At 35.7% G+C, this 72,089-nt stretch overlaps 1 protein-coding gene across 1 annotated transcript; it reads left to right on the forward strand.

Annotated features, from left to right (window-relative positions):
* The first annotated feature begins 21,587 nt into the window (after positions 1–21,587).
* On the forward strand, positions 21,588–26,219 carry LOC131066462 (uncharacterized). Its single transcript, XM_059213800.1, has 3 exons — positions 21,588–22,266; positions 23,459–25,132; positions 25,661–26,219. The coding sequence occupies exon 2, from the start codon at positions 23,495–23,497 to the stop codon at positions 23,936–23,938; it is 444 nt and encodes a 147-aa protein (XP_059069783.1). The 5' UTR covers positions 21,588–22,266; positions 23,459–23,494; the 3' UTR covers positions 23,939–25,132; positions 25,661–26,219.
* The last annotated feature ends 45,870 nt before the right edge of the window (positions 26,220–72,089 follow it).

The following is a 72,089-nucleotide window of genomic DNA, read 5'->3' on the forward strand; positions in this document are numbered from 1 at the left end:
AAATATGGGGTCAAACATGAACAAAAAACAAACTAGCTTCTAGGGATACAATTGTACACTCCTAGATCTAGCACCATGAAACCCTCTCTTGATGCTCACGAACATCATTTCCAAGGAACCAAAAAAAATTAGTTTTAACAATTTGAAGTTCCTCAAATTCCAATTGAGACACCTTTTTGAAACCAACATACTTTCTTCTAGAAAGCTTACTATTTTTCTAATATTCCCCTACATGAAAAATCCTCTCTTGAAAAGAGATTATTATAGGTCTAATATTCCCACCTTTTAAGAAACAAGCAATAAGCAACCAACCTAGCTAACCCTGAATGTTAGAAAATTGTTGATAATCTTAAAAGAACTATGCTAAATAAATTCTAAAATATAAAACTAGAGCAACAAAATGGAAAAATAAAATGTACACATGCATAGAAACACCAAATACATCTTTGGAAACCCTTTAGAGGAAAAATCAATAAGAAAAAAACAATTCAATATTTTAACTAAATAACCTATAATGTTGTTTAGGGGTGAAAATGGATAAGAGAGATGAAACCCTAGAACCCTATTTCACATAAACATTGGAATACAAAACCACAAAAGAATGGAAAATTGCTTGAAAAATTCTTGTCAATGAGAGTCAAGCAACACCTTAGTGATCCTATTCCTTTGTTGTTATTGGATACTGATTTGAGTTGATTTGTGAATGCAAAATTACTATGATCTAAAAAAGTGGGACTAAATGTTTGGACTACTGAAATGCTTTGATACAGTAACATTACCTACAGGAAATGTACAAAAATGAAGAAGGAATTATGAGTTGCACCTATGCCTGAAACTTGACTTGGAGTTGACTGGATAGGTCCGCCTACGTCCTAGTCTTTTGATGACCTATTGCACAGAAATCTGGATCTGGAATCCAGAGACATAATTGAGACACTACTTAATTTGAGGTTTATATGGGAGGACACTAGTGCCTAGAATGCCCTTGTGATGATCTATCTTTGTGGGTTAATTGTCTTCTAAACTTTCATCTTAGTTTGAAACCTATAGCTAAACCTCAAGGTAGAAAGAGGGTATGGTGGTGGCTATATAGGGGTTTGTCTTAGTTAACCCCCTATTTTGGTGATTTCCACCTCCACAAATAGCCGATATTGAAATTGGAATAATGACACTGTGCTCCTGAATCTTAAGTGTGTCTAAGATTGCTATGAGCTAAAGTGCATAAATGTAAACTAGGATCCTACTCAAATGTGTTAGAGAAAAACTTTAAATGATATGATTGAATGTAAATTGTAACTAAATCAAGAATGCATGAATCACATGACTTGAAATGATAAATCTTAGATCTAAAGCTTAATGGTGGAAATATGAAAACAACATGAAATTATACCCAACCTCTTAGGGAGAGGTGCAAGACAATCATTGATTGGTGATTCCCTATCATCCTCCAACATCTCCTATAGCTTCCATCATGATGAATGAATTTGATGTATACTTAATTCTTGTTGATTAAATCTTGAATTTGTTAATCTGAATCTTCACATAAGTTGAGTCTTCACTTTATTAGGATATCATAATCTTTCTCCTTCAATTGATGCTTGAGTTCTCAAGATTGATATCACAAATGAGGAAAGGAACTCACATATATATGAGATCCTAACTTTAATTTTACAAATGACCAACTTAGAAATGTTATTTTTTCGCATCGAGATTTTTTCAAAAATGGTAAGACCAACCCTATAACCTCCCAAAAATTGAGTCAAAAAGCATTGGATAGTGGTGCTTTGGCCAAATCTGTCTTGACAAAATAGGCCCAAATTTTTTAGGGCCATTAGATTATAGGATCTAATTCTTGAAAATGTAGATTTCACAAAGAATTGTGATGTTTAAGTGGGAAAAGTGTTGTTTATTTTTGAATTTTTGAAATAGGGTAGAACTTAATAATTGGTTAAAATGATGAAAGATAAAGGGAACACCTTGAATCAAGGGTCGAAATAAGAGTGTGATGAGATTTAAATTAATATAGGACTCATATTGTTGAATTAATTATTAATTAAATGCATATCAAGGTCCTATAATGCATAATAAAATGAGACACACTAAAGTGATTGCTAGAAAAGCATGGAATTGGACACCCTAATTAAAGGTGTACAATTTATGATACTATATTTAGCCCCCACTTTAGTGGTCATATGAAACTACGTGCATATGCGAGCTAAAGTACATAAAAGTAAACATTCATGAAAAAGGATATTCCCAAAGGTGTCGAACAAAGCCCCCTATATAACAGTACCTGCAATACAATGTTAGGAACCACATTCTACAAAACCACTTTGTTATTCAATATCAAAATCACCTAGAGTGATTACTAATATTAATGAAATTCAAGGTTAGCTAATATGCCCCCTGTTTCTACTTGCTAATTAGGAGGTAGAAATAGGGTATCATGTTTACCACTTTAAAATGTGAAGGTTAGGTGAGGAAAAATTCTTTTAATGAGGTTTACAACAAATTCAAAATGACTCAATGCGATTTTGGAAAGATAGAGGACTAAAGCATGATTCAAACTCAACAAATAGCACAAAAATAAAAATATTCTAGCTCAAGATATGAAAGGATTAGTGGACATGGTAAAATTAGGGTTTTTTAGGAAACTTACCTTATGGTGTAAACTCTGCTATTCATTTATCTTTTTCATCTATTTTCTTTACTATAGAGGGGTCTACCAAGATCAAGATGCCAAGTCGACGCCCATATTTATCCTTGAGGATGGAGATCCTGAGGTGGTCAATCAAGGACTATTTCCAAATACATGAGGTAAGACATCAAACTATGCCATATTTATGATTTAAATGATTTTGTTTTGAGATTTCTGCACATAACCCTAGGCCATCATGTGGGTCCACATAGATTGGGCACCATGGTGCCATCTAGGTTCCATGGTTCCATCTAGGCGTTATGTTCCCATCTAGGCACCATGGTCCCATTTGGGTGTCACAGTCCCACATGAGTGCCATGGTCCCATGTGGGCACCATTGTCCCACATAGGTGCCATGGTCCCAAAATGGGCACCATGAGGTACATGGGAGTTATGACGAGGATGATGGTGAGAGATATTGATGGAAGTTGTTGTTTGTTATGATTTGCAAGCATTTATAATGATGCGAGAACATATAGGTGGCACTATCTATAGATATCTTTAGAGTCTCAAGGGATCATGCAAGAGCATTTGAGATTGCTCCAAGATGTTGGATTATATTGCTTATACTGATGCCTACCAATTTGTAGAATGATTCTATGTTGATGGCACTGATGGAGCATTGGGACGTGGACACCTCTACTTTCCATCTTCCAACAAGAGGGATGACCATCACTCTGGAGGATGTCTATCACATATTGTGACTTCCCATGTATGAGGTGAGACTATGAGATTGATTGAGCAATATACTCATGATACTATAGTGGAGGATTAGTTGTACTACATTAGATGTCATGCACCTATAGATATGAGGGGTCAAATACTCATATAGTGATGGATACACACTATTAGAGACATTCCTTTAGTTTGAAAGATACTCATCACTACCATATCACTTGTCGTTGTATCAAATTTATGAGGCACACACCTTGTAGGAGGCCTCATTCACACTATTTGAAGGATTTAGAGGAGAGAAAGACTATGCATTTTGGGGGACAGAGCATGTGGCACATCTTTATTATGTTTTGGGTAGACATATATATGATGAGACAAGGAGTTTAATGACATGTACCCTCCTTTAGGTCCTGATGTTTGAGAACATCACATGTACCAGGCCCATGGGATTTACTATGGATATCTACAATAATGAGTCATGAGCACATGAATATCCTCATGGGAGACCTTGACAAAGAGGGGATTACTATATTAGAGAGTTGTAGTTGATCATTTATAGCCCATAGATATTATTTGGAGACCACACATACATATGTTAGATTGATTGGGATAGGAGAGACAAATGAGGAGGATGCAATGAGTATTTATTGGAGGGTCACTATCCAGCTACATCATTGTACCATTCTACTATTATTGAGTGATGCGACAATTTGGCTAGGTACGGGGATGTCCTACTGTACTACCAATCTTCCTATCTTTCCAAAGAGCCATCTTATGGGAGACCCAAGGTCATGGGTCCGAGGATTGTATGAGGATGAGGACAAATAGGGAGATCCAAAGAGAGAGGATGACCCTAATGTACAGCCTAATGGAGATGATAAGTAGGATCAAGGAGAGGAGCATATTCTTGATCATGAGGATGTTGAGATGTTGGATCTTGATTCACTAGATACAAAGGACAAAGGGAAGGGAGTAGAGGAGATGGAGGAGGATACTCCATTACAAAGGTGTAACTCTTGAGCACTTAGATCATCATCACCAAACATCCATGTTGAGGTAACTAGTGTACGTGACCATGGGGAGAGTAGAAAAGCCATTCCCCTAGGTATGATGCATACCATAGTATCTTAGACTCTTGCTACAGTTGATCCTAAGTGGCAAGAGGGAGATCCATGTAAGAAGAAGTGATATTTTTATGATATTTGTTTATGTTAGATACTTTGGTTTTGATAGACATGATGATATTACTAATATTGATTTCTCTACTTTCTTGCAATGGGTACATATGGATGGTATGATTTTTTGGATCACTTCCTCCGAGATATGGTCATAGTGATGCCCATCCCTCAACCATCGTAGATCACTCTTGGGTCTTAGTAGAGTGCAGGAAGGCATGCATATATCTTTAATTCCGTAAGAGTAGAGTTGGAGATTTGTAGGGAGCAGAAGAAGTTGCTACATCAAGAGCTTATAGAGGTGAGATTAGAGGCATCAATACTTAGAGGATTCCTTGAGGGTATGGAGCATATGAGTTCTTTGAGATCTCACTCTCAATCCACAACGTCTCATAAACGATCCTCTATACATCCACCATGACTAGGACTTGAGGGCTCTAGTGGCCACCATCCCTAATGAGATGTATATGATTGGACACCAAATTTTTTTGTAGTGGTGATTTTTTATATATTGACCATTTATATATATGTACATTTGATGTTTCTCATATTCGTCTCTTAATGTAAAACAATGTTTTATATTGCTTTGATCAAGAGTAACAAATGTGGTGATGTACACATATATCTTTATTCAATGCATGTGTGATTAATTTGAACAAACAATATAGATTGTCTCAATTAATGCTATAATGATTAAATTGATACATGTGTGATTTAATTAAATAACTGAATAAATGTTTAGCTAAATGTGACAATTGATGATGTAGCATACTGATGCTGAGCTAAATGTCTATATGGTCTAGCTAAAAATATTCTCTTACTAAACACATCATGATCTAACTAACACAGGTAAACAAAATACTAAACAATATGCTAACATAAAGAAATGTAATCTCCTACGAATGAAAAATTACAAAATAAATCCAAGACAAACTAGGAATTAATTTGTCAAGAATCAAGCAATATACACTAAATAGTAAGGCATTCAAACTATCTAATATTACATGCTTTAATGATGAAAATTATAGCATACTCTTTAATAAGAAAGAAAGAAGGGAGAAAATTAAGCATAATATCTACAGAGGTGCATAGCATTAATGGGATCCTTAAGAGGCATACCTTCCACATCTACTATCTTGTAAACACCTGATCCATAAACCTCAGTGACGATGTATGGTCCAAGCCAATTTGGTTTGAACTTTTCTTTTTTTCCTAGTATATTATTTACATTGCACTGATTATCATAGAGCATCAAGTCATCAACTGAGAAAGAGTATTGATTGACCTTGTCATTATAGCTTCCCTGCATTATCTTTTGATATGCTTAAATGTGTTTGAGAGTATTTATACATTGTTCATTGAGCACTTCAAGTTGTTGAATATGTTGTTCTATATGAGAATTGTCATCAAGGACACCCTTGAGAGAAATTCACAATGAAGGAATATCTAACTCTAAAGGCATGATTGCATTAGCACCGTAAATAAGATTGTAAGGAGTAGTGCCTGTAGCGGTGCACACACTAGTTTGATAAGCCCATAAATCATAGGATAACTAGGCATGCTAATCCTTACCATGTTTATTAATAGTTTTACAGATGATTTTCTCAATTATCTTATTAGAAGCTTCAACTTGACCATTTGATTGAGGATAGTACAAAGTAGAAAATTGATGTTGGATGTGGTATTTTTTGAGAAATTCCTTCACATATTTGTTATTAAATGAAGTACCATTATTAAAAACCAACATGGAAGGTATACCAAATTGATAAATGATATTATCAAGGATGAACAAACAAATTACTTTAGCAGTTGTAGATCAGAGAGGAATGGCTTGGACCCATTTTGTAAAAAAATCTATAGCTATGACACTAAAAGTATGTCCTTGAGAAGAAGAAGGTGAAATATTGCCAATGAGACCCAAACCCTAGAAATAGAAAGGCCAAGGGACAACCTAGGCTCTAAGTTCATGGGTTGGAGCATGAATCAAATTATTATGTTGCTAACACTTCTTGACAAAAAGCAAAGGAATATTTTTCCATGGTTTGCCAATAATATCCCATTAAAAGAAGCTTTTGGACAAAAGATTTACCACCAAAATGCCCTCCACAATCACCTAAATGTGTTTCTTCAAGGGCAATAGGGATCTCTGATTTGTTGAGACATCAAAGAAGGACATTATAGCCTCACATATAAAGGACATTAGAGAGAATGATATATCGTGTGACAAGTTTACAAATTTAAATTCTAGTATTATTACTCATGGAATCAAGGAAAGTACCATCACATAAATACTGGATAATATGGGAGTACCATTCATCAAAATCCAAGTTATTACAACAAGTAGTCTTACTAGAACTATCAGAAATAGCTAGGGAAATAAGATTATGAATAATGAATTTATAATCCATAGAAGGATCCTTGAGGGATATAAGAGAAGCAACACTTTCCATGGGATATGATGTATGGTGTAAGAAGAAAACTACTTTAACAATGATAAGACTTAAGTCACGGTATTGAGATAGTTTGGTTTGTTTAGCTTGAAATGTTCCCATAGCTTGTCTTATGATTTAATATGAATCATCAAAGATATGCAAGTGCTGAATTTTAAAGGATAAATTCACTTTTAGTTTGGATAAAGGATTTCATATTCAATAATGTTATTGGTGCATAAGAAGTTAAGATGATAAGACAGAGGAATCGACTTTCTTGAAAGATTTACTAATATCACACTAGAACTGGAGCTAATTTGACATATAAATCCATCAAAGAACAAATTCGTAGTATTATCCACATCCAAAGGAAGGAAAAGCTCACCAAGATTTAATCTTGATTAGGATACATAAAAGGCGAAGGAGAATCAACAATATTGCCAGTCAAAGCTTGACCTTTAATCACTTTTTGGGAAACAAACTTAAGGTCAAATTCAGTTAACAACATAACCCATTTCTCTAAGCATTTTGAAAGATTAGTTTTATAAAATAAATGCTTTAATAGATCAATTTTAATAATAAAATGTGTTTCAATGTTGAGGAGATAATTTATTAACTACTAGGTTGCAAAAATAAGTGAAAGAAATTATTTTTCTATTGTAGTGTATGAGATTTCATAATCAAGTAAAGTACGACATGTAATATACAAGATGTTCTTTACCATCATTATCATTTTATGCCAATAAAGTTGCAAGAGTATTGGAAGAAGCAACAATGTAGAGAATAAAAGGATGATTAGGTATAGAAATTTGTAAGATAGGAGGATTAGCTAGGTAAAGTTTCAAGTCATCAAAGGCTTTTTGACAATCCACATTCCATTTAAAAGTGTTATCCTTTTTAAGAAATTGAGTGAAAATAAGAGTACGATTTGCAAGTTGTGAAACATACCTATAAATAGCTTGAACTTTTCCTTGTAAGAAACAGAGTTGAGAGATATTTCTAGGAGGTGGCACGTTGAAAATAACATTTGTTTTCTTTGTATCCACCTCTATGCCACAATGAGAAATAATGAATCCTAATAGTTTTCCACTATCAACACTAAAAACACATTTTCAAAGATTCAAGAGCATGTTATATTTACAAATATGTTCAAAGATTTGACAAAGGATATTGTTATGATCTTGGTGCCAAACATTTTTGGCTAAGATGTCATTGACATAATCCTCCAATATTTTATGCATGTAATGATGAAAGATAAGTCATAACATGTTGATAAGTTGCACTGGCATTCTTTAATCCACAAGGCATAAAAGACAATAAAATGTACCCCAAGTTGTTGTGAATGTTTCATATTAATCTTGAGGATTGATAAAGACTTGGTTGTATCACAAAAATCCATCTATAAAGAATAATAGAGCATGACCAATGGTAGAATCCACTATCATATCTATATTCGGTAGTGGAAATTTCTTTCAAAGAAGCTTTACTGAGATCCAAAAATCAATACACATTATAATATTGTTATCAAGAAAACCGACAAGATATGACTGACCTTGGTTGAGTCAGATAGAATTGAAAATGTTTTGATGAATCACTTGCTCCAGAATAGTATCAATATTGAAAATATCGACAATTTGCTTCTGGAATCTCTGAGTGAAATTCTTAAGGAGAAGTTATCTAAGAAATTCATTGAGGTTGGATTTTTTGAGGAAAAATAAATTGATGTGCAAAATCTATTAGAGGTAGGATGATGCGAAGAAAGGGCTATTGGTATGCATTGAGGAATTGAGAGATTGTATCCACAGTGCTAGCAGAGTTACATGTACTATATCTCTTAGCTAGTAGTTGTAGTGAAGCACAAAGCCAAAATTGATACCATTGAAGATGAATTGAGTTCATTAGGCAAATCTTTTGATTTTTTGGATGACAAGGATGGTGAGCAGAGGAAAAAAATAAACTCTCTTCAAGTTTCTCTTATATTTGCAGAGACAGACATAAGACTTCATAAATATGTTTTGGAAAGTAAAAGAGATTGTTGAGGCAAAGTTGGATCATTTCTCTACATTGCTTGGCAATGAAGTTGAGTATGAGCAGAATCCATATGCTTTAGACAATTTCTCCCATACTGTTGCTCTATTAATAGAGTGCAGGAGTCTTTCAGTTAGCATCAAATTAGCCATACATTCTTGGGAGGTTCTTCTTCTAGAATTGAAGGAGAAATACAAGCTTATCTTTTTGAAGAAGAACAATTGAAGGTTCTTTTAGTTTGGTACCCAATTTTGACATTTTGCGGTTGTATATACTTTGTTTTTCTCTTTCTTTATTTTGTTTTTCATCAAAGGCATCCTTTGTCCTTGATGTCAAAAGGGGGAGAAATTTTTGTGGATTTTGGAGTTAAGGAGATGTATGAGCTAGGGGGAGTTGAGTTATATGCAGAGATGTTGTTGATATGTTTTGCCATCAATGACAAAGGGGGAGATTGTTAGACTTGTGTGAATATTATTGTCATTGATTTCAAACAAGTTATCTGGTTTGGTCTGGATGGTATATGCAATATATTGAAGTCAAACTTATTATCCAGTTTGGTCCATATGTTGTATGCAATTGGTATGAGAAATTTTTGATATGAGCAGGTGATGCACGTTCTGGTATTGCTATGGGAAGTGTTATAGTAGGATGTAGTTGATCTGATGGATTAATTTTTGAAATATACTTGTAACCAGAATTATGAGTTGTGCTTACATTGGTCTCGGTATCAGTTATGTGTTCTGATATAAGCTATTTTGGTTGTGGCAGATGTATCTTTTCATGTCTTGTAGTTCGGTATCTATGGTATACGTAGAATGTGTATTCTTGGAGTTTGGAGTTTTGTGATAATGGAGTGGACCTGGATGACCCCATCCCATTCTAATAATTAAGGTATATGCATCGGTAAATGAATTAGGAAAAAGGAAGCGTGTAGAAATCTTGCAGAGGCCGGCTTGGTTATCATGATTATCATTCAAGGATTTATTGGATAGTGTGTTGGGCTAGACTGATACATTATCCTAATATGTGTGTCCTTCGATCGATATATATATATATATATATATATATATATATATATATATACATAGAGAGAGAGAGAGAGAGAGAGAGAGAGAGAGAGAGAGAGAGAGAGAAGTATATGATACGAGGGCGATATATTTGTGATGATATTAGAAAGCAAGTGATAGAGTGTAAATTGTGAGTTGTGGACAACAAAGGTAGTTGGTACATAATCAGTGTGCAAATAGTGTCATAGTAATCCTTCACCGGATCTGCTGTAGAGGTTAGTTGTATAGAAATATTCCACTAGATCTACTGTAGAGTTTGAGAATTGTAAATTGAGCTTAACTTGGAACCGATCTCATGCATTTAGAGATGCAATCATTTTTAGTTCAATTATACCTATTGTAGTGAGCATTCTGACAGTATGTCATCTTTGTAACTTTGTAGTGAGCATTTTGGTAGTGACCCATTTTTTTATTCTGGCAGTGAGTCACCCTTCTGCAAAACACCATATAACTAGTTATATTCTCTTAAGAGTTAACACTCTCCGTGGTTTTTCCCATTTGGGTTTTCCACGTATAAATTTTGGTGTTCCTTTTGTGGTTGTGTTTCATGTTTATTTTGTATTTGCTATTTCATGTATGATATGCTTAATTAATGAGTTTGAAATGTTTGCAAAAGGTTTAATTTTGGTGAAAGTTTTAGAATCGGTGGGAATACTAATTCATCCCCCTCTTAGTATTTTGGTTTGTTCAAACAATCCAACACATATCTCATTTAGATCTCAAAAATAATAATGTGTCAAAATACAATATCATAAAAGGCCCGAAGGCTCAAATAACATGACTAACAAGTGTGTCAACTGACACTCCCCCTATCAGGACCTTGTACAGGCGCCTATCCACTTTGTCCTACCCCAGGATGACCCGGTGGTGGACGAGGTGGTCCCATCACACCTCCACTGCTTGTCTCTCGAGTCGTCGATTTGCTAAACCTCCTTTGAGACTTGTAAGAGTTGTAACTCTACACACACTGTCCCTCAAGAACATTGGCCTCGTAATGTTGGTGCTAATATAAAGCCTCTTGTGCCAAATGAATGAGCCTATCATCACGTGAAGATGTACTGATACCAAGAGCAATATAGTGATCATATGCATCATGAGCTAACTGTGCTCATTAGACAGCATCATCACACTCAGTACGAAAGAGATCTCACTCGACTATTGCTAAATCTCGTGCCACCTAGAAGCTATCACGTTCGGCTATCAGACCATCTCGCTTTTCAATTCACGCCTCCTGCTCACGACGAAATATGACTCAGTAATCTCTCCTATGCTGCCATTCCCTAGCTAGAGCATCTTATAAGATGAGAATTTGTACCCTTGTAACCTATGTATCCTCACCTGGGGCAATATATTGTCCAACAGGCGCCCACTATCTCCTCCATCTCCATCCCTCCCCCTCTGTCGTTTAGGTCGTTTGCCCATCTATGATGTAATGGACACTATAGGATCAGTTAAAGGAATAGCTTAATTTCTCACCCACCATGCATCATACTGAGGAGTGGTCCCAGGATCAACAACTCTTACTCCCCAACCCCACTATACTAGTCTCAAGGAATCAAACTCTGTGAAGGCAACATGAGGCTCTATACATGCCCCCCAATTAGATACCTCTTGAGCAATATGAGCAAAATAGGCTGTAACATTTGGAATACCATGTATCTCCCTAAACTACCTCAAAACTCAGCCTAGAAAATTCACATCAATGATCCGTTGTGTGTGAACAGTCTTGCTAATAAGATATTGTTGTTGCCTACAAAATGGAAGGTGTTGTGCATTATCAACCCAACTGAGGAAATCCAAGTAAGGCTTCCATGTGAAATGTTGAATCATATTAATAACATTCTGCCAATATAGGGTATTACCTATACCCCTATGCCTGATTGCACCTATATATGTAAGCATAAGGCTCCTTGCCCTATAACTGAACATGAACAACTAGCTGAAAAATAGCAATATGCTCCCAAGCCCAAACCTGGAGGAGCGTGACACTGCAACTAATAGATTTGTATGTAGAATAAACAATTGAGTGCATATGATAGTAAAGTATGGCCAAAACATAGGGACCCCATGCATAAACTCACTTGTCAACGTCCTATCGAGAATATGTGGCATCGTCTTTTGGGAACCAGAGGACTTGCTATAATACTGCATAGTACAATGGTCAGATCATCATAATCTACACTAACTCGATCCCATCTGATCTCATAAGCACTGTCCATATGTAAATCTTGCTCGTCACACTCAAAAAACTCATAGAGTGCAACAACCCCTACCCAGTGATCATATATGACTCTCTCTCCATGGATAGGAATGTGGAGTATCCTCCATACGTCCTCAAGAGTCACATAAGCCTCGCCGATCGACAAATAAAATGAACAAGTCTCAGAAGGCCATCTTTTGACTAAAGCTGTAACAAGACCCCTATTTATCGTAACCTCGGGGAGATGAAGTACATGGTATAATCCCAAATGGTGAATCAAGGCAATATCCTCAGGAAGTAGCTGTGTCCGTAAGGCGAGACCGCTTGACCTATTTTGCCAAGTCTCAAGAACACCAAGCATGGCGTACACGATAAACAAATTAGAACATTAATAAAAATGATTCATTTTCATGTTAAATTGGAGCAAAACACTACAATTTTCACTATTAAGACCAATGCGAAAAAGATAAGTCTTTTGTGAAACACAACTAACGTGACAGAGAAATAATGAATGTGAAATAGTTAATACTCATGCGACACACTATGGACGTATGCGACAAATTTCAGTCTTATGCAACATAGATATAACTTATGCGACATGTAAATGGCTAATGCAAAATATTTAGCATGTATGTGAAAAAACCGACATATGCATGGCAAAATGATTAAAATTTGGAGGTCTGACAAATTTTGAAAAAGTTGGAAAATAGGCAAAAATCAAAGAAAATTTTAGACAAACTCACCATGCCTCCTATGCAAGTTGGATGCTAGTATGATCATACTCGCTCAGACAAGTGTTGTTGTGTCCTAAAACATGTCATCGTGCTCAAATCACTTGTAGAAAGCTCAAAAAGTGATCTAAATACTAGAAACTCAAAGAAAGCAAATGAACAAAATGAGGCTTGACTTTTCTATTTATAGGCCAAAAATTAGGGTTTTTCCCTCCACAACGGTCATGATCCCCTTGAACTTTGAAGCACTTGTAGGTTAGTCAAATGGACTCAAATATTCATGAAATTGGAAACTATAACTCATGAGCATGATATCATTTTTGATTAAGGAAAATTAGGTTTTAAGGGACTCAAAAACTGCTTACATAATGAGAAGATAAGCATAAAAGAAACTAGAGAGAACAGGACATAGAAAGAAAAGCTGCAAAAGACCAGCAGAGAAAACAACAACTAAGGAAAAGAACAACAAAAAGCCAGTGAGAGACTGGCAACCAAAGACCAGATTACATGTTAGATAAAAAACTTTATAGACTCTTCCGCGTCCTTAACTAGCATGATATTGTTAATTTGGTCTCAATTCCATAATTTTTCAACCAAATTTCTGAGGGGGAATAATTACACCTTGCTATCACTAGGGCATACTGGGGCAGGAGATTTTTTTGTTTTCTTTGAAACAACGTTGTTCCAAAATTGTCTTAAAGAGGGGCAAATGTAGACACCTAAAAATGTCTCATCGATAACACACTAATTATTCATCTTTATTAGTTAAATAATTATTTAATTATTTAATATGGGGATGACCCCACAACGTAGTGGTTAGCTGCAAGCCTCCTACATGGGAGGTCTTGGGTTCAAGTCTACTCGACTAATTCTTAGCTCCAGGGAAAAGCTAAAAAATACCGCTTCGATTGTGGCTTATCAAAAAAAAAATCTGTAACTATTTAATTAAGATAATTAAATTCTTCCAAACTAATTTAATCATCAAGTCATCATTACTAATTATTCAATTTCTATCTTAATCAATTAATCATTTAACCTCTCTTATAATTAATTAACACCTTTAATTAAGAAATCTTTATTATTTAATTAAATTCAATTTCTAATAATTAAATATTTTCTTTAAATTATTTAATTAACTAACTCTTTCTTAACTAGTTCATCCTTTCAAATTCAAAATCCCCCAAATTTCGTCTAATTTCAATAAATATGCATTTCAATTTCATGATTTCAAAAATCTAAATTTAACTCAAATGAAAATCAAAATTGAATTTCAAATAAAAAATCCTATAGCACATGCTAAAATCCTAACTAATTAATCAATTCAGTTAACTCCCCAATCACCCTTTTCAACTCACAATCAACTTTTTCTAATAGATCAATCAAATTAGTTAACTCCTCAGTCAACTCAGTTAACTAATCAATCTATCTAGTCATCTAATCAATCTATTTAGTCACCTCATCAATCAAATGAGTTTATCTCTCAATCAATTCAGTTCAACTATTAATCAACTTTTTAGCTCACTTCAGTTCAACCTCTTAATCAATCTCCTCCCAAGTTCTATAAATTGTGCATCCATTTCTTATTTTCAACAATCATGAACTTCGAATATTTGTTTCAATCTTATGTAGGTTAGCAATGCAATACTGAGAGCCATCAAACCATGAGAAGCAGAAGAACAATGGAAGTGACTTATGTCTATGCAATAGGAAGTTTTGATTGAATTTATCTACAACCTTATTGTTTTGATTGCATGCTTTTATTGATGTTATGAAATCCATTAATTAGATAGGATTCATGATTTCCTATTGAATCTGATTAACAATGATGAATTTTAGCATAACACAAAACCTTTGAGTCCACTTTGAGGGGGATAACTCTAATAGCTTTTAGTGAGAACATAATACTCCATATTATGATAAAACTAACTTATACCTCCTATATATATACCATTTTTATGCCTTGGATGCCACTTAGGACAACTTAACTACCTACATAAGATTATATTAATGATTATAGAACTTGGTTAATATTGGTGTAATCATTTGATTTCACCTAATTATACAAGTTTACATGGATAATTTATTTTTATTACTTAGGTAGGACATGATAATTAAGTACATTTTATTTCCTATATTCATGTGATACTTAATTAAGTACATGACATTTACTTTTAAATAACTTTGTAACAATTACACAAAATAAATCCAGTCAATCTATTTTTTTAACATCAATCAGGTAGTCCCTCAAATTGATTCATAATAGAATCCATGGAAGTCTCTCATAAAGAGATTGATTGAACAATATCTACATATGGATGTGTATGTGACACCTTCTTCAAGATATCCAACCTCTATCCACCTAAACAGGAATTGTGAAATCTATTGGTCTAGCCACTTGTTTTTTCTACTATAATTAATTAACTAAATGTGAGGAATTATTTTAGTAGTGGGGCATTCTAATCAAGCAAAGGAATGATTGTCATCTTCCATGGTAGAAACCTCTTTGAACTATAACTTATTAAAGCCTAGATCTCACTTTTTGAAAAAATCTAATAATTTCATTGACTTGTATACTTGGGAGAAAAAGTTCACAAAAACCCTAATTTTATAATGAATCACACAAAATAAATCCAATCAATTTGAAATTTTTATTGTAATTCAATATATCCCACATTTCACTTCTTAGAAAAAATTCCAAGAATTCCATTGATTTATAGTCTTAGGAGTGAATTTGGTAGAAACCCTAATTTTGCAATAACTTATAAAAAATGATTCCACTAACCTCCAAAGTGTGACTATACATTGACCAACTTGTGATTGTTCAACCCCTTAGAATTTAATAAAAAAATTGTCAATTTGCTATCTTAGGAGCTAATTTTGTGAAAATTCTAATTCTATAATAACTCCTTGAATTTTGCTCCAAATGCTCTTACATTTACAATATAGTAGCTTCATATGGCTTTAGAAATCATTATATATATATATATATATATATATATATTTGGGGGTCAAAAATAGAGAGATGCACTTCCCAAAATGACCTCCAAATTTATTAATTTTTTTTCTCCTTGTTTCATGTCTTCACAATTAAAGGAACATATTATGATACCATTTGCAATGAAACTACTTGGACAATAAAAAAAATATAATAAGAAATATGCTACAAATAGTTGATAATAATATTCGACTTAAAGGGGTCAACCTCCTAATCTAGTTTAAGAGGGATACCTCCAATAATATCCAATAAGAACTTAATAGTCTCTCTCTCTTTATTTTGTGTGTTTGTGTGTTTGTGTGTGTGTGTGTGTGTGTGTGTGTGAGAGAGAGAGAGAGAGAGAGAGAGAGAGAGAGAGAGAGAGAGAGAGAGAGAGAGAGAGAGAGAGAGAGAGAGAGAGAGAGAGAGAGAGAGAGAGAGAGAGAGAGAGAGAGAGAGAGAGAGAGAGAGAGAGAGAGAGTCAATACCCTCTCTCTCTTTTTGTGTGTGTGTGAGAGAGAGAGATTTAACTGCTTATACAAGACTATATTAATGATTATTATTGCCCAAATTTCATCCTTTGCATTTATCTTAGTCTTACCCTTCATTTTGCAAGTTTAGGTAAAATTTTGTCGTCATTTTAAAAGCTTGTTAAGTTATCATGTAAGTTATAGAACACCCATCAAAATTCAACAAGTTACTTTGAACCGATCTAATTTCCACTCATTTTTCTCATGAGCGCTTGTTGAAACGTGGTTGAAACACACTAGTTTTTAGTCGAGTTCCACCTACTTTGTCGCACCTCAATTCCTTGTCTGACACTTAGCTTTTATTCAAAGTTGGAGTTATAAGTGGCTTGTCAGAATCCGACATACTTTTTGCACCAAATTGCAAGTCCATGTTCATTAACTTTTCAATTCTGTCAGCTTTGGGTCTTAGTTCAAGATGTCACTTCGATTTTTGATGCCTTGTCTGACACCAAGTTATGAGTTCCATTTTTCTTATTGAACTTTGATGTATGAACTTGAACAAAAATATTGCTCTACCTTTGAAGCCTCAATTCAAGTTAGTCAAGCCTTGAGTTCAAAATTAGGAATCAGACTCCAATAATGGTTCTCAAACCATGTCGAAACTCGATTGCTTAGTTGACATCGAAACACATAAAGGAAAAGTAAAGCCTCAAGACTATAAAGGCTAAGTTTCAAAGTCATGGTTGGAACCCGATGACATTTTCAAGGTGATTTATTGCATGTTTCAGGCTCGAAGAAGAGTTCAAGAACTAAGGTCACCTCTCGACATAGTGTCATGAACTATCATGAAAGCCACCACTCATTTTGAAAATATTGAGAAATCAAAATAAGAGAGATTATGTTGGGCAGAGTCAAAAAGGAATACCAGAACTAAAGATGGAATCTGATGGAGGTTTTTGAACCGATATGAAAGTGACAATGACATGAATGGTGAGAAGCATTAAGCATTATTATAGAGTGCAAAAGTGGGTGGAGCATTAAATGCACTAGAAACACATTTCAAAATCCTTTCTTTATCTACCTAAGGCTTCGGCTAGAAGATTCATTATATCAAAAGAAGGAGCAAGATAAAGGTTAAGGAGCAACAAGTCATCCCAATCACTGCCATTGTTGCAGAGATGTAAGCTTTCTAGAACTACCATATAACCAGTTGCTTTGTGTTAGAATTTTGTATTTGGCATTCATAAGTAATTGAAGTTAAAAAGGTTTTTTTTTTACCATATTTCATTAACATTTCTACCTTGAAAGGGAGACAACATGAAATACAAATATTTGGGGTACAAGCATTTCAATGGGCTCAAGTGTTCTCTACCAGAGATAGGGGATGCCAAATTGGGGTATATTAAACTAGAGGAATTCTTGATAGAAAGTACAAAGCCCTAATAGGAATCTAATCACACAAAATTTAGAAGAGGGTGAGTTTCTTGAAGTTGTTACCTTCTTGGTATTTGTGCAATGCATATATTTGGTGTTGGAATGTATAAACAAGTATGACCCCAATATAAGGGAATAAGATGCAAGATAATAGGGTCCTCATAACCCTAGACCAAGGTACCAATCAAAACTTCTTCCAGCTCCCAAATAGAGCAAAATATGCTCACTGAGATTTTACTTTGTTCCAATGTGAATTCAATGCCAAGAAGGGTTAGTATATTAATGTGATTGCTAAAGACTGGTTTGTAAATCCTAGAAAAGGGCAATCAAAAGTGCCTAAAACTATTCATAATTATTTATTGAAAGGGGAGATTGTAGATATGCTTATTTTGTTACAGAAGCCTATAGGAGATGAAGATGCCTTTAACTTGGACAAATGGATGTTTGTCTTCATCCAGGTTATTAATGTTGGGGAAGCATATTTAGATTGGGAAGGTTTCATTAGTGATCGATTACACTCCATGATAACTTCTTCTAGATTGAACCGATTCTTTTACATGACTTCATATATGTTCTATGCTTTAGCCTACACCCAACATTTGCTTGACATAGACTTTATGGAGGAATTTGATGAAAATATTCAAATTTATGATTTTTTTCCCTGATTTGCAATTGCAAAGGAACTACACAAATTTTAGAAAAGTGAATGATGTATATCCATGATGAGATTGGTGAGAGAATTTCAAGGACATCGAGAATGAATAATTTTTCCTGAAGCGACTAGCTTGATTAAAGTATATGGTAGCTATTTGCTATTGTTCCCTACATTCACCTACATAAGAGTAGGGGGTTTTGATGGTTCCCCCTAAAAATACCTAGGTATGCAAATGATAAATTCACTTTGATTGAGCTTTGCAAACATATTTATGAAGGAAATAGGAGATATATCGAGAGAGGGAAATAGACATCCAGTTCCCCATGACTCTAGGGATTTATTGTTGCAAAACACGGTCAAATGCCTTAAACATTGTGAAGAAAACATATAAACATGTTATGGAAAATAATGATGTCTTGAGGCTAAAATTTGACAGCAAAGATTTTGTCAAGGATAATTTGTATTTAGGGACATCATTCCATGATGTATCCCAATCAAAAGATTACTAGGAAGATTGTGTAGATGACCTTGAAGTGAGAAGGGATTGGTCAAGAATGACCTTAAAAAAAAAATTGAGTTACAAACTTGAGTTGGATGTCAATGGTGTTGTTAATGATGGGTCTGATATGATTGAGCCCATCTATATTTCTCATGTATAGGCACAATCCTTGGATCCTATTGACTGGGCACTATGGAAAGAGGATGACTTGGATAGAAGGATTGCTACCATCCTAAGGAGGACTCGGGTTTGGATAGCTAAGAGGAAGGACAATGTCTCCAAGACTACCTCGACGAAGACAAGGAAATCATCAAGGCAAAGTAGCACTCAAGATGTAAATCCTTCTCCTATAGCCACACCTCTGGAGAGAGATCAAGGTCCCAAGAAAACCTATGGAGATGACTCTACACCAAATATTGGAGTAGGGGATCCAGAGAAAGAACAAGGGAAGAAAGACAAAGAAGAAGAAGGAAAGGAAATGATAAGGGCAAAGGGAAGGAGCCAACACAAGATGGAGAAAAAGACATCACCATTAGTGGTAATTTTGAATCCCCATTGCCTTTCTCATTGTAAAACATAGATAAGATGCCTTCGATTAAGAGAATTGTCTTCCTCAACTTCGATGCCATGCAAAGTGCCACCAAGACCCTGTCTTCCCCCACATGGATTGAAGTTTGAAGATCAACTAAAATTCTAGCCAAGTTTTCAGATTTCTCCGTCTATGTGCATTGAAGTTGAATCTTGTTTATACTTGTTGTGAATCTTTGAGTTTACATACAATCTAGATGTGATATTCTTTGATTAATTAGCATTCATATAGGCAACTATTCATTTCTTAGAAATTCAGTAGGTGTTTTAATCTATTAGCCATTCAATTATTGCATTGGTTATTAATTTTTAGTTGATGCTTATGTTTGGAATTTCTTTTATGCTGTGATAATCTTTGTATTGTCGCATTGCAACTTGAAAGGCATATATCTGCTTTTCCCATTTTTCTATTACTTGCATTTGTTTCACGGTGATGGACAAGTGTTAATACCATTACTAATTTTTGGTTAAAAGTATACTTGAGTTATTTATATTCAAAAATCCAAAAAAATTGATCATACGAAGGGAGTTGTACCTTTCAAAAATTTAGAGGGAGACTAATTAATAGTTTACCCAACTTTTGTTTTATAAATTGGTCTTGTTGTGGGCAAAGAGTCACATTCTGTTTAAAATTCAGAGAAAAATGAATATGTTAACCAACAATTATATAATTTAGTTAAGAGAAGGTAGCCATAAGTTGACTACTCACAGTCTTATGCATCTATAGGGTTAAGGGCGTAACATCCAAGATTAATGGTTGTCTATCATTTTGTTTATCATCATGATATTTGATGATTATTGTCAAAAGAAATCCAAACAATTTGTTGTTTGATCTTCATACAACTCAAATGAGGATTTTTATGTCTCACAATGCACTTGCATTTCCCGTGAAAGCAAATATGTTGCCAATGTTTCTTCAAACAATTTATGCTTGTAAAGGGTTGCTTTTTCTTTTGTGTTAGAGGATTTTGAGTTTCTTTATGAATTTTTTTATATAATGTTTAAAACAACATTTGAAATTGTGTGAAAATCATTGGGCAATCCTAAAAAAAATTCTCCCGCATAATCTTATTTCTAATTATCTTAGTTCTATAACCACAAGTACCTTCTTATTTTTATATGACTTTTTGTATTCCTTTTGGATGTAATGAGCATTCCAAGTTGGAGGTTTCTACTTCAAATTTCCAAAATATCAATAATTTAGTACTACATTTGTATGGGGCATTTGTGTTTGCAATAAAAAGAAAGACAATCAAATAAGAAGTTGCCACTTCTCTATAGAGAAATAGGTTGTAAACAAAATGCCACTTGCTTAATGACCTCACAATTGATTTCATATATTGCCCCACTAGATAACTAAAAATGATTAACTCAATGAATACAATCACTATCACGGATCCATTGTACACTAAAATATGATTGCTAATAATAATATCTATGAAACCAAATAATCTATAAAATTAAACACCACAATAATAATACTCCACATTGGATAACACACCCAATAAACATAAAGAACTAATATAAGTAAGGCCATAAAATCTTTCACATCTCTAGAAACAAATCATAAAATAAGATTGGGGTATCATGGAGGGGGCTTGTTACAAAAAATTAGTAGGCATCGTGGAAATTTTTTAAGATTATTTTAAGGTAGATGGTCCCATAAATTTTGCATCGATAGAACCCTAAAAAATAAGAACTTACTATTTTCAAAAAAAGATTCCAATTAATATTATAAAATTTCTTTTGCCACCTCATAAGACCTCCCCCTCCTTAAAAATAGATTGAAGCCCCTCATGAAACCCCAATCTACAAGAATCTAAGAAAATTATCATGGAGCCCAACCCTAGATGTGGGTATTAGAGACAATATAATTTACTAACCAAAAAAATAACTTTTAATTAACACACTTTTTTTTGGGGGAAATATTGTATTAAGCTTAAAAAGAGATTACAGAATACATTAAACTGAAGAACAGTCATGAATTTATAGGTAACATACCATTGAAAAACGGTCTAAACACTAACAGACACAGTAAACTTTTAGCTAACATTTGAAGTTTTTATAACTTGTATGCAACTGTCTTCCTGAAGCTCCTTTGTACCTGTGTCTGCAATTGCTTGTTCATTAAACAATGCTCTGTATCCTCAACATTCCGGGGTCCTCTATGCCATTAAAAATCTGTTTGATTTCAGTGCCATTTTCGTATGTGGACTGCTTTTTCGTCTCCATTCGAACGCTGTCGTAACGATAAAATTCATTTTCACCTAGGGTTTCAGTACAGAAAATTCTTTCTTTGACGTGGACATATGTGACCCGCGTTTTCACGTGTTCTACTCGTCATCTCCTTGCGACGGGAGTCTTACGCCAAAATAGACACAAAGTTCTGGGAAGTAACGGATAAATGTGATCTAAATAAACAAGATAATATTTCTTAATAACGTTTGACCAAATTCATCGTAATTTCATTTGCCAGAATTTCATTTCATCTACCACGGGTTCAAGGGCACAAATTCTATATAAATATTGGTTGGGGGGGAAAGAGTTTGAGCATTTAATCTGAGGGTGGTGGGTATATGCTGGAGTGGTGCTCTGTTGGATTTTTTTCTCCAGTGTTTCGCTGCTCGGGGCTTTTCAAATCACGTAAGTATCTTGCTTCTTTTCTGTTAATTTTTTCTCTTTTACTGCTGGGTAGCTGTGTTAGGTTTTTTTTTCACGGCATAGCGGTTTTGGGGTTTGGTTTTCTTGGTTGAAAGACCATTTGAGGTAAAATGCCGTGAAATTGTAAGCTGAAATCCTCGTCTCCCCATGAAGAGGGCTTGAAGGCTTCGAAATAGAGGGTTTATGCTTGAATATCAGCTGCTAACAATAAATTATAGTGCGTTGAACCGGCTGTTTCGGATGATTTCTCGACATTGAGCATTCGTAAGAATTATTTGCAGTATTTTCTTTTTAGCTGCGGCTTTTTCGGTGGACTGTATTAAATCGACATCTAGAAACAGTGGATTTAAATTGAAGTTCTGTTTTTGTGTATGGGTTTGTTAAATCTTTCGTTTGCTTGTGAAGCTTACAAATTTCTCCCTTTCTTGGGCGGAAGTCTTTAGAGTTTCACTCAATGTAAAGAGGCTGGTAGCAGGATCTATTCACATTTGATAAAATTGCCAGAAATTTTATTATAGGTTTTGTGTTAGCCGTAGGTGCGAGGGAATTGTAATTTTGTGGTGGGTTGGACGGCTGAGAGAGAATGTTGTTAATTGTTATGCGAAATTGTGTTTTAACCATTTTAAATAATTGATCTTTTTAAGAAAGGAATTAAGCTTTACAGTACGGCCTGAGACCGTAAAGAGAGTACAAAACTTTGTGAATTTTTTCATAGCTATAAACTGGAGCGAGCGCTTTAATTCTTGACAGGATATGGCAATTTTTTTGAGTATTAGCGATCATACATTTTTTCATTTTGGAATATTATGGTCAGGCGTTTTTTCCGTTGAATATTGTTTATTTTATTACATTGTGCAGTGTCTTGTAACCAGCGCCTTTAAAATTTGAGATCTTTGTAGTAAGGCTGTGAATTCACTTATAGGGTTTAAATCGATTATTAAATTTTGTCTCTTGCCATTTTTTGGGGAATTCTTGAGCTATTTTTGGTCTGGTACCTCTATGTTAGGTGACCTGGTTATTTTACAGAGAAGTGGCTTCTGATATTGCTGTGGAGAAACTATTTTATTGTTTCTAGATATAGTCAATCATTTATCAGAAAAAAGAGGCATTATAGGTGTTTCTGAAACCAGAAATTATGTCGTTTTTGACACGATGCTGACTTGTTGACGTGCAGAAAAAAAGGCTTGACATAGTCGAGAAGTCGGAAGACATGGAAGAAGTTCACGCTAAATCGGACATGAATGAAGAGACAACAACTGTAGTGTATTTGTCGAGCCTCCTAAATCATGAAGATGATGTGCTTACTCATAAATGTGATAAAAGATGTCGTATTGAGCATGTTTGGGCAAATATTTATCGGTGCAAATTAACAGGAAGCACACACATTTGTGATAAAAATTGTAATCAGAGAATTGTTTATGATAACTACAGCTGTGTATGCAGAGTAAGTGGTCAGGTTTTCCCTCTAACACCAGCAGAACAACTTGCGGTAAGAGGGATTGTTCGGAGGAGGGTGGAGGCAGATCCTGCCGAAGCCTGCGCTCCCAAACGAAGAAGACGGGATGGGATGATAAATTCATCGCCTTTTGAGCGATCATTTTCTTTTGTTCCGTCTATCTGCAACCCTGCAGTAGATAGCATGGACATTAGTTGATTTAGAAACTGAATAATTTCTTGGCTGTTTGCTTGGATAACTTTTTTTTATGGCTCAGGAAAATGTCCTGAAAGGTCTTTTTAGAAGATGGGGGGGGGGAAATGTTGCTGATAATTGAGACTTTCTTGAAACTTGTTTAAACAGTTTCCTCTTGTTGGCAAGATTTATGCAAGGAGGAATTTTGTAACTATTTTTCTGTTATACCCGTTCAAAAGATTTTGCCGATCTCCTTAATCAAAGTTCCTATTAGTAATCCAAGTCGTGCCTTATTGTTTTGCATTTTAAGTAGTACCAATAGTACAGCGACTGCCTCAAAGATCTAGATCTAAATACAGTAGCATACTGTTTTATGTGTGCTTCAATGGTTGTACTAACCAGTGCATTTGGATTTTAAAAGTAAACTGATGCTCTGTGTCAAAACACTTTTCTTTAGCACAAGCTGTTATGGAATTATTTCGCCTTTGTATTCATACAGGAATCCAAGTTTTGCATCTTCAGGAGGATCAAAGCTACCCTGTTTTTCCCCAAAGAAATGCTTCTTTCGCATGTTAAATATTACCAATAGGAGGGCGATTGTTTCACAGATCTAGATGTGATTACAGTAGCATACTATTTTATGTGTGCCTCAATGGTTTACATCTGAAATGTATTAACCAATTTATGCTAAGCAGGTGATTTTAGATGTGAAAAATAATATGATGCATTTGTCAATCTACTTTTCCTTGGCACAAGCTGTTACGGAATTATTGAATTTTTTGTGTTCCGACAGGAATCCAAGTTTCGCATCTACGAGAGAATCAGAGCTGCTCTGTTTTTTTCCAAAGAAATAATTCTATAGAGGCTTTTCGGTTTACTGACAAGATTGTTTTTAAAGTTGTCAGGAAATTTGGCAGGCCTTCGTGGTTACTCTAGCCAATAGATTATATTTATCAAGCCACATAAAATAATGGAGTGGTGTCAAGATCTTTTATCATATTTATATTGAACATATCTGAGTTTCTAGTTTATGGCCTACTGCTGATCTCTCGTATGTGATTGTGGCAGGCAGACAAAGTGCAGATGGTTGTTGTACTGTGCAGTGCTGATCATATTTATGTCACTTGCAACTAATGAAATGAAATGATTCTAATTGCTCTCTCAATCAGACAACCAAATGGAGCTGAAATTTGCAGACAGAGTTACTTGGCTATAAAGGTTAGTTCCCTATTTTATTGATTCTGCAGTTCTTCATTTAACTGACCAAGAAAACCTTTGTAATCTTATGCGCAGGTGTATTTCTTTTTTTAAAAGATTTCTAATTTGCTGTACAAAATAAATGTACCCGTTTTTCCCCTTCCTTCCCAGATGTAGGTGATTAGTTTTCTGTATGATAATTCAATCGTTACTTTTTGTTGCTAGTTTAAAAACTTCGGGAGTAATTTCGAAAAATAAACTAAATAGTGGGTTTAAGATAAGTCTGTAATGTTGATGAAACTTTTAATCAAAGAAATCTTTGTATTCAGTTGGTTGAGGTAAACTGCCAAGGGAAGGTTGTTCACCGCATCCTTTCATTGAGGATGGATCCTGTAAATTAGTTGGAACAAGTCAATAGTTTTCAATTTAGAGACAAATCTTTTTTATCTCTGTAAATATTGTCTCAGAATTCATCTTTAATTCTCATTTGATTATGTATAATTAGTTTTACAGGCTGTGATCTTAGAAATTATTCCTTTGATGTTTCAGGGGAGGACAACACATTGCATTGCGATTGGATTTGATGATGTCATTTAGTGTGAGAGATCTTGATCTGAGCTATAGATTGTAAATATCTGGGGCTTTTCTTCTGTGGTCACACTGCTCAGAACTGCGGTTTTCATTGTGCGTTTGAAAACTGGAAGTGCCTCCCACTATTTGAAATCTCTGATTGGTTGTTCAAGAAGATGTTTGTTTTGATAGCAAAAATGATTCGAAAATATTGCCTAGAAACATTTTCTACACCATCATGTGGAGGTATAGTGTGAGTTAAAAGTTTAGTTGGATGGATAGCAGCAGCATCATTCGGCGTCACAATCTGTGAAACTTTTCTTTTCATTTGGAAAGAAAAATCTTCGTACGGTCATATATAGAAAACAAATTTTGCATTTTCATTATTTCTTAATTTTAATAGGCAAGACGTACTCTCTATAGCATATGCTACGTACACGGATTAAGGACTTTTGTAACGGTTGGTATTCTGGACTACTTCCACCCCTAAAGGTGGTTCCATCGAATGCAAAAACACCAATTATTTGAATATTTTTTATTTGGATGTCAACAACTCTGCTGGTTCATTGCAGAAATAATTTGTCTTTGTTTTCAGTGCATTAAAATTGATGAGTCTCGATATAATTGTGTATTTAGTATTTTGATTAAACATTTCTGATCACATTTATCTTCGGAATGATCAGAATGAAGACAAGGAAAAATTATCAATGTCAAACAGAGTGAAACAAAAGCACAATTGATAAATGAAGAGAAAAGAGCACATTGATCGATTAGGATATCAAAATATTATTTATGCACGACAAAGCACATATTTCGACATATTTTGGGTCAGTTTGTGGGCCCAATATTATTTATGCAAGACAAAGCACATATTTAAAATAGGCCATTATCAAGTTCATTACTTAATGCCAAATACAGAATAGAGTGTAGACAAATGCAATCGTGCTCTAAGGTGCTATTAATTATTACGTGGGTCCAGACATCATCAGAGGTAACGTTTATGTGGTGGGTCGAATCGTTGAATTAAATATCTTGACATCTAAACCACTAAGGGAGTTAGATGAGTTTGTTGGGGACCATGCTACTAGCGTGTTTAAGCATCTTTTCCTTTTACACATCTTAAAGATGTGTTACACTGTCCCGGCCAATTTGACATCTGTCCGTTAGTGAGAATCATTAACGTGTCTTATCTCCAAGAAACTCACAAGTTCTGTCAAAAGTCCAAAGGTGATGCTAATTGTCGATATGCCTTTGGAGAACATTAACTTTTATCTCTCCAGCTTTTTTCCCAATTCTGTCAAAACTCCGAAGGTAATGCTACCTATCATTGCCTCTGAGAATATTAACTTTTCTCTCTCCAGCCTTTTTTCCCAATTCTGTTAAGTTCAAAGGTGATGCTCATTTTCATTCACTACCTCAACGTTAAATGTCAAATGTCAGCTCCCAGGTGCACAAGTTCAAAGCTGATGCTTATTCTCTCTCGCCATCTTAATATCAAATGGCAATATAAATACAGCCTACACTTTATCCAAACTCCTGTGTGGAAGACCAAAGCTGATGAGCTGGTGCTGATTCATGTCTCGCATCTTAAACATCAAATGGCATACTCAAAACTCAATTCACATTAATCATATCAATTTACCACACTCCACAAGGATTCTTGCTGCCAAGTTTGAATTTGATTGGTTTTTTCATCAAACTCAAAACTCAATTTAATGAGTTCAATTTTCACTTGCTGCTAATTCTGATGATGGATCACATATCTATCATCAGGTCAGGATGTCAGTGAGCTAAAGGATTGAAAAAATTACATCCTGATGATGGATCACACTTGTCAGATGTCAGAGAGCTCAAGGATTGAAAAAATTACATTCTGATGATGGATCACACTCTCCAGGATGTTAGAAAGCTCAAGGATTGAAAAAATTACTCCTTGAGCTCTCGTAACATCCTGATGAGGGATCACATCAGAATGTGATCTGAAATGTTGATTAAAAAAACCAGAAACAGGCAGCAAGAATCAATTCACATATTAATCCTCAGATGCTTGCTTCAACATAAAAAAATCTATAAAAAATCTAGAAACATGCAGCAAGAGTCAATTCACATATTAATTCTCAGATGCTTGCTTGGAAGCAAGTACATTACAAACTCAGGAAGCACTGGAAGATAATAAATCGCCAGATGCTTGCTTGGAAGCAAGTACATTACAAACTCAGGAAGCCCTGGAAGATAATAAATCGCCAGCAAAACAATTGGAGCATATATAAGGAGGATGACATGCTACAAGATCTTCTATACACACTTCACCGGGTGCGCTATGCATGACCAAAAGCAAAATCTGAAAAACCACACGGGGCATGCAAACATGTCCCCCAAGCTAGGTACGGAACATCCCTGTGCAATTGATTTTTGAAGACTGGTAAGATTTACTCACGGGGGTGTGCATGTATCAGCAGTTCTGGTATGTCACGGTGGCTGTACGGTGGTAAAGTTATGTAATCGGAGCATTTCTGGTGGCTGTACGGTGGTAAAGTTATTTAATCAGAGCATTTCGTTACTTTTTTCAGGCATCAATGTGTTTTTTTGAGCAGAAATTACTCTATTTCATATATGGTCACATTAATACGACTAGAGACTAGAGACGAGAGATATCCTTTTAGGCGCCTATTTTTAATTTATTTCTCACATTAATATGCAATATGTGAAGGTGTTATATGGTCACATTAATACGACTAGAGACTAGAGACTAGAGATATCTTTTAGGCGCCTATTTTTAATTTATTTCTCACATTAACATGCAATATGTGAAGGTGTTAGTAAATATATCATGATATAACATGTAAGATATTAAATGAATTAGGGAAGGGGAAGGGGAAGGGGAAGGGGAAGGGGACATTGAGTGATTAGGGTTAGGGTTAGAGTAGAGTTAGAATTAGGGTTTAAGGTTAGGGTTATAGTTATAGTTAGAGATAGATTTAGGATTAAATTAAGGTTGGGGATAGGGATAGGGTTAGGGTTAGAATTAGAGATAGAATTAGGGATAGAGTTAGACTTAGGGTTGGAGTTATAGTTAGAGTAGGGATAAGGTGGGATTGGGGTTAGGGTTAGAGTTAGGGATAGGATTAGGGATAGGATTACAATTACAATTAGAGATAAAATTAGGTTTAGAATTAGAGTTACAATTAGGGTTTGGGTTCGAATTAGAGTAGGGTTAGGGATTGGGTAAGGATTAAGGTTAGGGTTAGTATAATTTTAAGTCTAGAGTTGGGGTTAGAATTTATGTTAGGGTTATATAAGGTTAGAGAAATAATTAGGGTTAGGGTTAGTGTTATAGTTAGAATTAGAGTTAAGGTTGAGGAGAAGGATAGGTTTCAGGTGAGGGTTAGGGTTGAGATCGGTGATAAGGTTATGCATAGAGATAATATTAGGGTTCGGTTAGGATTAGAATCAAGGTTTGGGGTAAAATTTAGATAGAACTAGGGATAGACTTACACTTTGTGTTAATTTTTGAATTAAGGTTAATTTTAGAATTAGGATTAAGGTTGCTTTTAGAAACATTGTTAGTTTTAGAAATAGGGTTACGGTTTTAATTAGAATTAGTGTTATTTATAAAATTAGGGCTAGGGTTAAGAGGATTAGAATTTGTGGTAATTTTAGTAATAAGGTTAGAGTTAAGGTTTTAATTAAAGATTTATTGATAATTTTGGAATTAGAGTTAGAATTAGGGTTAGAATTATTATTAGTTCTAGAAATAGGGCTATGATTAGGGTTACAATTAGAATTAGTTTAAATTTTGTAATAGGTTGGGGTTACAATTTGAATTAGTTTTAATTTTAGAATTAGGGTTATTGTTATTATTAATTAAACCCTAACCCTAATGTCTACCCCAATCTTAAACATAAGCTTAATCTCAATCCTATTGCTAACCCTAATTAAACTAAAGCCTTAATTAAAATCTAGTCTTAACATTGACCCTAACCCTAATGAAACGCTAACGTAAACCTTAATTGAATCATAACACTAACCCTAATTAAACTCTAACCTTAAACCTAATCTCAATCGAACCCTAATTTTACTTATAATTTTTTTAATAATTTTTTAATTTTATAATTTTTTTAATTATATATTATTGTCCCCCTTGCAAATTGAAAAGCAATCGAGTTGATGTTAGACTTTTTTAAGGCCGAACTCTGCAACGAAGTTTTTGGAGGTGAACTTAACCCTAGCTGCGTTCCTGGTGCGAACGAGATGTAGGTTTTGGCACTCGATACGTTGCTAGCAGGAGGGTGGGCTTGCATGAGTACATCTTTAGGAATCCCTATTTCGTTGCCGAATGGTAGGGTTGAACCTGCTGAAAACGAAGGAGACATGGGACATCAGGCGCAGATGAAATTGAAGTTTGCGGCCAAGAATTAGGGGAATATTTTGATGGAGATTGGTAAAGGCATGGAAGAAGAAAATCAAGGCACATGAGGGGACAAAGCTGCACCAGTTTTAGGAAAGGAGCCAGAGATGAGTGGCATGGTAGAATCAACAAACTCAATAGAGGAATCAAATGATGCGGGAGCAGGAAAAACTCTAGAATTTATGCTCCCTGATGATGTAATGGATTGCATTGTTGATTGTCAAGATATATCTGTCATTTCTTTATTTTTTATAAATGGGCCAAAATTAATTGGGAGAATAGCGGTTGGGAGATTGAGGCTATGAGGGGTTTAGGTAAAGGCTATGTTTCATGCAAATTTAAATCAACTGATCATGTTCAAGCTATACTACAATATGGCACTTGGGTTATTTGTGGTCAGGTTTTTATCTGCAAGCTTGGACTCTAGACTTTCATCTTGAAGGCCCCTTCTAAGTCACCTTACCCTATGTGGGCAGAACTTCCATATTTGAACCTTGCATTGGAATAGTGTCTCAGCTTGGAAGAGTCATCTGATGTAAAAACAGTGAAGACAAATTTTCAAGCTTAAGGGTTCACCCGAGAGTTTATGTAGAAGTGGATTTGAACAAACAGTTATTAGAAAATATCAAACTTATAGGCCTTGGGTTTGAATTCTTCCAACCCTTAGTATACTAATAAACTCAATGCTTGTTTTTACTATCGCCAAGAGGGCCATCTGATAAGAGACTGTCTTATCAAGAAAAGCAAGGTCACTATGGTACAAAACTCTTCCCCTACCAACCAACATTTGTTGAAATCTCAGTCCTAGAATTTTTTAACGTCTAATGATACCATGCCTTTGTCAAAACAGCCCCAAGTCCCTCATGTTGTTCAAGATAATAACAAGTCTCCGAAAATGACTGATTCACCTCTTAATGATACTGCTATGACGGATGGTTGGAAGCAAATAAGGTAGGAAATAGCCTTCTAGATATATGGGGATGCAAGGTACCGTTCAAGGTCCTCATTCTTCTTCACCACCAAACATAAGGGGTGGGGGAGGAGTCTCTTCTCCTCTAGTTACGAGGCAAAGGTCTCGATTCCCACCTCCATCTAAAGATCAAGGAATCGTTGATTACTCCATCTCTCTTGCTAATCGTTATGATGTGTTGCCACAAGAAGAAAGTTCTTCTGAGCCCTCATTGCCACGGGTTTCAAAGTTATGTCTTGGAATGTAAGAGGGATGTCGCAAATATGAAGTCAAAGATGCTATTAAGTGGAAACCAGATATTGTGTTTCTCCAGGATGTTAAACTTAGTGATCTTCGTCTCACTTCTTCCTTGTCGCATCTTCGTCTCACTTCTTCCTTATCACATGTATGCAGAGATGCATCTGTTTTCTATATGTCCCATAAGGAAGGCAGTGGGGGCCGGTCATTGCTTTAGCTTCATGGATTCTTAGGTTTGTTATTGATAAGGGCGAGGACCTATCACATAGTTGTGTGTGGATCCTCACCTTTATCAATGGCCAACCTATTGGTTTTTGCTCAATGTATGCACCTAACAGTGCAAAAGACAAAAGTGTATTGTGGGACTGGATGGCACAAAATTTGCCTAACGTTGATTGGGTGACAGGAGGTAACTTAATAACTTCAATATGATGAAATATTCAAATGATCGAAGCTAGTCTAGTAATCTTAAGCTAAGCAATGAAGAGTTTGAAAAATGGCAATATTGTTAGAATAGTTTGGGAGTTATAAATCCTATTCATAATAAATTTTCTAGCCATCAAAATGTCTGGTACACTTGGTCTAACTGCAGTTTGGCGTGGATAGAAAGCTTAGTAGGCTTGATAGATTCTATTTATCCCCTAACCTTCAAATTGTTGAAGATTTCTCTGGATAGAGTGTTAATGTTGACTATTCCACCACCCTTTCAGACGTCTTTCCTATCTTGTGTTCTGTTACAAGGGCTTCTGTTACAAGGGCTGACAGTGAATCTTTAGTGTCTGAACTGCCTTATAAGCTTAATACGTCACATTTAAAAAACCCTATACGTGTTGCTGCTCTTGTTGGCCTTTGAAATTCTTTCCCTAAGCCTAAGGAAGGTGAACTTTATAGGGATTAGTGGCATAATGCTATTTCTCAATGTGCTGAATTTTTGCGAGCATATGGCAGGAGACTAGCATGGCAATGTAAGTGTAAAAAATCTCTTCAAGGAAAATTAGTCCACAAGAGAAAATTGTTGAATACTAATCCTAGTGACACTAATTTACAATCTTCCATTGTTTCTTTGGAATCCCAACTTCATAAACTTGATATCTATAAGGGACAAGGTGCTAAAATAAGGGCCAGGCTTCATTAGGTTAAGGAGGGTAATAAAGGCTCCAAGTATCTCTTTAATTTTCTGAACTACAAACATAAAAAAGATTTTATTGGGGCGATTCAAGATGACTTAGGGGTCTTTTAGACTAATCCTGAAGAGATTAAGAATGTATTTCAGATTTTTTATAGAACCTCTTCAAAGAAGAATCACATTGGCAAGACGTACAAGCTATTCTAGAAGATATTGTTAAAGATCACATTCCTAAGAAATTAGATATTGAATATAGTAGATTCTTAGATCATGATCTTTCTATGGAAGAATTACAACAAGCAGTCTTTTCAGTGCTCCATAATAAGAGCTCTGGGTTTGATGGCTTCTCTACTGAGTTTTATTAAACTATGTGGCCACACATTAAATAAGATTTTTATTCTTTATTTGGAAGCTTTGGAGCAAGGTTCATTAGGGCCTTACATTAACAAAGGCTTAATCAAACTAATTCCAAAAGGGAAGAATAAGTTTTTTGTTTCTAGATAGTGTTTGATTACCTTACTTAATACTACTTATAAAATCATTGCAAAAGCAATAGCTATAAGAATCAAACTTGTGACAAAAATGATAGTAAGACCTAAACAAACAAAGTTCCTTCACAAATTATGCAAACATGTTCAAATATTATTTACTGATGCTAATGCTCAGTTGGTTATAAACAAGTCTTTGAGTAATCCATTTTCTTTACAATGATCTATTAGGCAAGGTTGTCCTTTGTCACCTTTCCTCTATGTTCTTTCTACTGATGCCTTGGGTTATTTGCTGCAAAAATGCAACCAAATGAACTTGATTAAGGGTGTATTTATTCCTAATAATGTGGTGGTTATTAACTCACATTTTGTTGATGATAGTATGCTCTTCATCCAAAACTTCAAGGAGGAAATTAAGAATGTGACGAAGATTCTTAATCTCTACTACTTTATTTCTGGTTCGAATTTGGCATATCATAAAACTGAGTTTCTTATGGTGCATCTTGATCCAGCCCCTCATTGGATCCCTAAGGAAAGGAAACAGATCAAACATAGTCAAATCTCTCGATACTTGGGAATCCCCTTTGGGCCCCTTTGGGCTTGGAGTCCCTCTTTCTGACATGTGGATTTGGTACCTTAATAAGTTGAAAACTAAACAACTCTCAGAGCAACAAATATTTGTCATTACCTAGCAAGATCTAAGTTGTGAATAGATTTTTTCTAGCTGCTCATGTATATTATTCATCTTGCTGGATGCCTTCTAATAAATGCTATGATGATTTGATTAAACTAATTTGTAACTTTTTATGGGTTAATTGGAATGGTTCTACTAGGTTCAAAGCTACCTTATGGCTACATTGCATTCAATCAAAAACTAAAGGAGGATTAGGCTTATTGGATCTGAAGACTCAGGGGGTCTGCTTATCAGTGAAATGGATTATAAGAGTTATGTCTGGGGACAAACCATAGAAATATCTAGTTAGACATTGCATTGTTATGGCTTCTTGTAAAGAGAAATGGCAGTCAGTTAATTGGTTGGACAAAATTTTACTTGCTCCATTTTTTATTATCAAAGTTTCTTTCCCTTTATAGTCAATCTGGAAAGCTTGGCAACGTGCCTCTAAATGCTTAAATTGGAAAAGTCATTCTTTACAATATGGTTTCAGCTTTGGAACTTCATCTATCTAGTGGAACAAGTTGGTTCAAAATCATGGCCAACCCTTATTTGTTGCCTTTCTAAGACAAGCTCTATATCTTTTTTAAAAAGGAATTCGACAGTTTGGGGACATGTGGGATTTTAATACTTTAGAGTGGGCAACTTGGCACAACATTCAAAATAATTTTGGTATAGCAAACAAGTTTATAGGGTTCATGATATTTGTTAAATCTTTGGTGCGTGTGGAGCTGTTGATGAAGATTTGTACTCCGCTTCATTGTAATTTCTTCAAGGATCGGTCGTGACTATCCAACTATCCTTTGTTATGCTTTTCTTTGAAAAAGGTTTATTTGAATCTTCTCCTTGCTAGGTCTCTAAATCCCAGACTGAACTTAAAATGGAAATACAAACTTAAAGAGAATACTTGGAAGAGACTCGGTGCTCAAGTTTGGAAGTCCAAAGCTAAGGCTTATGCTTAGATTTTGACTTGGAAACTCTTGCACTTGAAATTACTAGTGGGTGAAAGATTAAAATATATGAAATTTCAACCTCTAAACTGTCCTTTTTGTCAAAAAAATGAAAATCTGAAACACATATTTTGGGACTACTCATGGGCTAGGAAGAAGTGGAATGCAATTTTCAAATATCTCCATGTTGTTTTTGGTCATGTTCTAAGTTGGAGGCAAGCCATTTTGGGGCTTGGCTTACATGATAATGTTGTGGCTAACACATTGAGACAAACTATTTTACTTCATATATGGAAAATTAGATGCTTGACAATTTTTTCAAAGCAAAGTATTCATCCAGAAGCATAAATGTTAAAGTTTTACTCTAACATCATCTTTCAAATTTTCTACTTGTGCTCTCAAATGCAGGGGGTACACAAAGAACAAGTGAAGACTTCTTAGCAATTGGATGCCATCAAATATCAAATTCTCCAGCTTCATGATAAATATACCATGTGTTCCAAGCAGATGCAACTGTTATTGAAGTTCAAAGTTCGAGTTTTCTATTGTTCTTGGTTGATATGATGGGGTTTATAGTCCTTTTTGAGACCTTGTTTTGGCTCCATGTATGTTGGTTTAGATTTGTTTTCTGTTTAGACTTTTGTTAAGTTCTAAGCTATTCTTTATGTTGTTTATATGGGTAGAAAATTGTGCTGATTACTTGTTGATTTGTATTTTGACGTCGATTCATATTTGTAGCATCCTAAGTTGTACCCCCTTACAATTTTGTTCACATCTGGGCCTTCACCTTGGCGTTCATGCTTTGAGGTCTAAAAGGGACCTGTTTTTGCTCTTACTATGCAAATTTATCACCGTTTTCAATGCACAACCCATCCTACCCTTAAATTGTGGTCTTTGATTGGGAAAGATCAGGGTATGGTGCCCTGGTCCCCTCAAGACTAGAGCGTCCAACGTCCTGGTCCTCCCAACTAGGACCCAAATTTGGGCCCCTTAACGGTCATGACATGTGAGCGGGAATTCCATCTTTGTGTCGGCTCATGTCGGAAAATTAAATTATTTTTTGACGAGAAAGTATAAAAGAAGGTCTACCCCTCTCATTTTAGCATCACATACATGAAATTCAATTCGACATCAAGCAATCAAGCATTCAAGTTCAAGAAAGCAATCAATCAGTCTTCTTTCAAGCATTAGAGCAAAGATAAAGTCAAGATTCAAGCATTGGAGTTAACATTCATGTTCTATGTTATCGAAGCCTTCATGAAACCCTAATTATGTGTGGAGGCAAACAAAACTTCACAAAGAGGTATAACATTTATGTTTTAGTCATTATTCAACATCTCCCTCAAAAGGAGAACATTTCCTTTACTACAATTCAATCAGATTTCATTTCTATTTCATGGTTAATTCCAAAACCAAGGTTTGACTTAGGCAGACCCCTATTTCCAACTTATTTCCCCTTCTTTCTGTTTGTAGGAAGCAGGTAGGAAGTTGCGATCCTCAAACTAAGCTTTATTTACATAGACAAATCGATTCCCCATTGGAATGCAAAAAGTGTGGAGGACTAGGGCGACCACCACACCAGTCCAAACAAATCAGGAGCTCCTTTTGGAAATATGTTCGATTACTCTTACAATTCTCAAATCTAGGTTCGTGGCTCAATCCGATGACTGTAGCTCACTGTTTATGCATTTTTACATCAATTTCTAGCACATTTACCCCAATTTCAACATTTTCACAGTTGAACTTAAAATAGGGTAATTTAGTCAAATCTCTGGTAAATCTAATAGAACTCTCAACCCTTATCCTTGTCGGTTTGTAGCTAGATCTATTGGGTTTACCTCCCTCTTTAATGTAATGCCCCCCAAGTAAAAATTAACGGTTTTCATACATCTAATGGTGGAAACCCTAATTTTTCACCATTACATTTTGGTGAACCTAACTCCTTACACCTGTAATTCTGATTTTTTGTTCTCAGATTTGAGTGTTTACGCATTTCAAATTCAAATTTACATTTGAAAGTTTAATTTTTCATTGAAGTTAAAAAATTTAGTGGTTAAATTCACAAAAACCCTAATTTTTTATTCTAAAATTGAGCTTGTGAGTTGTCTAATTTGGATTTATAATTTCAGATCTGAAAATTCATTTTAAATTCAAATCTTCCCTCCTAGATTTCATTTTTCAAATTGAATTACATAAATTTAGTGGTTGAATTTACAAAAACCCTAATTTATAATTCTAAAATTTACCATGTGGGTTACATAATTTCTCAAATTAATTTTTAGATTTGATCTTTATGAATGTTATTCTATGATCTACATGTATTGATCTTTCAAATTCACAAATCAAATTGCTTCATTAATTGGTTAATCAATCTTTGGTATTGGTTAATCATAATATTCAAAGTCAAAATTCAAATTTTCCTCCTTTGTGCATGAGTTTTACTACTATTAGTCCTACCTATAATATTCTTGTGAGAAGAAGTTGTAGAATTAAGGCTTCCCAAGGTTTAATTACTAAGGATATGGAGCCTAATTTGGATAACTTGTTTTATGAGAATGTGGGTGAACGGTTCTTCTATTCCAACAATTGATGGTATTTATCCCCATTCTTTACATAATTCTCATGATGAGGGTGAATCACTAACTAGAGTTTTCGTTGACCAATTGGAGAAGATTGATAATGAATTTGAAAATCTTCAACAATGGATGAATCAACAATACCTGAAAAGTGAGGCTAGCCCATTGATTGGAGGATTAAAAAGATGGTTCAAAGAGATAAAGTTGGCGTCCACTTATTTTTACTTGGGGACCATTACAATATCCTCTTTTTTAATCTGGCAGCCTATTTGCTGCTCCTATTTTTGAAACATTTTTGCTTTGCTTCAATATATAAAAAATAATTGAACTTTTATTGAACCTTAAACATAACATAACCTTAATTTTAATCTTAATGAAACATTATCCCTAACCTTAATTAAACCCTAACTCTACCTAAATCCAAATTAAATTATAGCCCTAAATGAACTATAATCCTAATTCTAATTTAAGTTTACTAAGTTTATCTTTGAAATTCAAGTTGCTAATAAAATATTCCATGTCGTACATGTTTTTATTCATTCTGTTGGTTGCCTTCTAAAAAAGGTTATGGTGAATTAACTAAACTTATTCATCGGTTCCTTTGGGCTAAATGGGATGGTAATATGGAATATGTCTCTACATCATGGACTCATTGCATTCAGCCTAAACATAAAAGGTGGCTTGGGGTTAATCGATCCAAGAGCACAAGGAATTTGTTTAGCTGCTAAATGGATCATTATAGCTATTAAAGGTGAGGAGCCATGGAAGATGCTCATACGAAATAGAATTAACCTTTCTTTTGTCAAAAGCAAATGGCAGGGTGTGGGATGGTTAGACAAAATTCTTCATGGTTCACTTTTCTCAATTAGAGCATCATTTCCTCTTCAATCTATTTGGAAAGCTTGGCACCATATATGTCATTTCTTGAAATGGAGAGAAGGTTCTCTTCAACACGGTTTTAGGTTCTCCACTTTGTCCATTTGGTGGAATATACATATTTTGTATCATGAGAAACCCTTTGCTTTAATATTTCTAAAATTCTCATACTTCTTGTTCAAGAGGGGAATTTACAATGTGGGAGATCTTTGGGATTTCTCTACTTTGAGTTGGCTACCATGACATACTATCAAAGTGCAGTTTAGTGTGAGCAACAAGTGTAAATCATTTCTTCTGTTTGTTCAATCCTTAGTGCCATTGGAGTTGTCTATTAAACTGTGTACTCCTATCCATTGTAATTTCTACAAAGATTGTGTATAGCTGTCATCTTATCCCCTCTTGTTTTTTCCATTAAAGAAAATATGGATGCAGTTGCTTCCTGATTTACCTCTAAAGCCTCGTCTCAACATCAAATGGAAGTGTAGGTTTAGAGAAATTTTTTGGTCTAAATTGTCTTCCCAAATTCAAAGAACAAAAATCAATTTAGATGCTCAGTTATTGGCCTAGAAGATATTACATTGCAAATTGCCAATCGGGGGCAAGTTGAAATGTATTATGATTCAGTCTAATAGCTGTCCATTTTGTCACAGATTTGAAAACATGAGGCATGACTTTTGGGGATGTCCATTTGCAAAAAAGTAGTGGAATTCCATTTTTAATGATTTGCATGCTATTTTTGAACACAAATTGGGTTGGAAAGAGGCTTTACTTGGGGTTGGTTTACATACTAATGTCATTGTTGATGGTGTTAGACATATTATTTTATTGCATTTGTAGAGAAATAGATGTAAAGTAGTCTTTAACATTTACAATGATCACCAGGAAGTTGTATTTTAAAGTCTTTACTATGATATTTTCTATTGTTTGGATTGTCTATTTTCTCATCTTCAAGAGGACAACATGAAGAATTTAAAACTGGACTTCCAAATTCAACAAATTAAATCCCAATTGGAGCAACCGCTAAAGAATAAAAGGATCCCTATGGCATCAAGGTTGAGATCTTCCTTGCAAAGTTGAGTTTGGTCTATAAACATGTTATTTGGTTATGATACAACAATGCCTTCATTGTGATTTTGTAATCTGCTCTTTGTAAGGTAGTTTTTGATGTTCCTCTCTGTTAATTTGCTGGTTGTATAATAGTTTAGATCTATGCTTTTTGTTTGAGCTTTATGCTCCTGGACTTGAGTCTTCTTGCAGCTGTTGTTGCATTCTTTATTTGTAATTTGTATTTTTTTTAATATAAAAATAAAATAGAATAAAGGTAAACAATATTGATCTTTGTCATCTTTTTAAAAAATAAAGTCACATTTGTTATCAATGAGCTCTTGTAAAAAACTATAAATTTGTTCGAAACATAAAACATTACATTTTATTTTAAAATTTGGCTTGTTTCATTGGTGTAAAGCAATATGTATTGTCATGCTTGTTTTAAAAAAATGTATCTTGATTTTTATATATTTTCTAGGTTGTTTCTGACTTATTCATGTTGGTAAAGAATATTCTAGTTAAATAAATAAATTATTTAGGTTACTATTAATTATAGTTGGGAATAATAAATTATTTATGTTACTATTAATTATAGTTGGGAATAATAAAATATGTGTAAAATAATATCATTTTGAGAAATTGTGTTTGAATGTTGGTTTTAGAAATGGTAATAAGTAATATAGTTTTAATGTTAAAATTTGAGTGTTTGTTATAGAAAATAAATATATTTGAGCCATTTGCAAGGTGTTAAATTGCATTTGTTGGGATTGGTTTGATACTTGTGGTGATAGTCATTGCATGTCACCAAAAGTGCATTTATTGAAGTTGACGTGGAGCTTGTGTTGATAGGTTTTGAGTTATATGCATGGTGCTAAAAGTGTAGTTGAGGTTGGCTTGTAACTTGTGTGAGCATAAAGTTTCTAATATTTGTGAAATGTGATGGAGGTATTCTCAAGTCCTATTAAAGATGAGAATGTTATTGAATTATACAATGACAAAGGATTTTATGAATATGTGCAAGATGGCTCTATAAGGTGCATAAATGTTTCGTGGGCATTGGTTAGGTCAAAAGGCATAAATATCCATTCATAGAGTCCTTGTATTTCTAAATATCCACTTATAGATTGCATATAGAATACAAGGACTTCATGATTACAATCTACAGTGTTTGTTGTAATAACACTAAGGAATTACAAGAGTACTTGAAAAAGCCATTCATGTTCTCCTTAGATGTTTGTTGGAGTAGTAATTACAACAAAGTAAAATTCTTGATTAGTTTCCTCATTGTCATTAGGATTTGGTGTTGTTGATAAGACGAGTTTGTTGAGCATGGTAGTCATTACAAAAGTAATAGTGGTAATCACACCATTATTCACCTTATGGTCATTTTCCTTCGTCCATGTTTGGTACAAGTGCTTTTAGAGACTTAGGGTTTGGAGATAATGCTAAAAATGCTGTACGTTCTGCACTAGTGCATTCTAGCATGACACAAGGTTGAAAGTTATTTTGTGCAAATCTAATCTAGCATGGAAAGGAGCATTAGACATTATTTTTGCTTTAGCATTGATTTTGGATGCATGGTGATATGCTCAGGACAAAGTGTCGAAGGTAAGAATTTCTATTTGAGTAAAATATCAAAGGTAAGAAAGTCTATTTAAGTGATGATGAGAGATGAGAGTTAACTAATGCATTTGAGAACTCAAAGGTGTTCCAACATGTTCTCATATAGGCATGCAGAGTAATCACGAAACTCATTAACATGAGATTCCACAATTTACTCTCTACACTAGCATAATTGTCGAAGTTTCATTTGAGAGGATAATATTCATCTTACATGGTGCTAACAAAGGTAAACAAAATTTTCATTAGTTTTTCGCTCTCTAATGGGTAGTGTGTCGATTACTTGCCACTAGGGATGTATTGACTAGTATTTTTAGCATCACGAACAAAATATTCTCAATGTCAGTGAATGTGCTAATGGAGATTCACGATTTAGGTTGTCAAATCAAGTAATCTTATGTTGTGGGATTTACCTTGCTTTGAACATTGGAATGTCAAGGGTGACCTAATCTATAAAGGATTATGATGACGCATTGCTACTTCATGAGCATAGGCTGAAATTGAATCACAAATTCATAGAACTATCTGAAGAGTTCTTAACATTGCATTTCTAAAGCCAGATTGATTAGGTTTTAAGTTTTTTATTGAAATCCTAGGTGTATGTTCATCTACCATTATGTTATGTTCTTAGTCTTCACATAAATACTTGGATGCAAAATTAAGAATATGATCCTTCTACAAGTGTTGTGAGCATGAAAGAATGAGCTTGAAAATGATAAAGAAAATCAATCTATGATAGTAATGATCTAATTCCGAATTGGATTGGAGGACAAATCTACAAGTTTTGTAGAATATAAAAATGAAACCTTGGATTAGAATATAAATGCACATTCAAAAAATAGCAGAAGACTTTGTAATGTAAATTGTATAATGACCTTGTAGAAAATTTATTAGCTAGATTCTTATCTACCTATATCTTATAAAATGCAAATATTTATACATATGGTAGTTAATTAGGTCTTCAACATCACATTAACAAGTGTTGTGCGTATAGTGTGCTTTATTATGTGGATGATGCAAGAGCATTTAGGGTGTAAGAGAATTCTTGCATCATTCAAAAATATTGGTTGTTTTATTTTGAAATTTGTCAAGTTTGGTGAATAACTGTCAATAAGTACTAAAAATGGCAGGATTATTATTTCTAGTAAGTTTGCATTTGTGCACGTATGAACCTAAAAATTTTACTGCATGGAGTGAGATTGAAATATAAGGTGAACAATGCAAGAATCATCCCAATATCATATGGCATTTGAGAGATATTAAGGTTTTTATTATGAGAAATCTCTCCAATACAACTTCAAATACAATTTTGAGGGCCTTAGAAGTGTCAGATGGGCTTGAAGGTTGAAAAATAGGGCATCAACCCAACTCATCGTTGTAGGTCTCTTCACAAGCTTTCCAACGATATATAATGATTACAATCTCTTGAAAAGATTGAAAATTACGACTCCCAGATTGGGGTCAGAAAATATTCTAAGGTGGTTTTACATCTTAGATAAAAAGGGTTAACAAGGGTTACATGGGACAATTCTAATAGTGCAGATTGTGGTTCTAGCTTGCATAATATTTTAATGAGAAAGGCCATGTGGTTGTAGCATGCTATTTTCTAAATTTTTAGTTTCATTTCATTCGAATAACATAAAACAAGTGTTTCTTTCTTGTATTTTCTATTTATTTCTTTGTTGTTGTTGTTGTTGTTGTGTGTTTGGGTTTGTAAAGGGAGTATGCTTCATCAAGTGTTATTAGAGTAGAATTTTTTGAGCGTGTAAATAAATCACCAAATGTTAGGTAGTTTGCATTAGGGTTGTGGTTGTGATTTTGTGAGAAATGTGAGACAAATGCCTCCACAAAGGAACCATGGTGAAAAAAATGTTGTGATAGAAGAGGGTTTTAGAACCCTCTAGAGGCAAGTTCAAGAACTACAAGAGGAGTTGCATAGAGGAGTTGATATTCGAACAAGAGATGAATGTGAGGATGAATCTTTAGAAGAATGATGGTTTGAAGAAAAACAAGAAGTAACATTATATCTTGATGAAGCTATATTTTTTAGGGCCATTTCCAAGATTAAAAAAGGACAAAGATTGAAGTTTACATTTTTTGGAAATCTTAATTTATAAGAGTTGATTAATTGGATCAATGTTATGGAAGAATATTTTGAGTATGAAGTAGAAGATCCTGAGAGAGTCAAGTTTGCAAATACCAAGTTGAAAGGTCATGCCAATATTTTGTGGAAAGGAGTTCAGTTAGAAAGAAACAAAAGAGGAAAGGGAAATAACAAGATGAAATTAGACAGTGGACAAATTGAAGAGATAGTTAAAAATTGTTGACTATGAGCTTGATTTGCTAAAGAATATACAAGGGTTGAAGCAAGAGGGAAAATCTGTTAAAGAGTATATAGAAGAGTTTTATCAATTCTTGGCCAAAATAGGTCATTCTGAGGCCAACAAGGAGAAATTTTCTTTTTACATAAATGGGTTGAAGTCGAGTAGTCAAGAAGAGTTGAGTTTGGTAAAAATGTCTTCTATTGAAGATGCATATCAATTTGCTTTTAAAGATGATAAGTTGGACAAAAGATTTAAGAGCAAGAAAAATGGAAGAGGTCATGGTGGACAGTCTTATGGAGGCTGAAATGGAGACTAGAAGAAGAATGAAAAATCTAGTAGTAGTCAAAACTAGAAGGGAAACAACATGTATCATCCTTGTGATCAAAATATTGGAGATCAAAGAAGAAGAGGAATATTTGGATGAGGATCTGGAAGAGGACACTTCCGTAGAACCTATTTCTAGTGTGGAGAAGCAAATAGAGCATATGAATCTATGTAACATCAAGTGGGGGGGAATAGAAAACCAAATGGTAATGCATGAGTTGCACATGTAGATGAGGATGCCAAGTCTTCACATTTTGAAGATGTTGAAGGAAGGAAGGTTCTCTTTATTGAAAGAGCCTTGCTAAATGAAGAGAAAGAACCACCTCAAAGGAAGAATTCATTTTGCAAAAGATATAAGTGTGAAGGTAAAGTTTGAAATGTAATTATTGAAAAATGTAGTACTAATAACTTTGTTTTGGAAGAATTGGTTAATATGTTGCTATTAGAGATAAGAAGACATCCAAATCCATACCATATTGCTTGGCTGTAGAAGTACCATAAAGTGTTGGTCAATGAACAATGTTTGGTAAAGTTCAAGATTAGAAATTATCATGATGAGATATTGTGTGGTATTATGCCTATGGATGTTTGTCATATGTTGTTATGGAGATAGTGGAAGTTTGATTGACATGTAATACATGATGGACATGACAAAACCTATTCCTTAAAAAAGGATGGAGTTTGTCATAAATTAAAGCCCCTAAAAGAGGTGGAGGAAAAGGTATGCAATAATGCCTGAATATGTTTAGTTGATGGATGAAAAATTATGGAAGCTATGAAGCACATGCATATGTGTTATGCTTTGATTCTTAGAGTTGATAGAGAAGATGATAAGGGATACTTATAAAGATTTCAAATTTGTTGAATGAGTTTTAGGAAATATTCTAATAATGTGCTTGAGGGTTTACCTTTTGTAAAAAAGATTAGTCACCAGATGGACTTGATTCTTGGAGCTAGTTTGACGAATAAGGTAGATCATTGAATGAATCTAGTGGAGAATGGAGAGTTGAACAAAGAAGTACAAGAACTATTGTGAAAATTATTGATTTGAGAGAGCTTTAGTCCATGTGCGGTACATGTAGTACTAGTATTGAAGGATGGACAATGGAGGATGTGTACAAACTTGTGAGCCATCAACAATATTTCCATCAAGTATAGATTTCCCTTATTGAGGATAAATGACGTTATGGATTGTTTGAGTGGGTTGTGTACTTCATGAAGATAGATTTAAAGAGCAGGTATCACTAGATCTAGATTAGAGAAGGAAATGAATGGAAGATAGCGTTCAAAACCAAGGAGGCCTTCAGAAGTAGTTAGTCATACCTTTTCGGCTAACCAATAAACCAAACACATTCATGCAACTCACTAACGAGGTTTTAAAAGAGTTTTTGGGAAAACTTTTTATTTTTTACTTGAATGATATTTTGATTTTGATTCAGTGCATATTCGTAGAATCTTTGAGAAGTTCCGATTAACCTAAAGAAGTGCAGTTTTATGGAGTTAGTGTACCTAGGATTTGGGGCCTTACCAAATGGTCTTGGAATGGACCTAGAGAAGGTGAGGAATATCATTGAATGACCTACCCCAAGGAGTGCTAGTCAGGTGACATATTTTCATAGTTTGGCTAGTTTTTATAGAAAGTTTATCGATAATTTCAGTAGTACTTGTGCACTCTTAACTAAAACAATCAGAGGGGATATAAAGGAGTTTAAGTGGAATGCAAGATCGAGAAGGATTTTTGAAATTTTTGAAAAAGAAATTCACACAACAACCTATTTTGGCACTTCTAGATTTTAATAAGGCATTTCAAGTAGATTGTGATGCTAGTGGCAATGCCATTGGAGCATTATTTAGTCAAAAAGGTAAACCCATTGCTTATTTTAGTGAAAAGTTGATTTTTGATGCCAAGAGAATATTATATTTATAATTGAGATTTTTATGCTATAATCTAGGCATCAAAGAAATGGAGACATTTTATTTTTCCAAAAGAGTTTATTTGTTTATTGGTCATTAATATTTATAGTATTTGAATAGTCAAGAAAAGTTGAATCAAAGGCATTTAAAATGGGTTAAGTTTTTGCAGAGTTACACTTTTGTTTTGAAGCATAAGAGTAGAAGGTCTAGAAAAGTTTCAAATTCTCTAAATAGAAGGAAAAATTTCTTAACAAAGATGCAGATTGAAGTGATTGGATTCAATGAATTCAAGAGTTTGTATCTTGAGGATCCTGATTTTGGAAGGCTTGGAGAGTTTGCATGGAGCCTATTACTTTAGATAGGGCAAGGTGGTTGGATTTTATAATCCAAGATGGTATGTTATTTAGGGGAAGACAATTGTGTATTCCAAAGAGTTCCATGAGGGAGAACCTGATTAAGGAGAAGCATAGTGAAGGATTGGTTGGACACTTTGGTTAGGATAGGACCATTGCTTTAGTTAGTGAGAATTATTACTAGCCACAATTGCAACATGATGTGAAGAAGTTTTTGTAGAGTTGAAGAGTATGCCAAATGGCAAAAGGGACAATTCATAATGCATAGCTATATGAGCCATTATGTATACTAGAGAGCCAATGGGAGGACATTAGTATGAATTTTATTCTTGACTTACCAAAGACACAAAGAGGACATGATTCGATTTTTGTAGTGGGGATATATTCTCAGCTACGACATGTTTCATTTCTTGTAAGAATACTAATGATGTTGTTGATGTTGCAGAGTTATTTTTGAAAGAGGTGGTGAGTATACATGGTCTACTAAAAAGTATAGTTTCACTCCGAGACACCAAGTTGGGCATTTTTGAAGGATATTGTGGAAGAAGCTTGATTCTACACACCATCCACAGACTAATGGGCAGACAAAAGTGGTGAATAGGAGTTTAGGTAACTTGCTAAGATGGATAGTAGGAGATAAACCTAAGGGATGAGATTTGATTTTACCATAGGTATAATTTGCTTACAAAAATTATGTCAATAGGAGCACTAGTAAATCACCATTCTAAATTGTGTATGCAAATAATCCCCCAAAAGCTTCAAATTTAAGGAAGATGGATTTAAAGGAGAAAGGAAAAGTGCCAAAGTTGGAGAGTTTGCAGAGAACTTGAAGAATTTGCATGGAGAGGTGAGAAAGCATAAAAGGATAATGCAGATCAAAAGGGGAGATATAAATAATTTCATATTGGATATGAAGTCATGACTCACTTGAGAAAAGAGAGGTTTACAATGGGAACATATAATAAGTTAAAGATGAAAAAAATTGGGCCATGCTGAATTCAAAAGAAGCATGATTCAATAAATGCTTATGAGGTAGATTTGTCAAGTGGACTTAGAATTTCACCTATTTTTAATATTTTAGATTTAATAGAGTATCCTAAAGGAGGCATTGAAGATAAATCAACAAAAGCATAGTGGAATATTACAACTCCTACTTCAAAAAAGGAGATAAAAGACATCTTGGATAGCCATGTGGATAGAAGCACACGAAACAAACAATATGAAGAATATTTGATTAAATGGAAAGGAAGACCTCTTGAAGATTCATGATGGCTATCTAAGGCAGAGGTTGATTGTCTTGTTTTTCCTCAAAACACCTAAAATATGATAAGGTCACTTCTCAGATTACCCTGGATGTCTGAGGTAGGAGCAATCAAGATGTAAGAAAAATATTACATCATCCAAAATTATTATTTATTTTGGTTTATGTTATATTTGGTGAATAACTATTGATAAGGGCTAAAAATGGAAGGGTTCTTATTTTTAGCAGTTTTGCATTTGTGCACATATGAGCTTGAAACTTACTACTTGGAGTGAGAATAGAATATAAGGTGAATGATGAAAGAATCATCCCAATAAATTGTGGAATTTGGGAGACATTAAGGTTTTTATTCTAAGAAATTTGTCCAATACAACTTCAAATGTAATTTTGAGAGCCTTATAAGCCTCAAATGGGCTTGAATGTTCAATGAGTTGGCATCAACCGTACTCATTATTGAAGGTCTCTTCACAAGATTTCTAACAATATATATAATAGTTAAAGATTCAATGATCGAATTGAATGTTATGGCTCCTAGATTAGGGATTCCAAAATATTCTAAGGCAGTTATACATCCTAGATAAAGAAGGCGAACGAGGGTTACATGGGATAGTTCCAATAGTGTAGATTGTAGCTATGGTTTGTAGATTATTGTAATGAGAAAGTCCAAGTGGTTCCCACATATTATTTTATGAATGTTGTAGTTTCATTTCATTGGGAAAATAGAAAACAAGTGTTTCTTTCTTGCATTTTATATTTATTTCTCTATTGTTGTTGTGTGTTTGTTCTTGTAAAGGGAGTACCCCTCTTTAGTGGATGAGGTGAATATAGGTTACATAGGAAAATATGGCATATAGGTTGTCATATGTTAGATGTGTATGTTACAGAAGTAGACAATAATTGGGTGGATACATGTTCATCTATGTGTAAGGTTATGTTTTTGATTAATGAAAAAGCAGGTTTTGAAGGGGCCTCAAAACCCTTTACAAGAAAGACTTAAACAACAAAGCCACGAGAAACAGAACCAAAAAGAAAAAAACCAGCGGAAAACTGAAGAAAACCCACAAAAGCCCCGAAAAGCCAGCAGGCCATCCAGGAATTAGATTTTTTCTAGGGCTTTAGCCAGGGTGCTGCTAATTTCTTGCAGCTCTTTGATGTTGTCTTTGAAGTTGGGAGGGTCCTTAGCAGCAACAACCATAGCTTTCTTGATACTGGCCCTGGTTCTCTTCGCAGTCCCGCCTGCCGGGGTAGCATCACCACTTCCAGTCTGGATGGTCTCCTCCTCCAGGTCAAGATCCACAACCGGTTTAGGAGTATGGTCAAAGACCTTAGCGATGTCCTCCAGGTTTTTGGTGACAACAGAGAGGATACTTGGGATAACTCCCATCAGATTTTTCATCGCTTCTTTTCCCTGTTCCAGCTATTTTACCTTGTTCTCCATTTCCTGCTTCCAATTAATATGCTCTCTGTTTTCATCCTCCCTCTTTTTATCTGAATTTATCCCTTTCTTTTCCAGGTTTTTCAGGGTTTCGTAGGTCCATCTGTCGAAATCCATTCTAGCTTCCAAGAGCTTCTTGAGATTATCTAGGATAAGACCCTCACCAACACTTTCCTTGTCCTTGCCATCCCTTTCCTCAGTCAGGTCTTTGTTTATTTCCTTCTCAGAATTAACTTCGGTTTTCTCATTATCCTTGGGAGCCATTTCTTCCATCAGATGGCTATTGTCCTTACCAGGGTGATCGCTTAGAATAGGGCTATCTTGACCAGGCTCAAAATCTCCACTTTCTTCCTCATTGCTCAGCTCCTCTTCTTTCCAGCTGTCTTCACTGTTAGATTCGTTTGTCTCCATACCACTGCTTTCCTTGACATTGTCCTCTGTGTCCAACCCAGGGGCACTTTTCCTTTTCTTGCTGGATGATGCCTTCTCCTTGCTAGTTTCTCCCTCTTCCATCTTTCTTTTACCCGGGGAAGCGGAAATCCGCTTATTTTCCTGCAGAGTGAGGGTTTTGCAATGCTCATAGATGAGCAGCAAGAGCCCGTTGTGGAGGATCGGGCTGGAAGGGTTAGTCCTGTGTTTGTTTAGGGACTTGGAAAGGGACCGAAAAAGGTAGTAGGGCAGAGACACTTTTTTGTTGTGTTTGAAATGGTTTAAGAGCACGAAGTGGTAGGTGTGGGCCCTGGAGAAATGGCCTTCAACGGTAATATACTCCATGATTGCATTCAGGACCCAGCCCCACAACTTCTTGATGTTTGCAGCTTCATAGTAGCCCCTGGTAGCCTTGCCTATTTTGGCCCGCTCTTTCTCTTTCCGTGGGAATAGGTTAACCGCATTGTTGGAGACCTTGAGGTTTCGAAAGAAGTTAAGCCCGGTGTGGGGCATTCCAGTCACAGTTGAAATAAGCCCAACGTCCAGCTTAAATTTAACTCCGTAAAGTTTAAAAGAGCCATTAGACCAGTTTTCGGAAATCTTGGAAATGGCTAAGTAACCCTACCTTTGTCATAGTCCTCAAGCTTTTCCATGAATTTGGTAAGAGAGCCCTTCTCTAGCTTTGCCCAGACTTTAGGCATTGCTTTCCAGGTTGACGTGTTGTCAGGTTCTTCGTGTCTTAGGTCTCCTCCCATTTTTGGATGCAGGCTATCTGCTCTGTTTCTCTGCAAATTGAGACCTTCTTTCCCGATGTTGCTCAAATTTTTGTACTGAGTAACCCACAAAGCGTGTGGTGATTTATTGGAGATAGTAGGAGATCTGCCGCAATGCCAGGTAATGATGGCCTTTCCAGCAAGGCGTAAATGATGCTTTTTACTTGTCATGATTTAATTGTCCTCTCTCCCCGTATAACGGTCCTTTCTGAGGATCTCTTTAATATTTAAATTGAGATCATCCTCATGCCAAATCATTTGAGCGTCAGAGTTAACTCCAATATTCGCTAAACAGTCAGCAACACTATTTTGCTATCTGAAGGCATGTTGTATAATAATTTCTTTGAAACTGGCGATGATCTCTCTAGCTTTCATGATGATATCCTCAATAAACCAAGAAGGATTCAATTCCCCCTTTAAGCACTTAATAATATTAAGTGAATCCCCCTCAAGCCATATTTTATCATAATTAAGATTTTTGGCTATAATTAAGGTATTCAAGGCAGCAGAGGCTTCAACAAAATGGCTAGTTTGATTCCCCAGAGGACCAGCCATTGCCTTAAGACAACTTCCAACAAAATTCCTGATAATGCCCCCATATCCAGCTTTACCCGGATTCCCTTTAGAAGCCCAATTGAAGTTAGCCTTAATCCATCCCTGCGGAAGAAAACACCAGACAAGACCTTCTCTGCCTTTCTCCTTGCTAGTAGTAGTAGTAGAAAGATTCCACCTGTCTTTGAAATCATCTTTAGCAGCAAGTCCCTGATCAGTACAATAGAGGCATTCAAAAATACTCCTAAAGATTTTATTTGCAACCACTTCAGGAATAGCCCTTTTATCTCTGAAAATCTTGTTGTTGCACTCTTTCCATATATTCCAAATAACAATCGGCATAGTAAGTCTCTAGGTTTCCACGATTTTAGGATTAGAGTTAGGACAATGCCATTGAAGCCAAGTGTCACCAAGAGAGTTCAGGAAGACCCAGCTCAGGTTCCACCTGGAAATGATGATTTTCTAGATATCCTGGCTAAAAGAGCATTGATTGAGAATATGGCAAGCTGTCTCTTCTTCCTTGCAACAAAGAGAACACCTATTAGGAAAAATAATGCCTCTTTTATGAAGATTATCCAGGGTTAATATCTTATTTTGGATGAAAATCCAAAAGAAGATGTTGACTTTGGGAACTAAGTTCTTATTCTAGACTTTAGCCCAGATGGGAATAGCTTCCACCGAGACATTGTGAATAGCCACTGTAGAGGAAACAGAGTATTTTTGATCCAGAGTTTATTCAGGGACCTAGAAAGGGATAGGGCTGACTCGATGGGACACTGTGTTCGATCAGCACGGTTCTTCCAGCTTTCCTATTCCCTTTGATGTTTTAGGGATGGCCTTCCTTGCTTTTTATTTTGACTTCCAAGATCTGCCTTTTTCTTAATCTTTCTTCTAGTTGAGATTCCTCCATTGAGTTCCTCCTTGTTCAATTTTCCTTCTCTCGACCTGGGTATCCGGAGAATCTCATCTAGCATATGCACACTTTGGGTAGGGGTTTTATAGAGGAGAGGCTTTGGGCTTCCATTAGTTAAAAGCAGTAAGGGCTCAGTATTAGAAGGGTCTTGGGCTTCATTAAAGTTTACCTCAGCCGATTTAGAGAGTGAAGAGGCTGGATAGGATTCTTCCTTCTCCTAGCTAGCTGATCCGTCCTCCTGGTCCGGAATGGTTTCTTCCTTCTCTGGACGAACATTTTCATTCTCCTGACTTTATGGGTTTTCTTTATTGATCAACTCAGTTCCTGGCTTTGCTTCTTTAGAGCTCTCTGGTGGGTCGTTGGAGCAAACACAATCCTGTTTATAATTGCTGCTACTCCCAGTCCTCTTGACTTCATTCATAAGTTCCGTTGCATCCTTTTTTTGGTTACACTCAGATGTTGATGAATCTGCTTTTTTGTTTGTCATTTGCTAGATCTTTTTGTTCTTAGTGTTACTATCAGTCTTGAGTTCCTTGTCTTTCTTGAGCGGACAATATTTTGCTGAATGCCCCGATTTTTTGTAGTGGAAATAGGCAAATGGTAGAGATTCATATTCAATAGCTTAGGACCATTTTCCTAGTTTAGATATGATATCTATGGATTGAGGCATATCTGTCATTTGGTTAACATTTACGCAAATGCGAGCAAAGACTAACCTTGATTTAGCCGCTGTCATCGGGTCAATCGACAAGAGTTCTCCAAAGGATTTTGTAATGCCCTTGAAAACTTTCTCGTTCCAGTATTCGAGTGGAAGACCTGGGAGGCGTGTCCAGACTGGTGCAGAAACGAAGAAAGATTCATCCAGGATGAGATTCGGGGCCCATTTCTAGAGAGCCAGGGAAGACTTGCCAAACATCCAGGGGCCTTCGCAAAGAGCTTTGTTCATGTCTTCTTCAAAGTTGAAAGCGAAAGTAAAAAACCCTCTAGGCAGCCTCGCCACTTCCACTTGTCCTTTTACAATCCATTTTCTCCTTATGAAATTCCTAACATCATCAATGTTAGGCCTAAAGCCAGAGAATTGCCCCACTAATGTCATAGATAGGCTAGCTACAGTCATATCGACCACTTTGCCCGAAATGAAAATAGCGACCAGACCAGAGGTAGGGTTTGAAATGTTCGTTACTTCCGGAAGCCCAGATTTAACCAGCGGCTTCACTCCAAAGAGCGAAGACCATTTTTTCCATTTTCCTCTATCGTGTGGGTCCCTGAGGATCGAATCTTTTTCTTCTCCCGGTTTTTCTTTTTCATTGTCCTCTTCTGACCCTTGAGATGTCCGACCTCTTGCCTGCTTGCCAGATCCGATCCCAAAGGAACAACAGTTTCCAGGAAATCCACCTTCCCCAGGAATTCCGCCATTTCCCAATTTGAAATTTGGGATTCCCACTCCTTTTCGCTCCGCCATCCGTCTGGAATGAGTGTTTTGTGTAAGGTTATGTTACGTAGGTGAGAAATATCAGAAAAAGATGTTTTTGAGCTTGTGCATAGTTGTAGTACATATAGCTATGTTGCACGAGATAATAATGTACAAAGTCATGTTGGAATTTCGTGACACACATTGATAGGAGGTGAGAATGTCATCTAGACAAAGATACAAGATTGAGGATACACTTAAATCATGGATCCTATGCTTTATAGTGCTTTATTATTAGGTATTGATTTATTAATGCATTGAGTGGTGATAGAAATAAATATCATAAAGGTGCATTCTTATGTGTTAATTCTTAATGTATTATGCACATTTTGATGATAGGATGTTTCTAATGTACAAATTTAGAGAAACTTTAATTGATGAATTTGTTGTGGCTTGATTTACATTAGTCTTCTTACATTTCATTCACAGATATTACATATGCTTTTATATGATATTTTAATTTTAGTTCTAATGAGTTTTTATAGGGTGATACTAATGTTTCAACATCTAGTAGCTATTCTTATCATTCAATTCCATATTCTTTCTCTTATATCCCACTTGACAAACAACATGAGCATGTGGTCACCCTACAAAAGTGTTTAAAGGTTGAGTACAAGCACATTGAGATTCACGATTGGGATCTTCTTATACAAAGAAATGATTAATTCATAATTGGTTGGGATCTTTTATTTCTCATTCTCTTCTTTTTGCTTTATTTTCTTTTGTGTTTGTTATTATTTCATGTCCTTATTTAGTATGTGGATGATGAAACCTTTGATTATGCAAGTTGACACAAGTGACAATGAACACATGTTTTTAGTTCATTTTACTTTTTTTTGTCTTCTATGTGTTTCTCCATATGGATTTGGGATGATGAAAAGTTATGTAGTGATTGGTAACCACTTTCATCACGTTGACCAAAAGCATGATATGTTTTTTCTAGGTGTTTTAATTTTTTTTTTTGATTGAGTCATGTTTGTTGCGCTCCTCATTCTTATGCCATTTTTTAACTTATGCTTTCTTGTTGTGGTGTTTTAACTCTCATTTCACTTTCTATATTGTGTATGTTTTCTCTTGATTTTTATAACTTTCACATGTTTTGGTTGTCCATGAAACTTGCTATGTTTCCTCACTTGGGAGACATTCTCTTTATCTCTTGTATTCTCTTCTTTGAATATTTTATTTGCATGCTATTATCTTATGCTTATCTTTTTATGATACATGATTATTCTTACATACATTCGACACAATATTTATTTATGTTTGCAATTTCTATCTAACATTTTGACTATTATTACTTGATCATTGTCCTCGCTATTAGGGGCATCTTATTGTTTTTCTTATATTTTTTTGATAATTATAGCTTACCATGTTATATCATGCTCGTCACATGATGATACCTATGAAATTATTATATGATTATTGCACTTACATTATTACTTTTCAATGACATATACTTTTTTTTGAGATTAATATGAACTTGGGTTCTTTTGGTGGTAATGTTTTTTCTAGAAGGTTTTCTCCATATAAATCTGATTTGTCATATAGTTTCCATTTGTGATGTTTTCATTTTCATTGGTACATTAATTCTATTAGCTTAATCACATGATTTATAATATTTAATAATATTTGGCAATATATTTATTAAGATGTTTACCTTTTTAATTAACATTTGGTAAAAGAGCCACAACTTGATTTAGAAGAGGATGCATCTGTTGAAATTTTGTGAGTTTGTGGTTGTAGCAGAGGTATTTTTTTTAGTGGTTTTTCATATTTGAGTGTGTTGCAAGGTGTGCGCCCTTGGTCTCCTTGTGCTGTGCAACACAGTGGTCGGGTTTGTGACATGGTTTAACCATCTCCCATGGATTCAATAAATCTTATTGTTGCATCAAGCATTAATAGGTCTATCTTTTAATGCAACAACAATTGTATTTCTAACAAGTGGTAACAGAGCCTAGGTCACAAGTTCAAACCCCTCGCTTGTGTTGGGGGATTGTTGTAAGGTGTGCACCCTTGGTCTCCTTGCGTTGTGCAACGTAGTGATCAAGTTTGTGACATGGATTAACTACCTCCCGTGAATTCATTAAATCTCGTGGTTGTATCGAGCATTAACAATTAGATTTGGTGCAATGACAATTGTGTTTCTAACAAAGTATGGTTAGAGAAGTTATGACAAACATGTCCCATTTAAATATTGAGAAGTTCAATGGCTCTAGGTATGATCCCTAAAACTAAAAATGGAGAGTATTTTAGAGGAAAAAGAGAAATGAAGATGAAAAATAAAGAGAAGTCTACTAGTATATCAAATGAATATGGAAAAAATATCAAGAAGAAAGATTAAAGAACAATACAACCATGTGAAAGGAAGTGAAGGTGTAGAATACACTTCATACACTAATCTATGAGAGGAGGTATATGTAAATACTAAAAGAATCAGACAATCACAAGGAATACACATAAAACATGATACCATAACACAACTATTTACATGGGGAAACCATTTCAAAAGAAAAACCTCACACTCCAAAGAAAATCAATTCATTATTCAACAATCAAAGGTTATAATACATCTACAAGTCTCAACCTTTATAGGAGTATCATCATCTAGAGATTTGAAGTAAATTTAGCAACATAATAGTACAAACAAAATTCACTATCAAATCCTCCATATCAAGCTCCAAATAAAACTAAGAGAAATATTACATGGAACCGTCAAATGAAAATTACAAATCATGAGCTAAAGCAACCTAAAAAGTGATTCCTAAATTCCAAGTTAAAAATCTGATATCCAAATCCCATGAGTCCACAAGTTAAAAATAACACATTCCTTCCACTTTCCATAATATTGTCACAATCCACTCACCAATTTAGGAGTTCCATTTTGGATTCATTTTCTCTATTTAAAAATATATTAAGATATGTTGTAATAATGTACCATAAGTTGGTTAACAAGAGTAACTCTCTCTTACAATTCTTTTATAGTCACATATATATTTATAATGTGGGAGACTAAAATTCTAGATGTAATAACTTTTGATCCAAGAGATATTTGGAATTTAAAAAAAAATTTATATAACTTCAACATATTTACACATTGAGCATACCTAAAAGTGATGTCGAACAACTTGAAATTTTTATTTGCCCAAGATTGAACTCTATGACTCAAAAATTAATTTTTTTATTTCTATAGCTTGAAAATCACACTATTTGTAATCTTAACATTAAGAGCAAGGTTGAGACACCTTTTTTAACATTCTCCCATTTGTCAAATACCTTGCAAGATAAAATGGAGTACTAACTTTATCAACTAATTGCTAAGGGCTGAGAGGCCTATAGATTAAAGCATCACTTCACCAAATTCATATATAAAATTATACAAAATTTAAGTTTTCATCAAGTGTCACCCTTCCATCATCTATCATGTTATGACCAAAATGGTACCAAAAATTTAATACATCAAAGATTGGGTTCTTTTCCAAACATATGATATGATACACTAATTGTCATATATAACTATTCAATTAATATCTCTTAGAGTCAATCCCACATGTAAATAAAAAAATTCAGCCAAATGGATTCCTTACATGAGTATGTAACTTTTATGTATTTTTTGCTAGACTTTTGTGAATAGTATAATTGCTTTCATTGATGTCAAAACAATTATCCGGTTTGGTCTGGTTGATATATATGTGCAGATGGTGTATGCAGTCTTGGTATTGCTGGAAGTCATGAATGGAAGATCTTTAACTCTGGAATCCTAAGCTACGTCTTGTGGTTTGGTATCGATGGTATGCATGGTATTTGTATTTTGGAGTTTGGAGTTGCTATGCATGGATTTTTGTGTTTACGAGTTAGCATCTATGGGTCTGGTTGACCCTTGTTCTATTTTGGTGTGTGGGGGAAAAAGTGACACTAAGCAAACATGCCCTAATCTCACTTTCAATCACACACTTGTGGAATACGAAAGAGCCTAGAGGTATCACACAATTGGCTACTTCTTTTTGTGGAAGAGAGAGCCACGGGCTACCTATTAGGATTTCTATTCCTTTGTTGCAAATGATAGATAGAATGATGCAAGTTCAACTACTAGCCCTAGAGTGCAAGTATGAACTAGTAACAAGATTGCAAGATTGAGATTAAGTGATGAAAAGCTGTAAACACAAGGATAAAAGGAGAATGCAGATATGTACCCGGAGTTAAAATCTGAGTGAAAATGTTTGGGACGGGGGCATGGGCGCCACTGTCCTGATTCTGCCCCTGAAACTGATCTGGAAACTGCTGTTTTGCAACCTGAAAAGCTGTCAAAAATGCTGAAAATTGCTATCTGATAGAAGGACCAGGGCGCCCAGGGCCCCTGTCCTGGCAGGACCAGGGTGCCCCACGCCCCTGTCCTGGTCTTTTGCTCTAAAACTTGGTGTGAAGTTCTATCTCGGTCTGCTTCTTCCGGATCTGCAACTTGCAGCATCGTCTAAATTTTGAAACTTGCACTTATATCTGAAAAGGTGTGGTGGGCGGCTATATAGGGTTTTGCCTTAGTCAAACCCCCACTTTGGTGATTTCCACCTCCACGAATAGCCAAGTTGTATTGTAAAAGTAGTGTGTGCAGACCTTGTGTGTGTGCAAGATCCTAAAATGCAAGTAAGCAAACTAGAGCAACCTAGAAAGTAAACCCTAATTGCTTGCAAATGATAATGTAAATGCTCCAAATCAAGATGCAAAGTGATCTAAAGCATGAATACAAATGATATGATGAAGCTTATGCAAAGACATGAAAACAACATGAAATCATACCCAACCCCAAGGGAGGGGTATAAGCCAATCTTCAGTCGGTAATCCCCTATTGCTCTTCAATGTCTTCAAAGCCCTAAATGGATGAATGAAATTGATGAATGCTTGATGGATGGATGTTGAATGTTGTTGAAGTCTTCAAAGGTCTGCTCTTTCGCTGCATAGAAGGCCCTTGAAACCAAAAATCTAGATCCTTTCAAATGAAGAAAGAGAGCTCTTATATATGAAACCCTAGGTCTTAATTTCAACTTTTGGCCGACCTAGAGATTGAATCTCCCGCCAATATCTTGGGGTTAAGCTTTATTTTATGATTGGATTGCGCTCCTAAAATTTCAGGAAAAATGTCCGGGACCATGTGCACGCCGGGTGCCATGGTCCCAACAACTTTTCACCAAATTTTCAGGGCCGTTGGATATGATGATTTTAGAGCGAATCCCTAAGTTACAGGTGATTTCGAGATGTTTTGACCCCCGAAATAAAGCCCCCAAGTTCAAAATAGGACCTAATTAGGGTTTTTGATTAAATGATGTATTGGAAGAATAAAATGAAAGGGGCACACTTTAATGAAAAGGGACCAACTTTATGATATGGAAGATGATAAAATAGAACCTTAGACCTAATTAATTTAATTAATTAAGTGCTAAAGGGAAAATGCAATGCAAAATGCAAAATGCGCCAAGGCGGGTGCTAAACTAGGTGTGAAATTGTACCACCCTAGCAAGTGCGTACAATTTACGACGCTACATTTAGCCCCCACTTTAGCGGTCATATGAACACTACGTGCATATGCAAGCTAAAGTACAAAAAAGTAAACATTATTTGAAAAAAGGATATATCCATAAGTCTGTCGAACAAAGCCCCCAACGGTATCTACAGTACACAGTTAGGAACCACACCCTACAAAACATATGTTAGATCACAAAATCACCTAATGCTTACTAAGGAAGGTGATGAAAATTCGAGGGTAGCTATATGCCCCCCCCTGTTTCGGCTTGCTAATTTTAGTGAGTTGAAACAGGGTATCATGTTTACCACTTCGAATTGTTAAAGAATATTGATGACCAATGCTCACAAGAAGATTTGATATGAGATCAAAAACTAATGGAGAATCATTTGGTAAGAAAGAGGACTAAATCTCAATTCCAACACAACAAAGAGTGTGAGGATTTGAGAGTTCTCTAACACAAGATGAAGGATGTAACACAAAATGCAAAGAGAAGAAAAAAAAGGAAAAAAGCATGAATACACACATTGGTGATCCATGAGAAGAATAGTGAGAGAGAAAACATGGACTTCTCGCCCCTAGATCTTGTCTAGGTGATCCATGTAAGGGAGGAGAGTGAGAAAGTCTAGCCTTATGCCGCTAGTTCCACTCAACCTTGTGCATGTGTGTGTAAGTGAGGCTAGAAGCACCTCATAGGAGTCTATGCCCGAGTATGCTACAACCTATATATGTATAGTACAAAAGCGTGACATCTCTCTCTAAGAGTCTATGCTCTGGTTCCGAGAATAATCACCTTGCATAAAAGAAAAATGGAGACATCTCGGTCTAAGAGTCTATGCTCTGGTTCCGAGAATGACCCATTGCTCAAAAAGTGTAATGTTTATGTCATAAGCAAAGTAGAACAAGGATACCTACCTTCATCACAAAAGAAGATACCCCAAAAATGCAACCATGTCATAGATCCAAGCAAGAGAGTTTTGCACTCTTTAAGCAAGGATAAGATAGTTGAAAAGGGATATCTTGTAGTATGTGTAAAGGAGATCCTTAGAGGAGAAGAGATCTTTGTACAAAAGACACCTATCCCCGAGAGGAATTGTCTTAGACAAATATAACATCTTCTAGAATAAGACAAAGCAGAGAATAAGAATGCAATACTTCCTTCTTTTGCGAGGTGAAAGTGATTCTTAATGAAGGATGACGCTCTTTTTCACCCAATTGGGAGAGTGAATTCATTATGGATGTATTTGACCAAGTGCAAAAGAGGTTGTAGTCAAGGACTTACACCTCTTGTAAGAGAGAATCCTTGAACAAACAACAACAAATGCATACAAGGAATAACATCAAGTAATAAAGTTCACACCATCCATGAAATAGGAAAAGGTGGATCCTTAGATAAGGATAAGGAAAGATCATTGCCTCCCAAGGATAAGGATAATGAGAAGGACTTACACAATCTTCTAGGGAGAGATCTAGACATAAGCAAATTGCAAGACATTAGTGTATGTAAAATGCTCCTCACAAGAAGTGGGTAGGATAAGAAAGAGAATACACATCTTCTCCCATATCTAGGAAAAGAGGATTCTAAAGAAAAAGGTGATCAATATTTCCACACTATTACCCCATAGGAACAAGAGATAACATAGAAAAATTAGGCTATTATGTTGCTTCAAAAATATGATTGCACTTGAAATTGTACCATCATGAATGACAATGAGCCCCCAGTAAATGAGATACCAATGTCACATAATGATGAGCAACATAATAGCCATTAATGTTATTTAAAGACATGATAGATTGAATGAGGTATTTGAATATGACATGCTAAATGCTCAATTATAAGTGAGATAAAAAACATGTACAAAATGATAAAAATTGAAGAAGAAAAGTCACAAGAAATCTTAGAAGAGGGATGAGTGTAATCTATTAGAGCCTTATCCCTGGAGGAAAGGACTTTATGATGAATAGGAGATAAAGATTCATAAGTGGATTTAGAAATTTGAGGGGATTCATAAAGAGATTTGTTCATCGCCAAGATTTCCTTATGAGGGGAATGAGAGTTGATAGAAGTAGAAGATGATTTAGTTGAAGTGAGATCATCATCACTACTAAATATAGCATTCACATTGAGAGATGGTCTTTTAGATGCTTTGGTGGGCTTAGAAAGATTATATCCAAGTCCAAATGAATATTCATGCATGTTATGTTCTAAAGGAACTTTAATTCCTTGTTCATTTGTGCCACAACCATTTCCACTATAGCCACTCTTAGCCAAAATGTGATAACCACGACCATAACGATTAGCCATTTCAGAAAGAAAAGGTGGTTTTTCATAAGACAAAGAATCAAATTCTTCAGAATTAGAGGTGTGAGCAGAAGAAGCGGCCACAAAATTATTTCTCATAGGTTCAGGTAAGACTGATTGATCTCTAGTTTCTTCCTTCTTTTTAACTTTAAGCTCTCTAGGAGGAACCCTATACTCACCTACAAAGGTGGGATTAAAATCAAGAGATCCCCAATCGTCTTCTGCGAGAACCTTCTCAGGATCAAAAGCCTTTTCATGTGTAGATTCAAGTTGAGAAGAATCTTCTTCAGGAACTTCAGACTCATCCAAAGAATTTTGATTATCAGAGGGTAATGATTCATCCATAGGTATCTTGTTTAATGAGTCATCACTAGAAGAGGAAGGCTTAGAAGAACTCCCTTTGGAAGTAGATGTTTGCAAACAAGCTTGAAAATTAGTATCACCTATCAAGGTATACGTCTTATTATTATAAATAAATTTAACTTGTCTATGCAATGTAGAGGGGACAGCTTGCATACTGTGAATCCAAGGTCTCCCTAATAACAAGTTGTATGTTAGATTTCCCGACATAACATGGATAGGAGTAGGCAAAGTAACAGGTCCCACTATGATGGGTAAGGTGATAATACCTAATGAAGACTTAGCCACATTATCAAAGCCTCGAATGGGACGAGAGTCAGGCTCAATAAGGGATGTATCCACATTCATCTTATGCAATAGATTAATGCTACACACATTAAGGCCAAAACCATTATCTACTAGTGTTCATCTTATAGCAGTGTCATTTATGATAACCACAATCATCAAGGGATCATATTGATGTTGAATTTCACTAGTAGGCAACTCATCTTGAGTAAACACAATTTGAGCTTTAGGATTCATCACAGAGTTAACCAAAGACACTATATTACTAGATGTATTAGGTGGAGGAACATTCAAATCTTTCAAGGCATCTTGTAACATTCCATGATGAGCGGAAGAAGTTTGGATCAAATCCCAAAGGGATATCTTAGCAGGAGTAGTTTTAAGTTGTTCTATGAGATCATAGACCTTACTAAGCATTTGTGAAATACGAGGAGCTTGAGGAAGAATAGGTTGGGAAGGAGGAAGTGAAGTTGGGATAACTAGAGGAGGATTAGGTTGCCTATTATTTCTTGTGTTATAGGTATGAGCAACCGCATTATAACTCTCTCTAGTCAGTTGCTTAGCATACTCATAAGGGCTCTTAGTAGAATAACCTCCTTGCACAGTAATAATAGGTTTGTTAGGAGTGAAAAAAGAATCATTAGCATAACCACCTTGAACCACTAAGATAGGCTTATTTAAAGGTTGAGATTTTTGAGAAGGAGAAGCACCTTGGACAGTGAAGAGAGGTTTGTTAGGTGTTTCATTCACACGTATCAAATTGATTGAGGATGGTTTAGAGGAATGAACAAAAGTGTTGGAAGAATTATTGATAGTCTTCTCTTGCACTAAAATCTTATCACAGATTAAATCAATTCTAGGAGAGAGACAAGGGGTAGGCATTGATGTTCCAGTAGAAAGAGTAATACTAGGAAAGGTCATATCATCCTCTATCATCAAAGGATCTATATGGGGAATAAAATCTCTAGGAGAAGGATCAACATTACTCTCTAAAGTCTCACTTTTGAGATGGAGATATTTGAAAGAGATGTTAACCATCTTGTTTTGAACTAGGGTTTCCTTATGAGTAGAACCAAGTTGAGGAGAGGGAGATGCTTTATTTTTAGAGGGAGAATGATTGAGATTCAAGGAAGGTGAGAAACTATCAAGGAAGTTTTCAATCTTGATTTCATCCCCTTTGGCTAGGGTTCTCTCATGGGGAAGAGAATAATCTACACCTTCTTCTAATGGTTCATCCCAAATAGTGAGGTTGTTGAAAGGAATGTTTGAAGTATTGTCAATTTCGGGAGAGGAGATAACATTGTTTATTAATTCCTCATCCTTAGGAGGGAGAGCATCAATAGATGTGTTAAACTCATCCTTTTTCCTCAAAATATGTTCAATATGATCTTTAGGGGAGAGAGAATTAAGGAAATTGCTTATTATTTCATCTTCTTTCTCTGAGGGATGTTTATGGGTAAGACAAACTTTAGGAGAAGGGTAAGCATTTATCATTAATTCATCATCTCTAGTGGGAATTTTGTTGGAAAAGGAAATGCCATCACTAGGGAATGTAGGGATCATGTCATCTTCTTGCACAAAAGGATCCTCATGAAGGGAGTGTTTTTTAGGAGGAACATGAACATATTTCTCCAAAGATTCATGCTTAGGAAGGAGATCTTTGAAAGAAGTGTTCATAACCTCTTGTTGCACTAACATGCCCCCATTGGAAGGACCAACTTTAGGAGAAAATAAGTCAATGTCCATCAATACCTTTTCACTTAGAAAGGCATCATGTAGGGAAGGTGAAGTAACATTAAGAAAGGTGTTTATGATACCATTCTCTTCCTCTAGGATAGTTAAATAGGAAGGGCACATTTTAGGAGAATTGTCAAGATCACTCTTAAAGTCTTCATCCTTAGAGCATGGGAGAGTCTCAGAGGGATTGGTAGCAACTCTTTTAGGCACTAAAATGTTGTTATAGATCGGGGGAGGTTCTTTAGGAGAAGGAAAAATTGAAACAAGGGAAGCTAACCCATTATCACATCTATGAAATGAATGCATCATGACAACAATTTTCCTCTTTCAAATGATAACACATGCAAAATAGAAGGAAATGTTTAATTTTAACCAATGCAAGCACTTAGAATGTAGATTTAGAAAATGAAATTTATGATTCAAATGAGTTCCTAAATCAGATTTGAAATTATTGATCCCAATTAAGCTATCCACAAGTTCAACTTTGAATTGAAAAAATTAGGGTTTTAGCAAAAATTTCCTCTAGATTTTTGAATCTTGGAAGAAATTAAAACTTGTAAATACAAATTTGAATTTGAAATAGCATAAACACTCAAATTTGAAAACATAAATCAGAATTAGAGAAGATTGGAGTTTACGTCGGGTTCACCAAAATGTGTGGGGGAAAAAGTGACACTAAGCAAACATGCCCTAATCTCACTTTCAATCACACACTTGTGGAATACGAAAGAGCCTAGAGGTATCACACAATTGGCTACTTCTTTTTGTGGAAGAGAGAGCCACGGGCTACCTATTAGGATTTCTATTCCTTTGTTGCAAATGATAGATAGAATGATGCAAGTTCAACTACTAGCCCTAGAGTGCAAGTATGAACTAGTAACAAGATTGCAAGATTGAGATTAAGTGATGAAAAGCTGTAAACACAAGGATAAAAGGAGAATGCAGATATGTACCCGGAGTTAAAATCTAAGTGAAAATGTTTGGGACGGGGGCGTGGGCGCCACTATCCTGATTCTGCCCCTGAAACTGCTCTGGAAACTGCTGTTTTGCAACCTGAAAAGCTGTCAAAAATGCTGAAAATTGCTGTCTGACAGAAGGACCAGGGCGCCCCACACCCCTGTCCTGGTCTTTTGCTCTGAAACTTGGTTTGAAGTTCTATCTCGGTCTGCTTCTTCCGGATCTGCAACTTGCAGCGTCGTCCGAATTCCGAAACCTGCACTTATATCTGAAAAGGTTTGGTGGGCGACTATATAGGGTTTTGCCTTAGTCAAACCCCCGCTTTGGTGATTTCCACCTCCATGAATAGCCAAGTTGTATTGTAAAAGTAGTGTGTGTGCAGACCTTGTGTGTGTGCAAGATCCTAAAATGCAAGTAAGCAAACTAGAGCAACCTAGAAAGTAAACCCTAATTGCTTGCAAATGATAATGTAAATGCTCCAAATCAAGATGCAAAGTGATCTAAAGCATGAATACAAATAATATGATGAAGCTTATGCAAAGACATGAAAACAACATGAAATCATACCCAACCCCAAGGGAGGGGTACAAGCCAATCTTCAGTCGGTAATCCCCTATTGCTCTTCAATGTCTTCAAAGCCCTAAATGGATGAATGAAATTGATGAATGCTTGATGGATGGATGTTGAATGTTGTTGAAGTCTTCAAAGGTCTGCTCTTTCACTGCATAGAAGGCCCTTGAAACCAAAAATTTGGATCCTTTCAAATGAAGAAAGAGAGCTCTTATATATGAAACCCTAGTGTAAAGCGGAAAAATCAAACCCTAGTTGTTCTCCCCTCCCCAACTCCAAGGAGAGAGAAGGGAGAGTCACTAGGGTTGATGGTTTTCACTTAGGAGAGACTTTACATTCAAAAGAGGGGTTGAAACCCACAAGATTCAATCCCACACAATGCAAGATTGGATTCTAAATGAGTTTCAAGGGTTATGACATCAAGGATACCCTCTTTTGTAAAGAATGTAGATAGAAAGATTGAACTAGGAATGCATGTAAAGTAGGAAAGATTCGCTTATAAACAGAGATAGGGATACGGGATGAAGTTGTGGACCTGGAATTAGCAGTAAAATGTCAAGACGGTGCTGTTCTGCAAATTTGAGAGAAAGTTGATGGGATGATGGCGCCCGACGTGCACACGGTCCTCCGAAAAATCCGCGAAATGAAGGGGGATCTGTTCGTCTCTGCACAAGGATTCCAGATCTTCAATTACAGCCGTGTACCTACAACATGCGAAGGTGTAATGTATGTAGTATGTTGTATATTGAATGTGATCTCCTCTTCAATGGTTGAATCCTTTTCTTGAATGCAACACTTAGCCTTGAATGGAGACTTAGAATGCTCAATTGTTTGAAGGAAATGCTTGAATGCTTGAATGTTTGAATATCGTTTCCGCCTTTTTTCCATCTACCAAAATGGGAGAGGAAATGTAGTTTATATACTTGTCAATTAGGGTTGAAAGACTGATTTTCCCAACCTTAGGCCGACCAAGAAATATTATTTTCCAATTTGCAAACTTAAAGACCCGAAGCCCCATAAGAGACCGGGCCCAAAATAGGGCCAGGGACCAGGGCACTGGGTGCCATGGTCCTGGGGGACCAGGGCGCTGGGCACCCTAGTCCTGAAGGACCAGGGCACTGGGCGCCATGGTCCCACCTCCAAGGACAGCAGGGTGCAAGGAGGATCAGGCCAGGGTGCTGAAAAATGCAGTTTTTGGTGTCATGAACAAGTTTCGGGGTCTCCATTCAGGTTCAGTGTTGCGCCGCCATCGTGAAGACCCAAATGCAGTCGAAATTGCAAGTGTCACAATTTTAGGACGCTACATTTAGCCCCCACTTTAGCAGGAGTATAAGCGTACGCTCATACTTCTAGTAAAGTACAAGGAATCAACATTGAAAAACTTTCACCACGTCAAGGAGGCAAGATACACCAAGCCCCCAGTGGACTAAGGATCTTACGACTTCGATTGACAAAGTAAAAGGGAAGATCACGAGGGAGAACCATGACTGTCAGTAGTAAGGTTCCCTCACTATGAGTCATGCAAGAAAGATATCAAAAATTTTCAAGGCAAAGCTAAATTTGTCAAGAAATTTTCAAATATCTTGAAAAGATATGAACGGGATGTATGCCCCCCTACATTAAAGTGATTGCACATGCCTCACCGGGGGTGATTGCTTTAAGGTAGTGATACATATAAGAAATGAGAAAGGAGCACGTTATCACAAGGATTTAGCCCCCAAGTGTGAGATAAGCCCAAGGATAATAGACACAAAACACAAAGCACAAGGTGACTTCGCTTTCCTCGGGGTCAGTATGTTGTATGATAATTCATGTATATCATATGTATGCATGCATAATTTTTCTTCATTCCCCAATCAAGGAAGGTCACCTAGAAGAAGGGAACACATGTGTCTTTTGAGTCAACATGAGAGAGACCAAAAGAGATCTCAATGTTTTGCATCATCCTCAAGTAGACAACACTAAGGGCAACAAATAGAAGAATGAGAATAACACATAGAAGAAGTAACAAAAGAGAGGAGGAGAGAGTCTGCTATGCTAATGAACTAGTCTAGCACGTCATCTACCCCCCGATCTTGCTGATCAATATTTTGGGAAGGTAGGAAACACGCTAGAGGAGGAACATCCAACACAGCAGATGGAGCTATCACAAGATCCAAACAAGGGCTATGTTCATACCCCAAGCCACGGTGTTCTTGTCTAGGAGCTAGGATAAGTGCTTTAGAAAATTTGTTAGATAGATGGTTATCAACATCAACATATTCATATTCACTATCAGAATGAATAGGAGTAACATTTTCATCACGAATAACATTTTCATCTATATCATCATCAAGATTTATAAAAATAGGATCTTTAACTCGCACAGGATAAGGACCATCATGTATCTTATGTTTAGGAGATTTTGGCTCAATCGTCAGCTGAGGAGAAAATGGAATAATATTAGTTGAAGGTGTTTTTGGGGATTGCAAAGTTTGAGAATCAGCTGCCTGAGCTCTAAGACGATGCTTTCATCGACGTTCACGTGCAGAACGATTTCGTCTAGTCTTAGTAGGAAGTTGAGGAGATTGAGGAGGAGGAATGTTCTCATCCTTAGCACTTGGGTGTTTAGGTTGTGGTCTCTTAGGTTGAACAATAGGAGAAGAGGAAGGTCTCTTCTCTCCATAAGAGGAAGGAGGAGGAACTACTCCATATAAAGGAGGAATATTTGGTTTAGGAAGGAGACCAAGTCCATCATGACGAGGAGGTATAGGTCTACTCTTAGGAAGTTTATTAGATATAGGCATAGTCACATCCATAGGGATGGGTTGGGAATCTTCTTGAGGAAAGACATTAGTTTTATCTTTCAAGGGAAGAACTTTCTTCTCAAGAATGATAGGAATGTCAAGTTTAGGTGTTCTAGGTTCACTTAGAGATAGGATCATATCTTTCTTCCACTTTTGATAAGATTTGAAAAGATGATCACTTCACGGAGGAAGAGATTGGAATTGTTTAGGCCAAAAGTAATCAATAGGAACGCTAGAAGTTCTTTCAGCTGGTTTAAAGAGACTATGATTGACAGTAACAACTTCACCATTATGGGGAAATTTCAAACACTTGTGAATAGGAGAAGCAATAGCTTTCATGGAAGATAGCCAAGGATAGCCTAGCTTCACACGAAATTGTTCGGATGATGGAATAATAGCAAAGTCCACATAAAGGGATTTGGTATGGACCTCAATAGGTAATGTAATAGAACCAATTGCAGGAGAAGAAAATGCATCAAATAGTTTCACAATCACATTTGTTTCATCATAGATCACTTGATTCAATTGCAAAGTAAAAAGAAATTCTTCAGTAATGATATTAACCATACAAGAAGGATCAATAAGCACTCCACGACAAGGTGTACTCTTGACTTTTGCAACTATATATAAAGGACCATCAGGTGCCCTGATAGTTTCACTAGAATCAAAGGTGATGGAAGGTTCTTTAGGGATTTTCTGCTGCTCTACAAATTTAATCACATTCGGAGTCATAGACACAAGATCATCAGGTGAGATAGAGGAATCAGTAGTATCAATCGCATTAGAGGTATGAGAAGGCAATGGATCAGTAAAAATCTTAAGATTTTGGTTAGGAGGAGCTACAGATGTGTTGCCTTTATCATTCACTCCAGAAATAGAAATAGTATTATTATCAATCAAATCTTGAATTTTACCCTTTAAAGCAAAACATTTTTCAGTATCATGCCCAGGATGACGATGAAATTGACAAAAAGATTTGTTATCAAAATAGGGTGAATTAATCTTTGCAGGATCCATTTGCCTTATAGGAGGAAGAGTAAGCACATTTTGTTGCAATAACTTATTCATAATACTATGCAATGATTCATTCAAAGGAGTAAACTTTCTTTCTTTCTTGAAAAACTTAGAAATAGGAGGCACACCTGATGCCGCATTCACATTGTTGTTGATGATGTTTTCATTGAATTTAATGGACTCTCTATTCGGTTTAAACTTCCCAAATGGTTGTTGACTACTATCACCCTTATCACTCGGAGCCATAGGATTTGCTTGTTCCATTTGACTCACAGTCAGTTGATAATTGTGAAGAGTTGAGCACAACTGTTGGAAAGAAGTAAACTCAGAAAACAGGAGTTTTTCTCTAATATCTTTTTGTAAATTAGAAATAAAGATTCTTTGAATATCATTGTCAGGCACTGGAAAAGAATTCTGAGCATACAAATGCTTATATCTACCAATGAAATCAGTCACTTTTTCTTTAACACCTTGTTTACAATGCATTAAATCAATCAAAGTAACTTTAGGACTTATATTGTTTTGAAATTGTTGAATGAAAGCATTTGCAAGTTGTTCGAAAGAAGTAATAGAATACGAAGGCAACGAGAAATACCATTGTAGGGCTTTATCTCTTAATGTTCTAGTAAACAGTTTTGCAAGCAACCTTTGGTCATAAGCAAAATCAGTACATATTGTTTGAAAGGTCTTAACATGTGTTAGAGGATCACCCTTACCATTATAAAGCTCCAAATGTGGAATTTCAACATGTTTAGGGGGATAGCTTGAACAATATCAAGAGAAAGTGGGCTCGCAACATCAAATGTGGGCACACTAAACTTAGATTGATTCATAGAGGCAATTTGTTGCTGTAAAGAAGATACAGTTTGTGCAAGATTGTTAATGGTCGCTTCAGTCGAAGAGTTCATATTAGACGTGTTAGATTGTGATGGAGGTGTTATGTTATTGAAAGAAGGTAGAGAGTAAGGTGGTTGGACACTATGATAGTTAGTCATAGGAGATGATTGGAAAGGAGGAACACTACAAGGAGGAATGGAAGGGTTAAATGAATTGCCCCCTTGCGTCATGTTCATTTGTGGAGATATAATAGGGACACTCATTGAAGGAATGAATGAAGAAGTTGGATTGAATGAAGGAAGAGGGTTGATTGAAGAAGAAGGATTGCCCCCATGACTAGTGATCATAGGAGGAATGTCTTGTGTTGAAGCAGTCATTATGTTTGATGTAAAAGTAGGTATACTAGCAATAGGAGTTGTCAAAGAAATAGAATGATTAACTTGAGTAGGAGGTTGTGTATAACCTAATGTTTCGGCACAACTTTTCATAGGCATCACATTCGAATCCACAATGTGTGCAATACCATGTAAAATATCAATTCCATTCTTATCGCTTTGAAGCATACGTTTTAGACCCTCAATTAAAGGAAGAGCTTGACTATCAGGGTATTTTTGAGACATCCATTGTCGAAAATCATCAAATTGGTTATCCAATTTTGAAAGTTGTTCTACAGAAACCTCATGGAGAGCTTCTTCATCATTAAGAGGATTAGAGGAATTACCCATATCCTCGTTAAAAAGGCCATTCAAATTAGGTTCCATCTCCTCAGTAATTAAACCTTGGAAAGACTTAATTCAAAGGCTTCGTCTAACGGGAATAGTGTAAGTAGGACTTATTGTTGTAAAACTCATGCACTAAAGAAAGAGAGAAGATTTTGAATTTTAGAGGTAGCAAATTTCAATAAAATCAGCCAATCTCCTAGATTTAAGCTATTAAATACAATCAGGACAATCTCCCAAAATTTCAGAAAAAATGTCCGGGACCATGGCGAACGGAGTGCACACGGTCCTCGCAACATTTTTCAAAATTTTCAGGGATGAAAGTTATGATGATTTTAAAGCTAATCTGAAAAAATTGAGTGATTTTACGATCTGTAGATAGGCCAAATTAAAGTTGCAATCTCAAAATTGAACCGTACCAAGATTGTTGAAAAATGTAAAATTTGAATTTTGAAAAAGAGGGGGAAACTGAAATTTTGAATTTTATGATTTTAGAAGGAATGCAGAAAGCAATGCAAGTTTTGAAATTTTAAAAGTTGACCCGATTTCATGCAAAATTCGAATTTGAAAGTGGAAATCAAGGTTGTTGCAATTAAACACTTAATTTCAAAAGTCACAAATTGCAAAAATTTTCATAAAACACTGAAATTTCGAATGAATGCTAACACACTTTTCAGATCTAGGACAATAAGAAACACAATTTTGATACAAATTTCAATTTCAACAATTTTTGAATGATTAGAAGCCTCAATCCAAGCAATCACTAGACCAACTTTGACTTTAATTTTGAAAGTGTTACAATTGATAAAATCAGCCAAAATTCTGGATTTTAGCAGAAAAATATAGTAAGATCTAGCTCCCGAAATTTCAGAAAAAATGTCAGGGACGATGGCGCTCGGGGTGCACACGGTCCTCGCAACTTTTTTCCAAATTTTCAGGGATGAAAGATATTGTGTTTTTATTGCGGAATCCAAAGTTACAGCCGATTTGGAAGTGTTTTGATTAATGAAATTATCAGTCAAAGGTTGAATCAAGAAGGTCTTAAAAATTAGGGTTTTGACATTTAACCACTTAATTTTCAGAATTAAAGCACAAATATGAATTGACAATTTGCAATAGAAGGGTAGATCTGAAACAAGCATTAACAATTAAACATTTCACAAGCTTAATTACTAAAAAGAAAATTTTAGGGTTTTTATGCAATCAACCTCTAAAATTTGCAAAAGATCAAACATGGAAATATAATTAGGAAAGCAAAATTTTCAGATCTAACCATGAATAATCAGAATGAGGATGTTCACGTCGGGTTCACCAAAATGTAAAGCAGAAAAATCAAACCCTAGTTGTTCTCCCCTCCCCAACTCCAAGGAGAGAGAAGGGAGAGTCACTAGGGTTGATGGTTTTCACTTAGGAGAGACTTTACATTCAAAAGAGGGGTTGAAACCCACAAGATTCAATCCCACGCAATGCAAGATTGGATTCTAAATGAGTTTCAAGGGTTATGACATCAAGGATACCCTCTTTTGTAAAGAATGTAGATAGAAAGATTGAACTAGGAATGCATGTAAAGTAGGAAAGATTCGCTTATAAACAGAGATAGGGATACGGGATGAAGCTGCGGACCTGGAATTAGCAGTAAAATGTCGAGACGGTACTGTTCTGCAAATTTGAGCGAAAGTTGATGGGACGATGGCGCTCGGCGTGCACACGGTCCTCCGAAAAATCCACGAAACGAAGGGGGATCTGTTCGTCTCTGCACAAGGATTCCAGATCTTCAATTATAGCCGCGTACCTGCAACATGCAAAGGTGTAATGTATGTAGTATGTTGTATATTGTATGTGATCTCCTCTTCAATGGTTGAATCCTTGTCTTGAATGCAACACTTAGCCTTGAATGGAGACTTAGAATGCTCAATTGTTTGAAGGAAATGCTTGAATGCTTGAATGCTTGAATGCTTGAATGCTTGAATGTTTGAATATCATTTCCGCCGTTTTTCCATCTACCAAAATGGGAGAGGAAATGTAGTTTATATACTTGTCAATTAGGGTTGAAAGACTGATTTTCCTGACCTTAGGCCGACCAGGAAATATTATTTTCCAATTTGCAAACTTAAAGACCCGAAGCCCCATAAGAGACCGGGCCCAAAATAGGGCCAGGGACCAGGGCGCCGGGCGCCATGGTCCTGGGGGACCAGGGCGCTGGACGCCCTAGTCCTGAAGGACCAGGGCGCTGGGCGCCATGGTCCCACCTCCAGGGACAGCAGGGTGCAAGGAGGATCAGGCCAAGGTGCTGAAAAATGCAGTTTTTGGTGTCATGAACAAGTTTCGGGGTCTCCATTCAGGTTCAGTGTTGCGCCGCCATCGTGAAGACCCAAATGCAGTCGAAATTGCAAGTGTCACAATTTTATGACGCTACACCTAGGTTTTAATTTCAACTTTTGGCCGACCTAGAGATTGAATCTCCTGCCAATATCTTGGGGTTAAGCTTTATTTTATGATTGGATTGTGCTCCTAAAATTTTGGGAAAAATGTCCGGGACCATGTGCACGCCGGGCGCCATGGTCCTAACAAATTTTCACCAAATTTTCAGGGCCGTCGGATATGATTAT

Source organism: Cryptomeria japonica, chromosome 11 (assembly GCF_030272615.1).
Source record: "Cryptomeria japonica chromosome 11, Sugi_1.0, whole genome shotgun sequence".
NCBI lineage: Eukaryota > Viridiplantae > Streptophyta > Pinopsida > Cupressales > Cupressaceae > Cryptomeria > Cryptomeria japonica.

Coding starts and splice junctions, on each gene's coding strand:
- LOC131066462 (XM_059213800.1), top strand. CDS start 23,495: ATGGAAGAAGTTCACGCTAAATCGGACATGAATGAAGAGACAACAACT.